The 70,890-nt window shown below is 37.1% G+C and overlaps 1 protein-coding gene and 1 long non-coding RNA gene across 2 annotated transcripts; both read left to right on the forward strand.

The window, feature by feature from the left end:
• The first annotated feature begins 10,498 nt into the window (after nucleotides 1-10,498).
• On the forward strand, nucleotides 10,499-40,455 carry wnt10a (wingless-type MMTV integration site family, member 10a). The gene is made up of 4 exons (XM_015034151.1): nucleotides 10,499-11,158; nucleotides 12,468-12,733; nucleotides 22,009-22,385; nucleotides 39,915-40,455. The coding sequence occupies exons 1-4, from the start codon at nucleotides 11,097-11,099 to the stop codon at nucleotides 40,431-40,433; spliced, it is 1,224 nt and encodes a 407-aa protein (XP_014889637.1). The 5' UTR covers nucleotides 10,499-11,096; the 3' UTR covers nucleotides 40,434-40,455.
• Nucleotides 40,456-44,917: 4,462 nt separating this feature from the next.
• LOC106948468 (uncharacterized) lies at nucleotides 44,918-59,507 on the forward strand. Its single transcript, XR_001425182.1, has 3 exons — nucleotides 44,918-44,927; nucleotides 46,539-46,540; nucleotides 59,419-59,507. It is a non-coding gene; the product is annotated as an uncharacterized LOC106948468 (long non-coding RNA).
• The last annotated feature ends 11,383 nt before the right edge of the window (nucleotides 59,508-70,890 follow it).

The raw sequence follows: 70,890 nt of genomic DNA on the forward strand, positions 1-70,890 counted from the left end.
ACTTTTCAGTGTGTGATTTACCATTTTAAATGAACATTTAATCAGTAATTTTTAACTCATGGTTTCCTTGAAATATAAATGTAATGTGACCAAAATGTCCATTTTCTTTCACCACCTCCCAAGATAGAAAAGACAAAACATCTTGCCACTAGATTTGGCTTTTCAGGTACAACGACACCAGATGATTCTGGTGTGAATCAAAAGATGAATGTATGAAGAAGCCTGAATTCATGTTCATGTTAGTATGTTGGAGGATGATGAGTTGCTGTGGGCCTGTTTTTTTTTCCAAAGGTCTTAGGTCTTGTAAATGCATACGTCATATCTTGGAAAACTGTGCAGTGGGCTCTGGTGTCGAAGAATGTGCGTGCATTAAACAACATATCTAAATAAATGTTATTTGTGCTGCTTGCTTTAAGAAAAGATAAAAACTGAAGTCCAAAAACCGCATTAAACAAGCAAAGCAAAAACAAAACCGAATGTGAAGTTGGTTTGGTAATTTTTCCACAAAGAATACGACCTAAAAAATATTTTCATTCTTCAGGGGAAAGGAACAGTCACGGTAGTTCAGAATCCTACTTTGATGCCTATTTTGTTAAAGAGAACCTCTGCAAACCTTTGTCTCCCCTTGGAGTATTGTCTCAGTCGTTGGGATTATCTAAAATAAAGCCAGTCACACTACCCGAGGATATTTTCATTCCCTCCAAAGACTAGCTAATTGGTTGGAGCCACACTGAGGCCCCCGAATGGGATTGCAACACAGATACAAGACATAACAGTGAGAAACAATGTTTGTTCCTACTTCAAATAACATGCATGTGTTACTGGTGCTGAAGAGGTACGGTGTGTTACATCTACAACAAAGCACGCATTGGTGTTTACTGAAGAGTTTGTTAATAATAAATTGAAATGGAGAGAAACACAGGATGCAGAAGATAATATTCAGTGTCGGATACAGTGAAGAAATTTAGATCCCTGCTGATTTACCTGCTGATCTCTCCCTGTTCTCAGGAAAGACAAAGTCATAGAGTGTTACTTGTTGCTTCAGTTCAGTTGTCGAGGGAGACAAAAACGGGGGAGGAAAACTTGACTCATAGGAAGAAAGAAAAAAAATGAGGGGAAGAGTGTTAGAAAAGGTAACTTCAACTTTCATGTCTGTCTCTCTTTTTTTTTTATCTTAAACCTTTGTTTTAGTGTTGCCCCAATGCTTTTACGGTTATTGAAATTTTATTTCCTCCTTTCTATCTTCATGACACGAGGTGCTATGAAAAAGCTAAAGATTTGTTACTTTAAAATGTTTCAGATCATCAAACAAATTTTTAACACAGCTGACCCCCAGGTATTTATAGGGACTGAAACTGCCCAAGAAAAGTTCAAATCCACAAATATTTTAGACCTCTGTATTTATCCAGATTCTTTGGGGGTACAGCCAGTGAGTGTCAATGAAATTAATTGACCCTCCTTGATTGGCTGTTTGCAAATAACATACAAAAATGTGTTAAGTAGCACTGTGCCTGGGTATTTAACCTTCTCTAGCTGCATTTTCTTTAGACCTTTTCAGATATATTCTTTGAAAATCTGTCTATAGTTGGCTTTTCAGCAAATAGCTAAATCTGCTGTAGAAGCTGCATAATCAATAACCTGAGTAAATACAAAAACTTGTTTTTCAAATGACAACATCATCCAAAACCCAAAGCAACATCTAATGCACACAGATATAAGACATAACAGTGAGAAACAACGTTTGTTACGTTTGTTACGTATCTCAGTTAAAGTCAGAGTTCATAATGCACCAACAAGAAAGAAACAACAACAACAACAAAATACTATCCATGTTCCAAGGTGAAAGCCCCTGGTGACTATAAATACAAAAAAATAAAAGAAAGACTTATCTCACATTTGCTAAAAGAAAACATCTCAATTATATCCAAAGTTTGAACTTAGCTATAAGCATGCTTTAAAACCATTTAGTGTGGATGGCTAAACAGTTTTGCTAAGTTGGGACCAGAATTTCTATAGTGTAAAAAACTGATTACTTGTTGCAGTCACTTGATATATGTGGCACCATGAGGAGTGACAAGCACTTACAATATTAGGGAGCAATTACTTTTTAAAATTGCATCAAGTTGATTTGAATAGTTGTTTCCCTTCATAGTTGAAATCATCATTTGAAACTTTACACTTACTCAAATGATCTTTGTCTGATGCTAACATGTATTTGATGATTTGAAACATATGAGTAAATGAAAAAAAACAAACAAAAAAACAGTTTCTTTGGGGGAAAATACTTTTTTCCCAGCTTAGTACCTTCAAAGCCATTTGCATTGTTTGTGTTCTTCCATCTGACTTCCACATCCTAAAGTCACTCGCAAATCAAGTGTCAAAAACATACAAACTTTAACAATGACAGGCCCATCCTCCTACCCTATTTATGCACCTTTAATATTGTTTATGGTCTGCAATGTTTAGTACAGAAAATGTGTGTGTTGGAAGTTTGTTACCAGAGTGCAGGCTTGTAATTGACAAACCTCTGCCCCGCCACGCTCCTCCGCTTAGCTTGTTTTCTTCGGCTTGGTCCAAAACTCTCCAAGAAACATGACCTGAGCTTGAACCTTCCTCTCAGAGAAACGAGACCAAGGGTGGGACAAACATAACTTATGTTATGAATGTCAAAAACATCCAAGGCGCTCGCTTTTAGAACAATAAAAATGCCTTCATTTTCATAGCATTGCCATCTCGACCAATAAAAACTCCTTTCTGCTCACAGTGTGTGTGAAGTGTGCTGCTTAGTGTTACTGGTCCATTTGCTGAGGTTACTGGAGGCTAGGACATGCAGAGAGAAGTTTAGGGATCTTGCAAAAATCCCACAAGCTATTTTTGAATGCCAGTATGTTGTAATTATTTCTGACTTTATCATAAATTCAATCACAGTAAACCACCTTCTGCCTAATTTGTGGGAGGGTTTGAGTTTGGGATGTTCCTGTGCTGTAATAAGTGGAGACAGTAACCAGGAGTCCGCTGATATTTCAGAAACAATGAAAGTACCATTTAAAATGCAAAATCACAATGCAATCGGATTTTTTTACCCTTTAGAAGGGGGTAATGCGTTGCTTTTGTATTCAAACATTACCTGTAGCTTTACAAGGGAAAGGCACAATCAGTCAAGTTGCCATGAGTTTTAGCCAAGCACAGAGTCAGCTGCTGCTGAACTTCAGAGGGGGAATTGTGTAATGTTGCAGGATCGACTCCTGCTTTCGCTTTAATTATATCAGAGATATTCCAGTAATTTTCTGAAGCACTCACTGATACATTGTTAGAATTTATGGTAAATTTTACAAAAAGTGAGCTTGGTGGTTGCTGCAAACGCACAGCGTGCCCAAACCATGACACCTCCAGCTTTATGCTGCATAGCTGCTAAGAGAGTCCTTCCCTCAAACAATGTTTATGCAAAACGTCTCAGCTGCTCTGGTAGTCAAATGATGGGAAGAAATAATATTCCAAAGGTTCTGGTTGTTGTCTATGTTTTTACTGTACAATTTCAATATGGCCTTCATATTTTTGAATATCAGTGTTTTCTCCCTCGTAGTCCTACAATCAAGGTTAAACTTATCCATACCACAGTCTCAGCCCATCAAAGCATCAATAAGCTTTGCTGTAGTACTCTCCTTTTCTCATCATATTGACTGCTCAAAGTGCTATGCATTTCAACAACACTCACCCAGTTGGGTAATGTGGTTCACAGAGGAGGATAGGGTAAAGTGCTTTGCACAGAAGGACTTTGGCAGAGATTATTCTATTCTATTTTATGTCAGAACAACTTAACCACATCACAAAATCACAGAGGGGTTTGTACAACGCATCCCACTTCTTAACTTCTTGCACAACATGACGTGACATATTTTTACACGGTAAAACTGAATGGAAAAAAAAAATAAAAAAAACTTAGAAGGCTGCTACAAATTAGCGTTATGTACATAGAGTTCCTAATAATAAAAAAAAATATTCACAATATATTTAATTTCAAACCACAAGCGCTTTACTCAGTTGCTTACAGTGAAGATTCAAATAAACTAAACACCCCAGCTGTTTGAAAAACTATCTCTTATGAAAAAGAGGCAGTGTTTTGGTTTTATTATTAAATTAAATGCTCTTCAGTTTCACATTCCAGCTAACAAAGCAAAGGAGAGAGACAGCAGCAGGGAAGACAAATATCATTTCTTTCCCAGGAAAATCATGTTAAGACCAAAACTCTTGTGAATATTACTAAGAACTGTGAAGTGAGGTATTTTCTCAAAAACTGTCTCAAGACAGAGGAGTGAAGTTGAACTGAAGTATTTCCCAAGTTATGCCTGATAAGTAGATCTGAGCATATTGTCTGTTGAACAGACGAACATTGTATAAGTTTTAAAGTGAAAAATTGGAGAGAAGTCTTAAACAAGATAAATACAAATTTAGATGGACATCTAAAAGATATAAAATGGACATCGGATGACTGTAGGTGAGGATTGGCAATATAGCTGGACTAGTTAATTGAAAGCTTTGCTTTACTGTCATTGCTTGTGAACAAGACACTTAGATACTTAGGCCCCGTTTACACAAAGTTGCTCCTCAGTTGAACCATATTATTGTTGCAATCCAACCACTCGTTTACACGTCATGAGCAACCGGTGTGAATCTCTCACACCAGCACTTTTTGAAAGTAGGTCTCACAGTGAAACTTTTCTTTAACCCCCACAGAGTTGTGCAGTACACTGCAGGTGTGAAAGCAAAGGTTTATTCTACGCATGCACAAGCAGATAACAAAAACAATGGCTGGTAGCACTGTGCTGTGTTGTGCTACTTAACCTGTTTAATTCAACACAATTTCTGATAAGTAATATATTTGTTACATTAGCACAATATTCATGGGAGACAGAGATGGGTTAATGTTTACAATGAGGTGGAAGCTAGCTTGTGGGGTGGAAGCAAAGGATCAAAAAAGTCCATGTGCGTTCCATGAGATGCTAAACTCACAGCGCCATATAGTGGCCTGGCTTGACAACTACACACTTGACTCAAATATTAAACATTTTCCCAACTAACTTCTGAAAATACCCACAATTTCTAACCAGTAGTCTCATGTAAACTTAACCTTAAGCTCAACTGCTTGACCCCAACTCATTGAAAAGGGGAAGCCCTTTCAACGCAGTCCAACATGCACTGTGACGAGAAAGCGGACACAACTCTTGGTTTGGGCATACGAGGATTAGGAAACCCCTAAAAGCAACCCAGATACCACATACTCTCACAGCCACCCCTGCAAAACATCTCAGTGGACAAGGCTGTAGGTGTTCCTCAGATCCACAAAGGACATGCAGACAAGAGAAGTGTACTCTCATCAACCCTCAGTAAGTCTAAGAGGGTAAAGATCTGGTCCAGCCTTCCACGGCAAGGACGAAAACCACATTTCTCCCCATGGAGATTACACAAATCTCTCGTGTAATCCCTCAATAATTGGAACACACTCTTTGTTCTCCTTTCTTAACTGGGACCACCGCCCCAGTTTGCCATACCAGCTGTGTTATAATGGTTCTCCTTGTGACACTGCAGAGGCACGTCAACCATGACAGTCTGACAATATCCAGAACCTTTAAAATCATACCACTTGCTTGGTTTGAGTGCAATCTTGCAAACATTTAAAACAGTGACTACTTAGTCTCCTGTGTGTCAGAGGAGGAGCAACTCTCCTAGAAAAACTCCAGTCATTACTGAATAAAATGTTGTGATCAGGCTGAGCTGTTGGAGGGAAGAACTACTCCTGGCTTTAGAGAGAGAAAGAAATAGAAAGCAATACAGTAGATAAAGTTTGAACGATTGAGAGAGAGAAACAAGAGAAAAAAGAAAGATATTTTTTTCCCTTAGGAATGTTCTATCAAATATGTAGACATATTCATGTTACATTGATTACAGCAATCAATTGTGCTACAGAGAGGTTTCTGTCATCAAAAGAAAACAAGGAAAAATGTCTTTCTTAAGAGCTTGTCTTTGCACAACACCTCTCGCCCCCAGACCAAATCCCCTGGGGAAACACTGATATGGAAATCGTTTCTAGTCAACAGTACCTGGGAATACAGCTGGATGGTGAGCTGAACCTGACCATTCTCATGGAAAGGCTGTAAAAAGGCTGACTGAGATCTTTAAACATATGTACACCAAAACTGTGCTCCTTCAACTAAATCGTGGTGACTATGTTTTTGTTGTGGTTTGCTGGGGAGAGGCAGCCCAAACAGCTTACAACAGGATACATAAACAGAGCTGGAAGGCAAGTTCCAAATGCGGGGCACTACCACAGACAGTTCAGCAGGTGGCAGCGTTGAGAATGCTCCTTGCAATTAACTCAATCATCAATCACACCTTCCACCTGCTTTAAGCTTTAGACATTTTACAAAGAAGCACATTCAGACATGGGCTGGTCCTTCTAAGGTGCTGGATAGAAGGCTACGGGAACTGCTAGCAGACATTAGCCTCTTTTGCAAACATTAATACCAGTCTATTGCATTTGCTCATTAATTCAACTTTAAATTTGTAAAGATTATTGACGAATCCATCCTTCTTGAATAGCTAGTGTTTCTTTTTTACTATTTGTTTTACTATTTGTCTTGTTTCTGTTTTATTTTAAATGTCTTCACTGATGCTGTTGAAACACAAAAATTAATAAGGTACCTACCAGTCAAATATAATTGGAGTGGAAATGAAAATTATTATTCTGTTACTGAAACAATTGTCAACTAATTTAAAGTGTAGAGTATACAGACTCTAAAAACAGGCCATTTGCTGAAAGAACAACACCCTCAGAACAGTAATTAAGCCCAAACTGTACAAAGAACATAAACATTTTAAATTTCAGATGAAAAAACTCCTTAGTCTGTTATTTTTGCTTAAGTGGGACAGTTTTACCTTCACCTAAAATAAATAAATATTATATTAACCACTCTTTTCTATCTTATTAACAAACAATTTGTTCATAGGAAAAAAAAATAGTCAACAGAATTAGCCTATTCTAATCTTTGTGTTAAATCAAGAAGTGTTTTTTTTAATTATTACCTTACTTATTTTGTTTTGCTCCACTATATAGTCTGTAACAAATAGCACTAACAAGTGAGTTTTTGTTTTGCTCTGAGAAAAGGTTTTGATTAGCTAAATTGCCATTTAGCTTGGTATTTCAGCAAAGTCTGCTAAACATTATCCAATCAGATTTCTAATTATCTACTTAGTTTCTTTCTGATTTCTCATCAATAATCTACTTTTTATAGGTTCATACTTGACCCAGATGTAACTCACGTACAGAGTACAAAACGGATCTCTGTAATAAGCTCACTTTTGCTATGCATTACTTGTTTTTTTAGTGCTCTTCATAAATTATTGGCTAAACAGACCAGCTCACATATTTATAAATATTTTAAACACTTGACTCATACTTTTCCCTTCTCACATTCATACTTTCTGAAGATGTAGACTTTTTACTCCATAAGTCTTCTGGCTGATGTCAGTTTTGTCCTGTGATTCTTATTTTTCTGTTCCAAAAGTCAAATCTTGATGCTTTTTGTCTTATCTTCTTGATATATGTTCTATTTTTTTATCACAAAACTTTTTAAAATCTTTTCCTGGCAGTTGCGCTGTTATATGAAAAGCCCCACTAAACTCTGACATATTTTCACATCTTGGACAACTCTGACCATGCCTGACTTCATCGCAGTAAATGTTTATTCTGTTTTTCATTACCACAGTTGAGAGCATGGTTGAAAATATCTGCCGTGTTTACAAACATCTGTCACTCATAAGGGGATGTTATTTTCCATTATCATCTGTGACAGAGAAGTGTGGATGTAAGCATATAACATATTGTGCTGTGGAGCTGAAGTCAGAGTAGCAAAACCACAGAGTCGACACAATATCCAGCTTTTCTCAAACATCTTGAAATAGTTAGGCACAGATTTGGCAACTCTCTCCCAATCTTTCAGGTCAGGGAGCATTAATAAATTCCTGTATGAGATTTTCTTTTTTCATGGGGTTTGTTTTTTCTTGATCTTCTAAATTTGTGTATGGCAACTTAATTAATGTCTGAATGCTAAACCCATGTTGTGTTTTACCACTCTGGTGACTCCACACTGGCAGAATGCTCACTTCCCTGCACTGGTGGGGAAAGCCTTTTTATTTGTGGTTTCTAAATCTTTATTCTAAGCTACTCAAAGCACCAGGATGAGTGATATCATGTGGTATTCATCAACATGGTAGCTTTTTTGTTGTACTTTATATTCAATTAAATAGGGAGATTAAAGACAATGACACACAAAGGGGGTTGAGCAGCAAATGGAACCAACAATTTAATTAGTCCTCTTTTCTTCTTGATTGTTTTTACTCACAGAACAGAAAGATTCTCACATTGACAGACTTAAAACTTTAATTATTTATTTTCTTTTTTTTTATTATTGAAACTAAGTGAACAAAGAAAGTAATTTGAGTAACTGAAATAATTTTAAGGCATAACTGGATGCAGCAAATCAGAAATATTCTCCGGAATTTATTTTACTGATACTCTGTCAGAAGAGAGTCGAATTAGAGGAAATGTGAGGAAACAAATTCAGCCAGTTTACTTCATTTGTATAAAGTGTTGTGTGAAAATGTAGAGGTCAAAGAGTTCAAAGTCAGAGTTAAGGGTTTTTGATCAGCAAACATTATTTTACATGATTTGAGAAAATGATAAAACCTGATCACTGATTTTGCAACATAATTTTGTGACTATCTGCCGGACAACTTTTCCAAATGCATTATTGTGTAGGCCATACAATTTGATGGTCAGAACATAAACCTGAAGAGTCTGTATATTATATAAATATGATGTTCCCCCATATATAAACTGAGTTGGCTAAATAAATAAAGTTTTAGTTGATGTTCCAGAAAAAATTCAAGAACAAAATTACATTCTAAAGTGTTAATTTAGTCAGGGTGATGTTACAGGCCCATGGAGTTTTGCACAAACAGACATAAAAAACTATTTTCCTCGACAACCAGAAGTTTCCTTCCCATTTAGTTCATAAAAGCTTATATGGTTTGAGTGAAATATTCTTTTAGGCATACACAATAACATTTATGCTCAGAATAACATTTGTCACACTGTTGTTGTTGTTTTTTTTTAACTGCACTTCTTGTTGGTAATTCTAACGTTGAATTTACTTGTGTTTTATTCAAGTCTAATTCAGTTTTCATATAGTCTTTTATTATAGTTTATCCTTCTGTTCTTGCTTGTGTTCTTTCTATTGCTGTTTTTTCCTCACACACATTCTGGGGCTGTCACACAGAAACAATTTTAGACAGTGGCATCAAAATTTCTCTATCCTGAAACTTGATGTGCACCAACAGATCTGCAGATGCTTCAACAGGCCATGTCATGTTTCAATGATTAATGTGCTACTTAACGAAAAGATGGAAATCATCACTTCTGCAAAATGCTGGAGAAGTGTTGCTGTCAAAGGACAAAATGGACATGTCTACATCTGTTTTAAATTGTCAGAAGAACTGTTTTCAACCAAACATCAAAGGTTTTTAAGCCGTCAGTAAATAGTTATGTTACCATAGGCAACATTAACACCAAACAGTTACTAAAGCTGAACTTGTAAAAGTAAATGGACTGAACTTAAAAGTAATAGTACACCATAAAAAAATTGAATTTTACTTTATGGCTCATAGTTTTTCTGATATGAAGTCATGTGTATCTAAATTAAGTCTGAATGATAAATCTGACAAACGCTAGTACCCTCCAAGTTGAAAACCCAGACATTTCAGTCCACATCAGTGTGGAACTGATCGCAGCCTCTCTTATCTGAAGGACAAAATCAACAATGACAACAAGTTATTAACGATTATAAAACTGCTTACTGAAGAAACAGATCATATCTGGATGGATACATGTTATCATTCCTTTCCTTTGTGCATATCTACACCGATTCCTCCTATCCAAACCAGGCAATCAAGGTCTTCCCGAAACATGATGGTACATGAAAGTGGGACCCCTCTCGAAGCAGGAATAATGAGCTTACCCGGCCCCCATAAATGCTAGAAGCGCAGCTGCTTTTAATCTCTCCTCGCTCTTTTGTAAATTGCGTCGTGGTGCACAGAATTAAACAACGTGATAAGCTCAGATGTGTTTTAATTAACATTAAACATAAACATTTATTTTTCGTCCAGTTTTTACTTCCCTGTGCCACGACAACCAATAAATAGCTTGCAAATTGATCAGTTATTATAAACATAACTTAACATGCTAAAGAGGGCAAAGAACCAGTTTTCACGGATTTATAATTAACTTTATAATTGGCGCCCAAAATAAAAACCTCTAAATACCTAAACTAAGTTTAAATCTGCGCTGCGCCTCTTTGCAGCATCATCGCCCCTCCAGAGAATATATAACTGCTCTGCTTCACAGAGGGCGCAGGCTAAGTGTTTTTGGTGTCCTTATCTCGCAGGATCTCTATCCTGCCTTAACGAGGCACTTGACCTCCCTCGACGCTCCTCTACTCCCCGAGTGACGCAAAAAAAGTGGGCTGGCAGAGCGCTAAGAGCAGGAGTTTAGAGGACTAAACATCACTACTCAAGCAGACTTCATTTAGGGAAGCCTATAGGTAAGAAGCCGTCTGTCTTATCTCGGATGTTCTCAATGAAACTCCTCGTTGGCGGAGACACCGGCATGAGCGCGGATGTATTCGAGAGCGAAAGAACTGACTTTTCTTCAAACTTGTAGCAACCAGCGTTCCCTGCCTGTCAGTGACTTTAGAGCTTGATGAAACTTTTTTTTTTTTTTTTTTTCTTGAATGAGGCTGGCACATCTGGACGCAGGGCTGTCGGAGCTGTCAAGTCCAGCGCAAACTTTTAGACGGACGTGACTTTGGTTTATTCATCCCCAAACTTAGAAGAGTTATACTGGAACCAGTTTGAATTGAAAACTCCTCCTGTAATTTTTGCAACTTTTATTTACTTTTTATTTATTATTATTATTATTATTATTATTATTATTATTATTATTATTATTATTATTATTATTATTATTATTATTGAGCGCAAACATGGAACACTCAGTCCTCAGACTGACATGCGTTTTGGTGGTTATCTCTCTGCTGGATAAAAGGTGAGTTGCTATAAAGTTGTTGTTTTTTTCTTTTTTACATAGATGTTAACTTATTTTATTTTTATTACCTCATTTATTTATTTTTATTAAAAAATATAAGCTAAAAACACCATTCTGCAGAGATAGATTTAATATGTTCAGTAAATAGTTTGCAACTTACCATAAAAGTTATCATTTATTCTTGCAAGTAAATGATGCACAAACCTGCTTATGTTCAACGCATAAGCAAAACATGTTAATGTGATTTTAATCTTTGCAAAGTGAGATTTTTGCAGAAATCCCATCAGGTAGCATCTGCATCTGAAAGCACATGGTTTGGTCAGTTGTCAAAACCTTTGAATCATGTACGTCCTGTTCAGATAACATGTGGCCAGTGAAGTTCTGTAGCAGTTATAAGTTGTAGAAACTTATACAGAAGTGGCGTGCAAAGTGGCTTAGTTGTAAAAGCAACTGTGCACTCTGCCTTACTCCAAAGTATTTGCATGTTAAGGTGTGCTACAGCAGTTGCTGATGTGTGTTTGCCAAGAGCTACACATGCCGGTGACTTCAGGTATATCAGCGTGAGGCACACAGAAGCACACAGTCTGTGATTTACACGTAATGGTGATGAAAGGAAAAGCTGGACACCTTTCAGATCTTTCAGTGCTCAAGTTTTTCATTCTCGCTGCCGTTACTGCTTCTTTGTCGAGTTGGAAAGAACTCTGAAAGTGCCGTCGGCTGAATGCTGTTTCACATGATTGATCTGCAGCACAAATTTCTCTTGGCTGAAAATAACTTTACAGTTAATTAGAAAATGTTTGCTAAGTTATATCTCCAGACATGATTTATGAGGAAACATCACAGGGGGTTTTCCACTGCTGTACTAAAAATGGCACTTAAGAATCATCAGCTTATTATATGACAACGGTCTTGTTTTATTTAATTCCAGACTGTTTACATTAATGTAAAATAAGTTTCATGACGTATTATTGCACTTACAAATGGCAACACTGCTAAAAACTATCATCTGAGTCACAAATAAAACAAACAAAGCAAGAAAGTGCTTAAAAAAGTGGACACATCTGGAGCTGGTTGTGTGACAGTTAATCATGTATATTTTTTACGTTTTACACGACCCAGCCACAATGGAGACTGTGCACTTGAGCCATCTTTGTGTTACTGTGGGAACTGAATATTGGGGTCACATTCAAGGAGACTTGGTGGTCTTAACTAGACTTTAGTGTCTAACAAAACCTGGCCAAGCGGAGGCAAGAAGGTCTGGACCACAGAGCCGTCCTGCTAATAACCCCCAACTTTGTGCTCCTCACAGGGTGGATTCCAATGAGATCTTAGGTCTGAAGCTTCATAACATTGAACCCATCCTGAATGCCAACACAGTTTGCATGACGCTACCCGGTTTGACGAAACGCCAGCTGGAGGTGTGCATGCGCAATCCGGATGTGACGGCTTCGGCAATCCAGGGGATCCAGATCGCCATCCACGAGTGCCAGCACCAGTTCAGAGGGCACCGCTGGAACTGCTCCAGCCTGGAGACAAGAAACAAAATCCCCTACGACAGCATAGTCTTTAAAAGAGGTCAGTTTTACTGCACCCTTCTGAGTCTGTTGCTTTATCTGTCATGTGGCTGTTTGCATCCCAATTAAAAAAAAAAACTCTTAGAATTATGAAAGGCAAAATGTAGAATTTTCTAACGGAAGTAATGTTCAAATTCATAAAAGATAAAGTTCAGCAGTCAACACAGAGTACCAAAAATTTAGATTTCAAATGGCTTGTGGTTTTCTCCTCAAATACACTTCAATGAAGTCCCTTTAAAGCACAGGCTTACAGAGAGATTAGCCAGTACAGCGATACAAAAGATCCCAAACAACGGTTAATATAATATTGTTCTTCAAAGGTTAAAAAAAAAAAAAAAAAAAAAACTGCACAAAGAGATCATTTTGCATTTTCATCAATGCCGCCTTGCAAGATGCCGTCCAGTGGTCGGGTTATCTCCAGTCACCAGCAGACCTTCCCAACCACATTACTGTTGCTCCTCAAAAACCCACACAAAGGAGCAGATAACTTCAAAAGAAACTAGTCAACTTCAGATTACCAAACCTGCTGCAGATCGGTTTTCTCCGATGCTTTGTTGTGCTCGGAGCTTTGCGAGTTAGCCACAAAGGATGAAAGGGGATATTTTGAGCGGAGAAGCCTTCAGATGGTCTCATCCCAGGTCATTGACTGGAAAAGGCATCAATTTCTTAGTAGCCGGAGCACCTGGACAGTTGGAACATGTGGCTGATAGTTTCAGTTTTGGGTTAGGTTGGCTTTCAGTTAATTTATCCCTAATAAAATATTATTTTCAGCATATAAAAAGTGCAAAACAAAATTAAAAAGAAAATATACTTGGCAACTATATATCTGGAGGAGTGTTTATATTATTATTTATCCAGAAGGTCCCTATTACTAAACAGCTCTGAGTTTAGGAAGAAAACTTAAAGAAAAGTAATATTCCTTTTACTTTAGTGAAAGGATCATTTTCTGTTAATTTATTTTGTATGCCAGATTATTTTTGCCTTATTTTCCACAAATATTGATACTTTAGTATCAATATTTGTACTTTCTCTTTCTCACTGTTTATTCAATGTTACATGACTCTGGTTCTGTTTTTAATTATGTAAAGCACTTTGAAATGCCTTGCTGCTGAAATGTGCTATACAAAGAAAATTTGATTGATTGATTAGTGGAAAATGTATTTTGAAAACCACACTTCAATGCATTTCATTTAGATTTTAATATGTTGCCTTAACATTAACATGCACAATTTTTTTAAGTGGCATCAAAAAAAAAAATCTCATTTAAGGTTTGTGACCGTAAATATCTGGTAAAATGAGATCAAACTTTAACATTATGGCCCATATGCAAAAATCGTCTGTGTGAAGGAAAACTTAAACTGCTTTTTACCGTAACACACCTTTTTCCACAACGGAACATGGTAGTGGCAGTATTACGCTGCCACTACCATGTTTCCCTCATGTTTTTCCTAATTCCTAATTCCCAATTCCTAATTGTGCGCAGGAAAGTTGGTCATGGTTGACTGGATTATGAATGACGGTAAATACAAGTCAGTCATGGAAGAAAAAGCCATTAAAGTTTGAAGCTGACTAGCAACTGGGTCAAAGGATTCCCTTCCAGCAATTCAATCACTTTAAATAGACAGTCAGGGCTACAATGGAATGACTCAGATCAAAGCTTGTTCATTTTTTTTAAAATGATCCATTTGAAGTCTTGTCTGAAGTACAGGTGAGATTCTGTAGCGACTCTTGAATGTCCCAATCTTATCTAAAATGTGCTACTTTGCTAATATGAAAGAAGGTGAAAACATTTTGTTTCTAAATGCGAAAAAAAAACAAAACAAAAAAAAAACAGTTGTAGCCTGCAGCGAAATGCAACAAGATGAAACCAAATTAATATCACACTTCTGAGATTCTTATTTTAAAGCCATGAATCACTTTTCTTTCATTTCTTAATTGTATGCGCTGTGTTGAAGTATTACATAAGAAGTTAATGAAAAGCACTGAAGTTTCAGTCTGTAAACTGAAAAAAATGCAAGAAAGTCCAAGAGCTATGAATACTTTAGCAAGACACTGTGTGTATTTCATCTCTAGCATTCATGCAGATCTTTAGAGTTTCAGGCTTAAGTAAGTTTGTGCTACTACTGAAAAGAAACTTTTTTTCATTGCACTGTAAGCTTGCGCACCGCTGGCCTTACTTTCCCTCATAACTGCCTCATTCAAAGGCTGTTTGTCATTATTACTGCAGGCAGTTGCTACAGTAGTTGTCTGGCATCCCTGGTTCGCCTCGGGTGCAGAAACTCCAAACCACTGACATAAACAACCTCTTTAAATCAGATGATTCATCTGTTGCATGTTGATACGATCCCCTCCACAGAAGCTGAAAAATGGATACAAGTTAACATGTTGCAGCCATTATTGCGTGCAGCTACTGCAGCGCGGCGGTGCTTTCAATGAGACATGTTTACAGACCCGAATTAGATGAAATCTGGCATGCTTTTCAGCAAAACTGCCTGTGGAACTAGACATGACCGTCTTACATGCATAGACGGAGTAGGCCAAACCAGAATTGTTTAACTAACTTTATTAATAGTTTTAAAAAGCAAGACATGTCATTGGATAGTACAATATAAACAATTTAGAAGTCTAATTTTGCTGCATCAGAAGCTGTTGGATCCTCAGGCTACGCCACAGATCTCTGCTGATGGTCTCCTGTGAATTTTCTGGGCTCGTGTTCATTCTTACTCAGCTTGCATTAAAAACTAGGCTAAGGAGGAACCCAAGCAAGACGTGGATCAACAGAAGTAGGAGAATCGGACCGTCTCAATCTGTCATTCTTTCTTTCGTTTTGCCTCCCCTTATCTGTCACTGCGCCTGCTCCTAATGCTTTTACTTCCCTTGCCAGAGTGAGTACTTGTGAATTTGCTCTCAGCACTTTCCCAACTCTCGGAGGCAAAAGCATAAACCTGTTTAGTCGGTTTCTGTAACACAAAGTGACAGTTTCCTTTGAAACTTTAATTCATTTTGCCACTTCCTCTGCCATCAGTTCAGCCGGGCGTGCCGCAGCCGGTGAATTATTTGTTAGATTGATTTGTTCCCAAGTCTTCCGGGGACCCGCGTGGAGGAGCCCAGAGCAGAGCCGGACAGGAGCTAAAACAGGCTTTCGATGTATGGGGGTGTGCCTAAGTGCCATCTCTCCTCTCCCACCCTATGCAGGTCAAATTGTTAGGGTAGAGGTGGCAGATGGGGAATTCCTTCGAGTTATGTACATGAAAGTTTAAGTTAGAGTATTATTTCTCATAATAATAATAAAAAAAACAATAACCAAAGATAGCTTTTTAATTACTATAATTCACCTGCAACTTTCAGAAAACAAGATGGCAGTTTATAATTTATAAGCTAAAGAGCTAATTTTAGATTTTTGGTTATAGAAAATCAAACTTTTATTTCGCTTCCAACATGACAAAATGCAAATTTTGATACAATAATTAAAATGTGATTTATGCCATGCTTTACATTGTCTTTAGTGACAATGACTACGAGCTTTCTTGGCCTCCATTAACATAAAACTGCCTAATGCAGAAATACTTTAAGTATTCATTTAGTTCATAATACATAAATATAACACTAAAATGTTCATTTATTGACTTTTTATGAAAGGTCTGACTTCGGACAAAGCTTGCTTACCTCCATGAAGCAGACATCTGAAAGCAGGAATTGCCAGCGTATTCATTGGTTAGACTGGGGTACTACTCTTACCACTCTCAGTTTCACACCTACCCACCAGCATGTCTTTGTAAGTGCCTCTCTTGGCAATTCAGAGGCTTAAAAGCAGCAGGTTGACTTCAAACCCTCATGCCACCTTGCTCCTTACCTAATTCACACCAAGACAGGAAAAGGTTGTCTCAGGCCTGACTTGCAAGTGTTTTGTGAGAGGTACTTAAGGTTCTGGGATGTGGCCCCTGTTTAAACCACCTTTGATCCATCCCACATAAACTAATTAAACGGGCCATGCCTCAACACGATGTGCTTGTACCTTCATAAAATTGGCAGTGGAGTTATAGCAGTGCTATTGATTTGATTGAAGGAATGCGGTCGCCGCCTCTGACTTCATACCTACTCGTCAACTTGGCTCTTTGGCTTCCTAACTTCCTGGCTCCGAGCCATTAAAGAAGGCCATTTTAAAAAAAACTGCTTTCAAGCCAGGCCTAAAAAACCTTTTTCCTTTCTCTCTGTTTTATGTAACAACCAGTGTGGTAGGGGGGTTAAGGTGAACCCATCGCCCTGAGCTGCCAATTAAGCAAGTCGCAGAGCACTAGCTGATTAGATGTTAAGAGTGGGTAAGCCGCACAGCACTCCAATACAACCAACCACATTTCTTCCCAAGGTGTTATGAAATATATGTGCCACCCTTAAAAGTATTCATATCCCTCAAACTTTTTCACGTTGAAACCACAAACCTCTGTGAATGTTTTTTTTTTTTTTTTTTGTAAGCCAAATGAAAGTAATGCTTAATGAAGAAATAAAAATGAAATAAACCTGTTTAGTCGGTTTCTGCAGAATAAAAAATTCTAAATTAAAATTTTAAATCTAGAAAGTGAGACATTCATATGCACTTATTTAGACTCTTTGCTCAAAATTTGAGAAATAATTGCAGTGTCTTCAGAATTCAGTTAGTAAATTAAATCCACTTGTGTGTCATTAATTTCCCATTTTCAGTCCTGTAGAAAAGGATTTTACAGAATTCATTACTTTTATCTTTTTATTTTTATTTTTATTTATTTTTTTTATTTTTGTCACTCTTAAATGTTTCACTGCACTTTTAATCTAGTTTTTGGAAATATCTTAACACACTTGAAATAAGACAAACCTAACTTAAAAGTAACTTTTCAGAAATGTATATAAAGGAGCTTGTTTTAAGTCAATAATTCCTTAATATTGACAAATGACTAGTTCCACTGGCATATTATTTCACTTATAACAAGACATTTTTCCTGTTATATGTGACATAAAACCTGCTCCGGTATGTTTTATGTTTGAAAAGTTACTTTTAAGTTAGTTTTGTCTTATTTCAAGTGTACTAAGATATTTGCACTAGAAACTAAATCTGAAGTGCTTGATAAGATTTTGCATTTTTGCACTGTTCAAAGGGTTTCTTATCAACAAATAGAAAACCCTAGATAAATAGTTATTTTCAAATAATGATGTCATTTAAACATACCCGTCACTTTGATAAAGCAAGTGTTTACAATAAAAGACTTCACAGTTAAAGTTATGCAACAAAATCTGAATTTGATCAAAGACCAGACTTTCACTAGGCCATTTCAAAACGTTTGTTTATGTGGTCTGAGCCATCCAGAGGTCAATGTGCTGGTGTGCTTTGAATTACTGTCCTCCAATTCAATTTGACAGCAAAACTTACAGTTCCACCAACTATCTAAATTTATGCAAGTGCTAAAGCATCACACAATACACACACCACTCTATACAAAATGTGTGTGAAGTCCTGAGAGTTTTGGTATCTATGTGAGACAGCTGAGATGCTTAAAGGTTCTTCTTTGCAGCCAAAATTGTTGAATTGTCGTCATAAAAAGTCTTTGAGGTGGATCCGCAGTGAATCATCACAACCCAGCTTCAAGGTGTTTGCTTGAAATGAATAAAAGTTTGATCTTCCAAGTAATAAATCAACACATACTAATAACGACATTTTTGTGATGACATTTTTTTTAAAACATATAAAACTCTTGGGGTGAAAGTTTTATGTAAATTCCAGAAAGGCATTTCTGGCTTCTGATTTTATTACATTCTTAACTGAAATTCAAATGTTAAAAGGTAGAGAGTTATGTTCAGGAAAACATCAAAGACTATTTTTTTCTTAAATATTTTGTTTCCTGATTCAGCCTTTTGCATATTGCACTTGTAATTGTTGACATAAAGGGTGCCCCTAAAACATGTGCAATTTGTTTCCAATCCGTCCGTATGAGTAAAATGCTTCAGATTTGGTTTAGATATTCTGAGAATACTAAGTTTTAAACCTTCCGTTATTGTGCCATTGCAAATGAATGTTCTTATTTTGTGCAAGACTCTCTTGTTTAGTCCATATACGACTGCCTTTGACGTTTTATGTGTATATCATTAGGCTGTATATGCTGAGCAAAGAATTTCAGTACGGCAGCAACTGCGTCAAACGTTACACCATATTCTTGCAAAAACAAAGCAGTTTTATGTTTTCTGACATGTGTAGAAAGAAGGAAGTAACCTCAAACTGCACTAAAAAGGGAAGTTAATAGTTTTATATGACTCCAACAAGCAGCTTGGATCATTTCCCCCTTTCAAACTGTTGCACTGTAAACCCCTGAGTGGTTTCTTTTCATGTTTGCTTTACAAGTTTCCATTCTAGTCCTCACTGTTTTCTAAACCAGTAAGTGGATCCCAGTGGGGCTGCTTTTAAAGAAACTGATGGCACCTTCAGACAAAAAGCTCAGATCTAACAGCAGAAACCCCAGATGGGACGTGTTAATATGTCTCCCTTCAACCAGTATTATTCAAGAGTTCCATAAATAAATATTGTTGTTTTTTTTCTCACAGTGCAAATGCATGCACACATCTGTTTGTGCAAAGTAAGACTGCACCTAAAAATGACATATTAATTTGCATTTGCTATCAAGGAGAAAAATGTGTGTGTAGCTGACAAGGTTACATCGGTTACACAGTCAGGAGAATCCACACACAGGTATTGAATCACGTCCCGTTCTTGCAGTGATCCTTCGAGCCAATTTGGCTTGATTACAAGGCAAAAGCCGCAATATGGCACAAGCAGCTTGTCTAGAATAAACAAATACATTTTTCATTAAGTTTTCAGCACCACATTTAAAAAGATGAAAGTCAGAGGAAGAATCAAACTAGATCATCCAGAAGCACAAATGAGTAATCAAGCTGACTGATGATTATGATCTGTACAAAAGATCAAAATAACATAAGGAGTAGGTTAGGTCAAAGTCAGAAATATTTTTATCCCTGACTTCTTATTAGTGCTGGTTTATTTAATCTCCAAGCAGACCTTGCAAAAACATTCATAGGTCTTGATGTTTTCCACATTTTGTCATGCTACAACCACCACAATTCAATGTAGTTTATTTGGATCTTATATGATAGACCAACACAATTATAGCACAGTTTTGGGAGTTGGAGGAGAAAAAAAAATAAAAAGTAAAAATTGTGTGTTGATTTGTGTGTTTTGTTGACTTGTAATTTGTCCTCTTTATGATGATCCCCCTAATTAAAACCTATTGCAACAGTTTAGCTTCAGAGGCCATCAAATTAGTGAATCAAGTCCATCTGTGTAATGTTATGTCGATATAAATGAAGCATTTTGTGACATTCGAGGGTCATTAGTGAGCAAAAACAGCAACATGACAACCAAGGATACACACTATCTATACTCTGAAACATGATGACAGCAGCATCATGCTGTGGCATGATTTTTTTTTTTTTTTTTTTTTTTTGCGGTTGGGAAAATTCCATTAAATATTTAACCACAGAAACAAGTGAGTGGCTTATGTCAAAGTATTTTCATTTGTCAGAATATTCTCTACACAGAGATCTGACTTTGTGGCAGAGAAATGAAAGCTGATATTGTCATGCAGAAAAGGGCAACAGTTTCAGTGTTCCGATTTCCAAACCTTGTAGCTACCAACCAAAAAGTCTTTCAGCTGCAAATATTCTGAAAATAGACTGCAAAAGCATTGACGTAAAGTTTAAAAAGATGCCGCACTTTTCAGATATTTTGTCTTCAGTTAAGAATTTCTGTAAAACCAGCTAGATTTTAATTTTTTTTTTTTTTTTTTGAGTTCTGCTTTATTTTGTGTTGGTCTATCACATATGATTTCCCTCTCGGTGTGGTTGTAACTTGACATTGTGATAAATGTCAGTTGGTTTGACAACCTTTGTAAAGTGCTGTATATCTATAGCAGCAGGACAAACAAAAAGACGCAAGCCACATTTGTCACGGTCGGTGATTGCCTTTTGTGTTGTTGAATGGGAGTGGTAACAGTTTGTTCATGTTCTTCTGGTCTACCAGGAGAAACTACTTAACTGTTATTGTCTCTTGTATTTCCTCATGCATTTTGAGTGTTTGCTTGCTTAGTGATATGATACAAGGAAACAATATTTGTAATATCTCTCATAAGGTATGCAAATCTGTTGAGTGGTGATTTGCGCAATCATTGAGCGTCACAAATTCTTTCCTAAGTTTCATTTGGTGTAAAGAAAATGTTGCGTCTTTGAATATTAGAATATTACATCTTTTTGGGCTTCATGGCTCACTGCTACTGGGCATATTGGTAAAAATGAGCCCTTCAACGTTGCTACTGGTACTGCTGCATGTGCTGATTGTACTGAAATCATACTGTTTTCTTCTCAGCGACACTGCTGGCAGAATGTTGTGAGTCAACATCCTGTCTCATTCAGCTTACAGCTCGCATTTGGCCATGTCATTGAGAAATTTAAAAAATCCCAACCCTCGCTGTATGAGCGGGTCATGACTTTCTGAATGGCGTTGTAGTTGCAATAACAGCACAAATATCAAGAACTCAAATGCAGCAAGAAGAACTTACGAAAGTTAGTTTTTTTCTGTGCTTTGTCCCCCATCATTTCTGTCAAATGGGGGCAGTGATCGTCACCCGCATGGCTTTGTTTACATTGTGCTTGGAGAAAAGCACAATGTGAAAGCAAACCCCATTAAACAAACTGACAAAAAAAGTCTGCTTTTAGTTCAGAAAATAAAGTCGACCAAAAGACTGTCACGTTGTGAAAACATCCTAAAATTGCAGATAAGCCTAAATGCACTACACCCATAGTATATCATAGTGGTGGTACAGTCATGAAGTGGGGTTACTTTTCTGTGAAAGGACAGGGAAGCTGGACAAGGAACAGGACAACAAAGCTGGTTTAATTGAGATAAAATGAAGTTATCTTAATACAGACTTGTTTTCAGACTTTTATCTGAAAAAAAAAACAATAAAAAACTATACATTTTTTGTCTTACCCTTCACAATAAGTAACTTCTTTTAGCTGGTCTGACACATACAATCCTTATTTAAAAAGTATGTGTTTTGCTGTGTTTGTTAATTGTCCCCTATGCTTTCATTTATGTCGTTCTGATGCTATTCTTTCTCAAGCTTTAGTCATTTACATTGAAATTATCTTTTTTCTAAACATATGCTTTTTTTTCCTGTTAAAAGCTTACTGTGTCCTTCGGCTTGAGCTTTTTTACTTATAAACTGACTGTACCCACAGGTTTTCGAGAGAGTGCCTTTGCATATGCGATCGCAGCAGCTGGGGTGGTGCACGCAGTGGCCAATGCCTGCTCCATGGGAAAACTGAAAGCATGCGGCTGCGACGAGAAGCGGCGCGGGGACGAGGAGGCATTTCGACTCAAGCTCAGCCGCTTACAGCTGGAGGCCATCCAGAGAGGGAAAGGGATGGTTCACGGTGTGATGGAGCACTACCCCGCCGAGCTCTCCGGACTGCAGCCAGACTCCTGGGAGTGGGGTGGCTGCAGCCCTGATGTGGAATTCGGGGAAAAGTTCTCAAGGGACTTCCTGGATGCCCGCGAAACCTACAGAGACATCCATGCAAGAATGAGGTTGCATAATAATAAAGTTGGGAGGCAGGTGAGTGTCTGCACAACATAATACGAAGGGTTCTTAAAACTGTTTATATAGCAATTTAAAGATTAATTACTACATAAATCACTAATAATGTCAGTCATTGGTTTATGGATTGCTGCGTTGAGGCTTGCAGTTTGCCACTTTGTTGTATCCATCTTGAGTTTTACAAGCCAAAAGAGAAATGTAAAAGAATCTCTGAGTCGGGACACAAAACGCAAGGCATGTCCAACAAAACTGCGTTGAAACGTTTTAATGTGATCTACTAGCACACTGAGATTTATAACATGATGTGTTGGGGTAAAATTGCATATAAACAAGGCTTTTAAGAAGTCTGTCAACAAATAATACAGGACCCTCCCAAAAAAAATAGTATGTTGTTTCTAAACAACTAAGCTTTTCTTGACTAGTAGGTTGTTCTAACATGAAAATGTATGTGGGTGATTAGATTTGATAAATCGTGACTTTTGATATGCAAATACAGTTATACACTGAATAAAAGGACACAATTCCATTTTTCCTCACTGTCTGAAGTTGAATCTGATCAACCTTTTCTTGTTTTATCTTAGTTAGAATTGGTCAGTGTCAGGGATAACTGTCTTTAAAACTCTATGACATGTGGTCAGACCTTTTGGGTTTTCTTCCACAAACTTCTCACAATAGTTTGCTTGAGTTCTGGTCCATTCCTCCTAACGAAACTGGTGTAACAGAGTCCATTTTGTAGCTCACCTCACTCACACATGCCTTTTTACATCTCCCCACATTTTCTCCCCATAGGACTGAGAACACTGACTGTTTTGTCCTTTAGCTTTTCCTTCCTGGCTGATGTCTTTAGAGGTCCCTTCAATGTTTCTTCATAATGTTCTTTCCTCATGATGACATCTATTTTATGAAGTGGACCAGTTCCTCCTGCAGCAAAACAAAACAGTTCCACAACATGATGCTGCCACCCACATACTTGGCAGTTAGCTGGGGCAACTATCCCTGTTCTTGCTCCAGATATAACAGTGGCAATTATGACCAAACAGTTCAACTTTATTTTTATCAGACCACAGGACATGCCTGCAAAAATTAAGATATTTGTCCCTGTGTGCATCTGCAAACTACAATCTGGATTTTCATGTTTCATTTTAAGTAAAGGCTTTTTCCTCTCTGAGGGGCCGTTCAGCCCATGTCAGGTACAGGACAGTTTGACTGCGGATGATGACACCGCCTTTACCACAAGGTAGTTTTTGTTCTGGAGTATATCTGCACATTTGGGAACAAAAGATGTTCATCTCTGGGACACAGAAACCATCTTCATAAGCATTTTGATGGTTGGACATTCCGATCATGTCAATACTTGTATAAAATTGTTTGAACAGATGAACGCGGCACCTTCAAGTGCTGTTAAATTGTTTCAAACGATGAGCCAGACTTGTGCAGTTGCATAATTCTCTTCCTGATATCTTGACTGATTTCTGTTGAATTTCTAATCGTGTCAAACTAGGAAACCGTGTGTTCCAGGTGTGGCCTTGAAATACATCCACAGGTGTGACTCCAATTAACTTAATGTGTCAGTTAGCCTGTTAGAAGTTTGTGGAAGCCCGAAAGGTTTGACACAAAGCAAAAAAATTTATAAACGACAGCTTTTTAAAATGTATCAGGTGCATAGATTTGGTCCCTGATACAAACCAAATGTATGTAAACTTTTGAAATTGATGGAAGTTACAAAACAAATTTCTCTGTGATTTAGCAAAAAGACATAATTTTGGTAAGTCTAACTAAACTAAAACAAGAACAGTTTGGTATGATTTGACTTCAGACTGTGAGAAAGCAATACATTTGTCTTTGTAATCAGTTTATGTCAATATCTGGTTTCAACTGCATAATGCTAATTGCTACTATCTTCATGCAATATTTGCAGTGTTCTGTAAAAACAAAAACAACAATTTTTGGTTCAACACTGCAGTTTGTTTCTGTGCTGACCTTTAGAGTGTAGTATTATGTGGCTTGGTTTCATAACAAAAGATGAAACGGCTCAATTGGTCAACAATGCAGAAAAGTTTCTGTGCAAAATTGCACACTTCCTATTGAAAATAGATCGAAAAACAGAAAATCAACAACAATTCTTACTGCTGTTACTGGAGCTACATTACTTTATTCTTATTTGCAATACATAGACCTGGGTATTTAGTTTAAATAATACATACAGACATAAGAGACTGCTGATTTAATAAGTTTTCTTTTCATTCTCAAATAAATAATTGCATCACATCATTATGCATCAAAGCACACCTACTTTTCATTTGTTCATCTAAGTGGTTCTTTTATTACATTACATTGATGCTCAATTCTGTGACTGTCCAACAAATTAAAACAAACAAAATAAACCAATGACATCTAGATGACAAGACATTTCAGGTCTGATGCTAAATGTTTATAATAAGCTTTGCACAAGCTTCAGTTGTGTGACACTAATAATTTGGTCATAATGTTTCCAGAAGGATAAAGAGAAAGTGGCAAAAATATTTATTAATGTTGCTAAATAGTTAGTATAATAGAACTGGTACTTTTCTTCATAAAACAGTAAGTCTGAATGAAAATGCAGTGAACACTGTTTCTCTGTTGAGGAAGTGGAAATTTGAGACTTAATTATTAGGATAGTTTCTGTCATCTTTAAGGTTCCCTACTTCTTCTAAACTCATAATTCCTCAGTTTTTGTCCAACGCTTAATGTGTCTTTTCTGTGCAAATGTATTGCAATTTTCAAGCTTTTTCTTTCACATGCTACTAAAAACTTTGGTATCTGTTTATGGATAAGACAACAGTCAAGTCTAAATATATAGTGCATATTTTTAAGAATATATTGAGATGCATTCCATTTGCTGTTTCTTCTAAGACTGGATCCGCTGATCTTGTTTTCACAGAAGCTCAAAATTCAAAGGTTTTTTTTTTTGTTTTGTTTTTCTAACAGAAATGATGATATAATGATATAACGTTGTCACACTGGCTGTCTTTTGTCGACACATTTTTTACTCTTGATTAATGTCTTTTATGACAAGATTAATGGAGGTGCAAGAGGTTGTAATTAGTTGAGAATTTTGCCAGTTTATTTTTTTATTTATTTTTTTTCAAAGGCAACGATTAAAACCGCCACCTTTTGAAAAGACACTCAAGCATTGTTTTGATGACTAGTTCTAAAGGATTTGCCCTTGGGGGAACGCAAGCAAAAAATGTAATGACATTGATAAGCTGGGCTGCGACCAGCTCTGTTGTGGCAGAGAGACAAGTAGCAACTGTAAATTGCTCATTGTTCCCCGGTTTCCTCCAGAGTAATTTGGGATCGTATCTTTTCATCAGTTTACTTCTGGTTCCCTTGATTTTGCAGACAAAACACAAATGCATTCGTCAGCCGAATGCAACAACAGCTGGCCTCTCTGCTGTAGGTGGACGTTAGAGTTAGTCATATAGCCATTTATTTGATGTTATTTTTGTATTTAGCCTTTATTTCACCAAGAAAATCCCATTGAGATTAAAAATGTCTTATGAAAGACAATCCTGGCCAAGACTGGCAGCCTGTCAGATTGATGACAAAAGGTTTCTATTAGTGAGGGGGAGTTGATATAACATGAGTAATAATGAATTGCTAAGCTAAACAAAGCCTATATTTTACTCTGTGAGGCCTCTTATTTTGTTTAAACAGACTGACTCGGTTTCGGTTACACAATTGTTGTTTTGTTTTGAATGAGTGCTTCATCGTAATTCAGGTTTTAAAGGAATCAAATTGACTCAGGCTGTCTCACGGCACAACATGCATCTTTGTTTTGTTTTCTTTGCTTATCTTCATAAAATGACATATCCAGTTGGAATGCTCATTAACAAGACACATTTTGTTAATCTGAGATGTTGTATTGTTAAAATCTTCCATTACCATTCAGTGGTGCACAATTTGAAACAACACATGTGCAGAATTCAATATGCTCTTCGTTGCAGCTTTACAATTCAAGTTACAGTGATAAAGATATAATTTGTCAAATTAATTTTCATTATTATGTGATCCCCTTGTATTGTGACATGATAGCTAATGAACATGTAGTGTGTTGGCATGTTATTTTCGAGGTCTTCTTGCCCACTGATTCAAAATATAATTTTGGTCAACATTTTTTACATATTTAACTTGTGCTGGACAGTGGCATAGTTAGTAGCAACGTAGCCTTGCAACTAGAAGATCCTTTGTTCAAATCATTCTGCATGGAGTTTGCAAGTTCTCTCTGTGAAAACTGTCATTTAAGTAACTTTTGCAAAAATATGTTTTCTCCATATTTATTAAAACTGTTACCATGTTGTGACAAGGTAATATGAGACAGTCTGTGAAAAGATCAGGCTCCTCCACCTTCTCCCAATGTCACTAGCGGTCTGCAAAATTGCCCTGTCAAAATCAACCAATCAGAGACAGAAGGAGCATCTTAGTGCTGTCAATCATCCTCATGTACATGGTGCTAAATGTACTAATGACAGAGAAACAACATATAGGACAACCAATTATCCAGCATCACCAGTGTCCATGCTAACCAGCATTCATGGCAGGAAATTTTGTGGTGAACCAGTTGTAGAATAGCAGAAAGCAATTTGGAGGGTTTTAGAACAAGCATGGCTGACAGCGCTAAAGCCCCCCCTCCCCCTGGCTCTGGTTATGTCTCACTGGATGGTGCATGTCTGTACTGGGAGGACTGGGAGAAGGCAGAGGAGCTTTCTTTTCATACATTTTCTGTCTTATGCCATACCACATAATGATAATTTTAACAAATAAAAGATATTTACATGCTGCAACTTTGCTGGGGGAAGTAATATTCTATCATAAATGTTTTGGGTTCCAAAACAAATCTTTTTCAAATGTGAGGGAGACGCGTTCCCTTCAGACATAATTACTGTGGTGGCCTTGTGTCACAGAAAACCTTATTATAATAAAAATCAATAGACTAGATTAACATTGCAGCAGTGTGGATATTTGTAGCTTTCCTATATAAACTATAAAATAAAATAGGGTGCAACGCTGACTCAGCAGGTAGGGGTTGACCTGTAACCAGTAGGTTGCCAGTTCAAATCCCTCCTCTGTCTGTCTCAGTGGTCGTGATGGTTTTAGACTCCAGACCTCTGCTTACTGACAGGACTGATGGCCTCTGATGACCTTTGTAGAGATAAAGTGTTCTTCAAATGTCACTGTTGTTAGACATCTGATGCCTTGATCTCCAAAACATTAGTTAGAATGCAGAGCACAGAATCTTAATTATCTTTTAAAAAGCACTTCATGGACTCTTTTCTTTGTCTAATGAAGGAAGTTAATTGTTAAGTACCACACCAGCTTTATACTGAGTCTGCTCTCCAACAGGTTACAGGTGGCCACAGGCCGGAGAGCATTACTTCAGTGAGCACTAACAGTAGACAGAGCCAATTATAGGTGAAGGTAAATAACTTAGGGGAGAAATAAAGCAATAAAAGAGAAAAAAGCAGAAGGTGGAGGTGAAGATGGAGAAGCAAATGAGTCAGTGAAGAACTGCAACAGCTCACATCTGATGACTTCAGTTGTAAAGTACAATAAAGCCCTATTAAAAACAAGCCACAAACATGTACATGCATACACAAGGTCCCTTGTATAAAACAGAAAACACTGACAGGTGGGGCTGTAAAATAACGCCTACCCATCTCTTGTGTCTTTTCCTTCCAGCAACCTACTGCTATCACCACCTCACCTCCCTCCAGCCCGGTCTTTCCCCTGTCCCACTCCCCCCTTCAGAGGAGTAGTGTTTAAGCAGAGGAATGTCGTGGGTTTTTTTTTCTTCTTTTTTTTCTTTTTTTTTTTCTCCTTTCACGGGGTGTGCATGTTGCCTCATGCCCACCCGAGGGTTCTCACGATGTCCCGTCTTGTTTTTAGCCCTAATTAGTGACTGCTGGCAGTTTGGAAACAGATGTTTAAAACCCTGCAAAAGATTTTAGACTTCAAACAGCGGGGCGGAAAGTAGAAAGAGATTCGCCCTTCCTTCCCTCATTTCTTTCTCCCCTACTCTACCTCCTCCAACCTCTCTCTGGCTGAAAATGACAAAGACAGTTTGTGGCATCATATAAATAACTCTATTACGTAAGCTACAAGTTTTAAACAGGTTTTAAAACAATACTTGTTGCTTTTCACTGCTGAAAAAAAAATCCATTCCACATCCATTTTCCTGCAAAAACAGACAGTCCAGCCTTCCTCTATTGTTAAGCAGCTGTAAGCTGCACACATGGCTGTTCAGTAGTTCACAGTTTGAAGTCAATAAAACATAAGCAAGCAATAAATGTCTTGGCTAAATAGTTTTTTTTTTCCCCCTTGGAGTATCCTTATCATTTAAAGAGTGCACTTCAAAAATAAATGTTTGGCACACTTCTGTGTGTTCATGTTGCAGATTTAAGAGCCATGTCAAGGTTCTGTTGAATCCTGTCTTTTCATTAGGTAGGCAGGTGGTGACATTGCTGGCTACACAACAGTCTGCTGTGTTACTGGCAAGCGTCTTGGTAATTACGATTTACCATCAGGCCCAGACTGCAGGGGAGCAAAGAGAAAGAAAGCTGCAGCTTTGCAGGAAGGCAGCTACCTGTCTCAACTCCTTTTTACCATCTGTAGCTTGTAGCTCAACATCTGAGTGATAGCTTATATCCCAGTTTTTTCTTCTTCTATGTTTTCAAGTCAAATTTGACTTGCCTTTTTAAAGTTGAAATAAGAATATCTATCATTTTCATTTTTACTACACTGTAGGTGGTTGAACAAATGTCAACTGTGATTACAATCTAAGCAAACTACTTACAGTGAAAATGATCATCTACATAAAGAAACAGTGCCTTGGAGAAGCACTCATGCTTCTGCTATCTTACGTCACTAACTCCATTGTATTTTCGTGACAGATGAGCATGACCTAGAACCTAATTATGGGGTGAAAGAAAAATTATTGATGCTTAGTAATAAATGTTTACACAATTTTCATTTACACATAAATGAAAATTGTGGTGTGCAGTTGTATTCACCCTCTGTACTCTCATATACCAAAATAAAATACAGTGCATCATTAGTGAACAAACCCCATCATGAAGAATATGACAGGTCAGGAGTAAAGTTTGAAAACACTGCCCCAAGCTCTGGAGATTTCACCAAGTACCATTCCATCCATCATGTGAAAATGGAAAGAGTAGAGTGCAATAGAAAACCCAGAGATATGGCCATTCATCTAAACAGTCAGGGTTAGGAGACAAGTGCACTAAACAAATATGTCTTTTATCAAACAATGGTGAAAAAAAAAAGATGTTGAAAGACAGCCTTTTGAAGACCAGTTTGCAATTTAACACACACCATGTGCAGTAAATTGTGAAAGAAGGTGCTCTGGTTAGATGAGATAAATACTGAACTTTCTGGCCTGCAAGCAAGAAGCTATGCATTGCATATTAGTAACACTAAACATAAGAGCTTCCTGGGTGTGATGGAGGGGTTGAAGACAACCAAACAGAACATGGAGCAATAATTCAGCCATAAATCCAGTTAAGAATCTGGGGACTTAAAATGAACGTTTCTCCATTAAGTTTGATGGAGCTTCAGTCAATTTGGAATTGACTATGAGTACTATTAAGGGTCGAATACTAATACACGCTCTCTTTCATATTTTTTGGGGAAACAAAACAATAATAATCCATCTATTACACCTTCATAAACCTCTGTGTTAGTATTTTTGCTTAAGTTGAAGTCTGTGGTTGTGATGTGAGAAAAATTTAAAAATAAGAACACCCCGGGGATGTGAACACTTTTGCAGGACAAGTCACATTGTGAATGAAAGCAATGCTTTGTACCAAAATGCCAAACTCCTCAACAACGGAAAGAGATGGTGATTAAAGTTAATCAGCCACTTTAGAGGAGTTTTAATAGAAAAACTTGTTTTTGTAAAGCAGATGTTTTAAAGCAATCGAGGACTAACTTTGTGTATGTGAGGGCTTAACACAGCTTTAACTGGGGCTCTCTAAGATTTATTAGCAAGTCATAATGAATTTGAACGGCACCCCTTTGAGATCTGCCCAAACCAGCAAAACTGGGACTCCCAGATCGTTTAATGGCTAATTTAACCCATGAGCAATGATAAACTGCTCATAAGAGGCAATTCAGGTTAATTCACTTACTCAGAAACCACACAAAAGGAATCGACTGTTTGATCAAGAAACTTTAGTGCTGCATTATTCCGGCAGTTCGCAAAAGGACGTTTTATGTCCTTTGGTGGCGTTCAGGCCCTTTCTGAAGATACAGAACAAGCAGATCTGTACTCGCACACACTGTGCAGATATTAGTAGAGTACATGTGTCTGCTTTACTCATGCACACACACACACACGAGTATGTGCAGAGGCAAATGATGCACAGTAAAAGCTCAACAGGTGGAAGTGCTTATGTCTGTAATAACATTTTATTAGAGTCTTTAAATGAGAGCTGGGGATACTGTGTGTAATTAACAGTGAGTAAATGCTGCATACATAGACACAACTGCACACACAGTCTAAGATTGCCTGGTTGTATACGTTTGCCCTGTAACTGCATGTCATTGTGTCAGCATGTGTATTCATATGCGCGTGCTTAGCTGCTCTTTTGAAGCAAGGCGTTTGATTTGTTTAAAGTGATGTCTGGGTTTAATGTGTTGCTGTGGGATTTGTTTGTGTGCTTTGATTTTGCCTGGGCTTTCTGTTGGGCTTTATGGTTCTTTAGCAGATCTCCTTTGAACTGGCAAACACAAGGCTGCGATTGGAGTCTGAGCTGTTTATCTGTCAAGAGGGGTCGACCATGGGACACGCAGACCTTAGATTAGGATTTTCCCAAAAGAAGTTCTTGTTAATGACACAGGGTTTAGTGCAATGATCAAACTTAAAGCAGTAAGCTAAACTAGGAATAAGAGGTTAATTTTTACTGGCACAGTAGAGCTGGTTGTTATTGGCAAACACATTGCTCAATGTGTGTGATTCCATATGCAGAATACATCATTTACTGCATCCAGCCCGTTTTGCAACTTATAAAATGTGTTCCTAATTGTCAATTTGAAACATCACTTTTAAAGCTCGTCTTAAAACCCATCTATTTTACTTGGCTTTCAACTCCAGCGGGATCTAGTTTTAAATTGTATGTTTGTTTTTAAACTGTAAGAGTTTTTATTTATTTTTTTATTTTTTTTATTATTGTTATGTTGTGTTTTAATGTACAGCACTTTGTATCAGCTGTGGTTGTTTTAAAGTGCTTTATAAATAAAGTTGGTATGGTATGGTATCACTTAGAAAAGCATCCGCATTACCTTGTCAGGTTTTCAGATTAGTCCAAGGTGGGAGGCACAATAATTTACTGCTTAAAGAAATGAGCTGTCAGGAAAGACTAATTATAACCACATTCAATGTTTTTTTTTTTTTGTTTTTTGTTTTTTTTTGAGGTCTTTGTGATGCTGCTGGAGTTTTCCTCATATTCTCACTACTGGTCATCACCTCCTGATTCATAACTGCAGAGTTGCCCATTGACTCATTCACACCTTAATTGAAGTGACAAAACTAGTAGCGTGTACCAACACTTTTCCTTTGGCATACTGCAGTCCTGAGTCTTAATATCTGTTACGAAATAGCTGCAACAGGCAAGTGCATGCAGGAACCAAACTGCCTCATTAAGTTTGTATGTTCTGAAAAATCATCACTGTAATTATTGACTATTGTCAAGAGGCATCCAAAATTTTTCATAGGCACATAACTGCAGGGCTCTGAAATGCAATTCTTTCTTCAGCTATTCCTTCGTTTTACTCTGTGGCTTGTATGTAGTTTCCTTTGGTCTACTGTGTTTTGTCGCCTCCAGTCCTAGTCTGCCACCAATATGTTGTATTTGATCTCTGTCTGGGGTTGTTTTATAGATGCCTCTGTCAACTCTCTTAAGCCCATTAAAAGTTGCCAGATGTCTGTTCTAAATATGGTACACAATTGACTTTCTTTGTAGTACATAGGCAGAGTAAAAGGTGTTTTTATTTTGCCTATATGTGCCTATGATTTTCGTGGATCATATTTTGTACAGATAATTGAACCCCTGATATTGAGAGGCCAGATCACATGAGAGGTAATTTGTAATAAATTATAGTGCCTTCCGGATTTAATGGCTCCTTTGGTGAATCTTTGGATCTCCCATTGCAGCCATTTGGTGAATTAACGCCTGCTTCTGCAATGTGAGGCTTATTTCCCCCAAAGCTCGGACTTGGATCTTCAGTCTTCAGCTGAACTCCGGTTCACAGAGCTCCCAGACACAGATCCACCATGTTAGCAGCAGGGTAAATGGGGAAATACAAACAAAACAAAAGTGCTCGTCTTACACTAGCTGGAGAAATGGCTTGTTGTTTGATGTGGAGTGAAAAGGAAGCAAAGGCCCTCATGCTAGAGAAATCCTACAACCGCCAAAATTTGACGCCACTCCATTTTTGTTTTCATTTTGTGAAGAAGGAATTTGGACTCAATATCTTGTCCAGAGGTTTTCGTGTCATTTCCTTCAGTGGTTCTTGGTGCCACCACAGGCAAGGGAATAAAAAGGTTGTTTGGATTATTTGACACAGTTCAGTAAGAAAGCGAATCAGACCAGTTGAAAATGTACAAATGTTGCAATTTTGGCCCCCAATCGCACTGACTGTACCAGAGTATCAGGTGTGAAAACACCATTAGTAAGGAGCAAGCAGAAAAGCTTTAAATGATCCCACAATTGATTGGAAATCTATTGAAAGGCTGAAGCATAATTCTAACAAAATATATCAAGTTATTGTTTCTGTTATAGTGATAGAAACAACAGCTTCATACGTCAGTACCTAAAAACGTCTTTGACACCAAAGGCCACAGCAGAAAACACAAGACTGAAAAACGAGAAACTCGGGATCTGTTTATGTTACAGGTTGTTTACACTAAATATCAACTGTTTTTCTTTTCTCAACTATCCATTTTTCTCTGTATCCAAGCCTTTGACCTATATTTGTTAATCCTGCTTCACATGTCTAAGACTCTCAAGCATGGGATGAGATCAGGTGTGACTACAGATAGAAATCTAATCTTTATGGCAAGTAACAGCAGACAATATCTGAGCTCACAGGGTATCAGCTAGATGTAGAGGTGATTTGCTGATAATACCAACACACACAAATTAACCTGGCCTGTAATCTCATTTTCCATCTGTCCTAAATATAACATCAATATTTTTAGGGTTAATTTTCAGATTCTCCAACTGATTTTCTGGTTTTGCTCCAAACTTGTGTAACATACTCATTGGTAAAGATAATATGAAACAGGACTTTTTCTGTTTTTTCTAAAAATCACAATCTTTCCTGTGATCTTCAATCAACCTCCTCAAGTCTTTGAATGTTCTCTGTCGGGAAATATAAAGCCACAAAGTTTTTAGCTCAGACAGGAAGTGTTTGATCAGTCATCCAATTTTAGCCCATGTCTTTATTTCCTCTTGTACTAGATACTCATAGCTAATGCTCTTTGTTTGATGGATCAAATCACATGTTTTACAGGCAGACCACTTCAATTAGAGCGAGAGCAGACAGCTTCCTTATTTCCTGTCACCTGTTAATGGCCCAAATTTTACCTTTTTTGTCTTTCATCTACATGCCAAAAGAGTGTTTCCTAAACACCTAGAGCACATTTCACTCACAGTTCTTTTCTTTTGTTGAGGTTTATGGGGTTTGCAGACTCTGTTTTAAACTTTGCCCGCTTAGGGCGTAGGGTGTGCATATGTTAACAATGGGTTTAATGAACAAATATATCCCACAAAAGATCTAACAGATGGTATTCCTTTGATGACACATTGGCAGAAGTGTAAAAATTGAAATCAGATGCAATTTCTGTTATTTTGAAAGAACATTTTTTTTTGTATTTCCATTCAAGTCCAAACCTCAGCTGTGAAGGAAGAGACTATAAACTTAATTGGCTATGACGTGCAGAGTTCGAAGATATAAAATGCAACATTCCCTTTGCCTGTGGTACATGTTCCACTGAAAGTAATCTGTTCTGCTTAGCTGTTTGGCAGAAATCATCTCTGAGTATGATTCTGCCAGCAGTTCATCTTGATTAAAATGTGTTTTTCCTTCTTTCTGTTGTTTTGGAAAACTAGATTAAAGATCAAGTCTTGATCGACCATGAAAGGAATTCCTGGATTGTTCATTTCATAATTTGATGTTTCATAAATAAAACTGAATTAATTTATCAAGATGATTGTGAAACTGTTTGTAATGGGCTTAGACAGTCGATTGAAGTGTCTAATGACTTCAGCTAATGACTTCCTACTGTCTCATGCATGGTTGTGGCAACCAGTAGTCACACATAAGCATATGGAAGTAAGTAACATTGATCTTACTTGTGAACTATTTTCTAACAGAAGTATTTTTTACTGACTCAGTTAATCTTTGGCATTAGCTGCAGCCACACTATTTCTTATTGTTCCACACATGCTGACTAAGTGCAATAATGTTTTATGACACATGATTATTTACTGATACACCAGAAAAAATTATCAACTTTTTTGCAACGCCAACAAGACAAAGTATTTGGCATGTTGAGATTAGGGCATCTCCATCAATGCAGACAGAGAGTTTGTATTGCATGGTTTCAGATCGGGTAACATTATTATCAAATCATCGCTTTGCTATTCATTGTGAAGTTTGTTGCTCTGGTGCCTCTGTCTAATATATAATGTCTCACAGATTTTTGGCAGGCCCAAAAAGTCTGTGGCAGCCTGGAGACCAGATTCTGTATAGTGAAGTATGAGATGCTTGAGACCCCCTGTCTGAAAATGCTTGTTCCTATCAGTCTTTGTAGTTCACACACCAAAAATAGATCAATATGCATTAATACACACAGTGGAAACCATCTCTGCAGAGGTTATTATCTACAGTCTTCCTTGTTTTCTTTGTTGGGGGCTACCGCCAATCAGCATCAAGAAAAATAAATGCAGCTCCTGGATTGGCTGCTTTGCAAATACCAGTCAAAAGCATTTGAAGCAGCATTGCGCCGAGCTATTCGAGCCAGAAATGTGCTACCAAAAAGGACTGTGTATAGGTAAAGTTGCTGCAGTCCAGTGAGGATTTCACTTTTTATTTGAATTGTCCATCATAAAGCAGTTTCCCATCCTTTTCAATTTTTGTATTGTATATGAAAGATTTTATGCATCCAAATACCATTAGAATAACACTGCACAGAAGCTCTTTTTTCTAGTTCTACTCTTCTTTGAACCCCCTGTCCCGCTGTGAATGACCCGTCATCAAACAGTAGCAATGTGGATGCAATTATGACTCCTAGGTCAGTTTGTCTCTTTAAGGTTTAAGTGGGCTGGAGCGTTTCATGATTACAGACCTTGCTGTGTGTTTAAGGCCCGGACGTTTGTGATTCTGGGGTTGCCTCTGACTCTTTCTAAAAACTTGCAAAGCTGCTCTCTAAACTCAGTGCAAGTGCTGTTTGAACTGTTTTACTGTTGTTTATCCTAAAATCTTACAGCCTTTATTATCCACTCTCCACTGATCACAACTCCTTTAAACTTTCCTTTCAAACCTCTAAATTAGCACAACATTGTTTAAACAAAAAGTGCAATTGTGTGTTATTTTTTTTTATCTCAACAAACTGTAACCAAATTATGCAATGATACTAAAATATTTTGCCATCTTTTAAATGATCATTACAGCATTCACTCTACAAGATAATGTCAGTACTTTTAAAATCTATCCATTTGCATGACTTGTACTTGGATGATATAACAATATTTAATTTCCCATAGGAATAATGAAGTATTGTTGACTTAAACCAAATTGATCAAATGGATCTTGAAAGTGTAAAAATAAATCTTAACATGTCAGATTGTTGGGTCTATGTATTCTGTACAATCAAAATAAACATATTAGCTAAGCTGGGTGCAGATCTTAGGATTATTTGCCTACTTAGACAAAATCTTCTGCAAAAGAAAATCCCTCCTCATGAGCATGAATTGGTGGTTTTTGGTTGCTAGTGCAAGTGATGCACCAACTAGTGATTTAACTCTCTCCTGAACAAAGATGACAACAAAGATCAAACAGTGTTCAACATCTTGGGGGGGTAAAAATCATTCTCTGTGATGGCTGCTGTGATCATCTTCTGATTCTTGTCCTCATTTGTCCAGCTAAGAGAGCTTCTCCTTTCCTCCATCCACCTCTTAAACTTTTTGAAGTATAAGCTTTATATTTAGCTAATTCACATGAGAAACGTGACGTCCACTCATTGCTGAATCTCTGATGTAAATCCACCACAGCAGCAAATCACTATGTCTGACATCTTCTACTATAGTGTAAGAGGAGCCATTGAGACTTTTATCTACAACTTTATAACACAGACCTGAAGGTTTGGGGTCAAAACTGGTAGTGTGGTATTTATAGTTGTTTGGTATATCATCCTGTTCTACAAAATATCTGATTTAATTGGAAGAAAATTTATCCCACAGCATTATGTTGCTACTGCCATGCTTTACTGTCATGAAGTGATGTTCTTTTGGTGATGTGCTACATCATTGTTAACAAAGTTCTTGGAGATTTTAACCAGGACTGGATTCTTTCTTTAAAACTTTAGAATTTCTTAGTAAATCCCCTCTCTATTTTGAGAGATTGTTACATGTAGAAACCATCCAGTACAATGAGATACATGAATAAGTTCAGGTAAATCCATGCAGTACGATTAAAAACAAGAATGCCATCAAGAAAAGAAAAACAAACCGTGCTTCAACAACCCATCACTTTAAGGATGTGGACATATATGCAAGCAGATTATTGAAGCTTTTTGTATTTTTTTTCTATTTCTTTTCTAAAAATTATTTTTTTTATTTTTCAGTTTAATTATATATTAGCAAAACAAATCATATAAACAAAGAATTTTGAGAAATTTTTACTTGCCAATTTGCCATCGTAAGGCTAGTATGTACACTTCTGAGAGTCACTCTATATACTTCAACTGATGGTGAAATAAAGATATCCAAACAGGAGCTACAATGTACCTGTAAATGTCATTTAAGTAACAAATATATCTTTTAACTGACACTTTGTTAAGATCTGGTAGTTGTGCCCCGACCCAGAAACCTCAGCAGATTTGAATGAATAAAACAGATAGAACCAAAGAAACCAGTGGCATAATTATACCAAGAATGTTAAAAAAAAATTGTCATAGTAAGATTTTAAGTAGGTCAGGTATTAAACATGTGACCTTCTCCCACTTTCTCTGAACTCACTTCATGAGGAACTGCACGGTTATTCATAAATTATCATTGTGAAAGGGTGTATTTTGTACTTCATGCCTGCTCGTGATATTGCTGCAAGCCATTTGTTATCAAGAAGAACATCTAGCACATTTGTTGGGAACATGCAGAACTTTTCAAAATTTTGTTTTTGGCACAATGAGAAGGAAAATAAAAATGTATCAGTAGTTCATTGACAGGCAAGGGCAGTACTTCTCTACAAGCCTCTGAGCTTTGTTGCTTAGAATATATTTAGTGCCCGACATTTGTGTGTGTGTGTGTATTTGTGTGAGTGTGTGTCTGTTGATAGGGGCGGCAGCAGTAGCATCTGTCAGTACTCTGGGTGGCCTGGTGTTCCTGTTGGTAATTGGATCTTAAAGTTTTGGACTGGTGCTGACTGATAAACACCCACCAACACACATATGTGTACACATTACAAAAATGGACATGGCTCTTGTAGGACTTGTTTCTGTTTGTTTACATCTGTGCACCAAATGAAATGAATGAGGTTATATTTATGCACCAAGATCCTGAGTTGAGTCACCTAAAATTATTTTCAAGCATTGTGATAGTTTGTTTGTGTGTCAAAGTGTAGTTTAACCAGCTTTATCAGAGCCTTCTGCACACATATGATGAACACCGACTGTGTCTGGCATCCTCTTAAACCGTTAAAGTGAAAATATGTAAATACCACAAAGCCCTTATGTGTGCAATGCTGTTACATGAGGGTCATCCCTGGAGTCATTACTTCATGCCAAACGATGAATAATGACAGTGCTGTCTGTTTGGGTAACACCTGCATCCACTGTGTTATTTGATATCAGTAGGTTTAACCACATACTCGGAGTCAGACCACCTGGATTTCCTACTGGGGAGCTGTCTATTTCTGTAATGGTTTCTAAGGCATTAAGCATATATAGGACCTTGGAGAAAAAAGAAAAAAAAAAAATCATACAGTGCATGCGCTGCCTTATAAAAAAAAGTATGTGTACCTGTTGAACTTTTTCACATTTTCTGATTTTACTATTATAACCTTCAATTTATTTATTTATGTAGTTACATTCTATGTGCTAGATAACTATAAGGAAGTAAAGTGAAAAATATATGCATGTTTTTTTTCATGTTTTGAATTAAAATCAGAAACAATTAAGCATAAGCATTTTCCTATGAGGATTTCCATTCATGATGATATTCACAGTGTGATAATGATGATGTTCAGTTATGATTCATCTGCCAATAGCACATTCTTTACTGCATCTTGTTGTCCCTTACATGGGTTGTGGAAAACAATATTTTTTTCAGGATTACAATTTATGTATCTCCATTCATCAATCCAATATCCCTACTTCCAGGGCAACATACTCTATACTCATATATACTAAGATAATATAAGTGATATATTTAGTTTCCTTCCATGCAAAGTGTTTTGTATGTTCTCCAGAAAGTTAAATATTGGTCATATCTGACCAGAACACCTGCTTCCACATATTTGCTTTGTGACCTACATGGCTTGTGGCTTATTTTTTATCAAGTCATCTTCATAAATCCAGATTTTTGGAGTGCATGAGTAATCGTCAACAGATTCTTCCAGCTGACCTATAAATCTCTGCAACCTCTCCAGAGTTACCATAGGCAGCTGGAATACTTCTCTGATTCATGCTTTCCTAACTGAACTAGTAAGTCTGGGTGGGCAATCATGGCCTGGTAGATTTACAGTTGTGCCATACTCTTTCTATTGCTGGATTGAAAAGTGCTCTGTCAAATGTTCAAGCCTGGCCGTATTGGTTTCTGACCTAACAGCTTTAATCTTCTCCTAAACTTCATCCCGAGATATATTATTTGCTATGTGTGAGGTATTCAAATATCACGTACAGCCTGTTTATACAGAAAATTTGTTACACACATTTGGACTTATTTATTAAGTAGGTGACAATTTAGTCAACCTTAATTTTATTTAGGAGTATCAGGATGAAAATAATTGCTACATGTCAAAAATTTGTATTTGCAAAGTGAACATTCTGTATAGCTGTTCCATCACCTGATATTCATGCGCAGCTTTGCATTGCTCTGTCACATAAACCTCCAATAAAAAAACATTTGCATTTATTTACTAGTGCCTAAAACTTTAAAAGCCAAAATCATTGAAGAAAATCATTAATCAACCTTATTCTTGTTCTTCCTATCTCCTCTTTTTCTCCCTCCTCCCCATTTCCTCTTCCTGTCGACCTCTGTTGTCTTCCAGGTGGTGCTCGACAACATGCGAAGGAAATGCAAGTGCCACGGGACGTCAGGGAGCTGCCAGCTCAAGACTTGCTGGCAGGTCACTCCAGAGTTTCGGTTGGTGGGTTCAATCCTAAAAGAACGTTTCCACATTGCCACCCTTATCAAGGCTCAAAACAGGAATAACGGCCAGCTGGACCATTCGAACCATAACAACCACAACAACCACAACCACCATCACAGTCATCGAGAGAACCACCACTCACATCGCCGGCGGCTTAACATCAGGGAGCTAGTGTATTTTGAGAAGTCGCCTGATTTCTGTGACCGGGACCTTAGCTCAGACTCGGCGGGCACACAGGGCCGGATCTGCAACAAGACCAGCCCGGGGATGGACAACTGTGAGAGCCTGTGCTGCGGGAGGGGGCACAACATTCTGCAGCAGACGCGTAGCGAACGCTGCAACTGCAAGTTCCACTGGTGCTGCTATGTGGTCTGTGAAGAGTGCAGGATAACAGAGTGGGTCAGCGTTTGCAAATGAAGAAAAACACACTAAAAGTCACCAAACATAAGAATTAAAAGACAGACAAATGCCCCAATGTTTTTTGTCATGGACTGCAGTTTTTTTTGTTGCAGAGAAGTCCTGGAAGGACAGTGTGACGCATTTGATGCGGCAAACGGAAACCTGTGTTGGTCGGTGTAGAGCGTGCACATGCAGGAGGTGCCTGAAGCTGCCACACACCACCCTTCTTTGGAGACTATGGAACACAGTCGTAGTCTCAACCTTACTAAGCAAAGAGGATTGCTTCAGAAAGAAAGTAAAATTTCTTCTTAGCTTTATTGGTATAAGATCTATTTGAAATTCTGATTTGCTTTGTATATTTTAAACAATTCATACACTAAGCAGCGCAATCAGCAACTGATGACATTGCTTGAATCCAGCCATTTTCATGTCGCTTGACCACTAACTATACACACAAGTGTAGAAATTTAACAGATTTACTTCAAAACAACAAATAATATTTCAGCACTTGTGGATTTTGTGCCTTCTTGAAGGGCAGTTAAGGAGTTTCGATATTTATTTATAGCAGCTGTCATGTTGCACATAAGACAGAGCAGGTTTAACTGATACTTTGTAAATCCTCCCATCAATGTTGTTATGTTGTGTGTAATAAAGTATAACCCTGAAAACAACTATGTCATCCCTCAAAGAACACGTGTCCTAATCATAGTAATGAAAGAGAAGATCTAGGTCTAAAATCAACTTCCAGAATGGACTGAGCTTTTTACATGTCTGCAGCCATGACAACTGACAGGCTGAAGGTAAAGTCAACCAAAAGACAGCATGTTGCTTTATGGGATTCCTCATGGCACACCTTCACCTTCTTCAAAGGGAAGAAATAAAATTAACTTCCAAGTACCACTTCTAAACACTAAGTGTGTGGACCCACTTAAACAATAACCACAGACACAAATTTGTGCCACTGTTTTCAGACCACCAAATAACACAGCACAGATATGCAGTTCTGCAGTGTGTCGTGTGTGGTCTGTGTGATGTGATACGTGATGTACGAAGATGGTCAGAATGCACATTAAACCCAGCAAGTCCACATTTTATCTTTGACGTGATCTAAACAGCACTGTAAATAAAAAAAAAAGAGTAATGCTGCAGAAATGCCATCAATGATGTTCAAGTGTGTCAAGAAATTGAGCGCACACGAACGAGCTCCAGTTGCACACACACTATGAACATCCCTAAGTGAGATCAGGCAAAGTCTTCCTGTCTTGTGATGCAGTGTCTTGTGTGCAACACTGTAAGCTTCTTGTTGTATGTACACTCACTCGCTTCACAAATTATCAGTGTGTACTATAAGGATATCCTGATGTCAGCTGCAAAGTATATATAAGGAACAGTTTAAGTAAGCTACTTATCAGATGGTGTAATTTATTTAAAGCAATTTATTTTCTGTGTTTAAAACAGAAAAACGGAAACCTGGGATTGTGGAACCAGTATAACTGATAAGTAGTTTGCACATACTAAACAGTGTCCAGCAGAACTTTGAAAGATGTCAGCATTATGTATTCTAAGTGTTAAATGTAATGTATGTTTGTATTTTTTCTGTTTTAATATGGTTATTATCTAAGTTATTTTATTTTTGTGGATAACTTAATATTTGTAAGACAATAAAAACAGACTGTTCATGAAAGAGGCTTCATTGTGATCAGTGACGACATGAATTTGTCATACTATATTACAAAAGGTGCAGCTATTTACAGCACGCTATGATTTATGTTTTTTTACTAATATTTTCAGTTTTTCAAGACAACCATACTCAAGCATTTTTTATTTTCTAATTTAGGTTTAAGATATGTTTGATATATGCAGCATTTCAATAAAAACTCACGGTAACATAATAACTTGGTTGTGATTTAAGATGGCTGAATGTTTAGAAATACACACCATCCTTTAAAATGTATACATTTTTATTTATTTGTCATTATTTTGAAGAAAACTGATTTAACTTTGACATTAAATTTTGTAAAGGCTATGAAAGGGTAAAACATCCAAGGGGGTCAATGCTTTCTAATGGGAATACATCTCACTGAATTAAGACCACTCTTAAAGAAACACCGTTGTCTGAATAATTGGGTTGCAAAAACGTAAAGATGACACAGGTATTCAAAGGTAAAGGCAGCCCTAATTTGAATCTATTTAATCTGAACATTACAGACATAAAAATGCTGAAAAATGTTCCCACTTTATATAATTTAGAACCACTATTACAAATTCTTGTCACAAATGACTCATGCATTTAGCTGTGAGTTTTGGATATTTCTAGGTGTCACATGGCTCACCTTGGCGTTTCTTATTATCATCAAAGTTTTTCTTCTACTTGGTAAGAAACCTAGAAAATCCATCAAGTGTTATTTTTGCTGCTGATTGACGCTATAAATTTGGTAGAGAAAGGTTAAGCTTTAACTTCAAAATAAAGGTCTTTATTTACAAGGTTCATATATTTATTTTTTTAACTTTACGGTGGCCCAGAAAAGTGAACCAAATGCAAATATCACAACACAACAGCAAAAGCCACAAAGTATATTTAAACTGAATAATAAACTTGCTATGATAAGTTTCCATTTTAGCATAACTTTTTGTTGTTGTGTTGTGACTTTTGCATTTTGTTTATCATTCAGTGGCAACATACTAACAAGTTCTATCACGTACTGAGCTCTAAATGCAAGACTTCATTCATGTTTTCTTACTATTGCTGCTAGAGTTATTGACAAAATACTCTAACCTCCTGGATGAATGCAGTGTGTATATTACTGGAAATATTCCACAGTACATTGTGGCTAAGGGTAAGCTCCGCCAAGTTATGTTACTCTCACTGAGAGACCAAAATGACAACAAAAAAGACAATATTTCATTCAGTTTGCCTCTCTGTTGTAATTATAGTTATTGCAGCAATTACTCCTGACTTTGCTTGACCTGAATGTTTTGTTAGGAGTCTTTGGATATACCCAGACCAGATAAGACCACACGTTTGTGGTCAAGTGCAGACCCTCCCTTACCAGTTGCTGCTTGCGTGCAGAGAGAAATCCTGTTGAGTGTTCTGACTTACTTGTGTATTCTGTGCCTCAAGGGATGTGATGAAGTCACCAAGTGATGTGTAAAAATGCAAGAGATACACTTTTAAAGTAAACAGATGTGAAGTAAAATGTGCTATTCTGGACTCATGCGAATCTATTCTTATCCAAATATCCAGCTGCTCTCTGATGCACCATATGGACGCTGGATTCAACATGCACACTTCATCCTTAAGTGCGCTGATCCAAGTGAAAATGCTCTTAACAGCCCTCTCTTTGCATATAAATAGTTTATGTGTGAATGTGTGCTCGGAGTTATGCTGTGTGTGTGAATTGCACGTGCGTGTTTGTTTATGCAGCCATGTCTGTTTCTTTTGGCGGACACATGCGTTTAAGTGACAGAGTGGGCGTATGCACGGTAGTATTATGTTTTCACAATGGCCTGAAACCAAGGTTGAGCAACCTGCTGAGATTGCTGTATGTGTTATTTAACCAGTAGGCTTCACTGGCTGCCAACTGCAAGTTCAAATGGTACTGGACAAAACCTGAAGCTCTTCACCTCGTGCTTTCTGCCCTGATGTTTTGATTTTAAATAGAAAAAAACAAAAACAAAGAGAAAACCCTCATATGTCTTAAAGACTTGCTAAATTTCTAATCCCTAAAAGTAATTATCACATATTAAATTACTTGAAAGAAAAAAAAAAAAAAAGAAACATTAATCTTCATGAGAATGGTTCTTGCCTGTGAATGTGAGCAACACCAGGTCTGAACTTGTGTGCTAAGTTTATTTGAACAGTGACTGCTATTTTGATAGAAAACAGGTCACGAGTGACAGAAGATTTGGACTGAAACAACATCATGCTGGTAAGTTTGGTTTATTTTGTTGTGACATGAACAAGCATGTCTGAATCACTTGTTAAATATGCTTTAATGTTTTCAATGTAAAGGTCAGAGCGTGGCTCAATGATGCCCAAGTGGACTTACATATAATCGCAGATGATACTTATTGTTAATCACACTGTTTCATAAGCCTTTGGTTTATAAGAGAGAAATAAAAGAAGTAAGGAAGGTAAAGCAAAGATGTACACACCATTTCTATAATTTAACATACAGGTCATGTAAGCTGACCAAGACACTACCTTAGCAGAATGCGTTAATGTGATCTGGATCCTAGTGACACCTTTTCATTGAATTAGACCTGGGATTCCCACATCCATCTTTCAGTTTTGCTGACAAAGAAAATCTTAGAACAAAAGCTGTTCAAACTGATCTGTGACAGGGATGGAACAGCTGGTTTGTCTGGCCTAGGTTGTCAGCTGTTTTGCACTTTGAATGACTAGAAATGCAATTAAAACAAATAAAAAAATACTTCTAAATAAGTTTGCCAAAATACTCTGAGCAGAAAACTGGGTAACACTTTATTTGAAGGGGGTTGAATAACATTACTGTTTAAACTTTACCTTTAATAACATAAAGATACTTATTTTTTAAATTGCAATCAGTAATAATTTTATAACAAATTTATATCAGCAATGATTTCTTGGTTAATGTCAAGTTGTCATAATTTACCGAATGACACTTTATGACAGCAGTCATAAATATTCATGAAGGCTTATTCATGTTCATGACAGGTGTTTATGACAGTGTCATGTCAGTCTTATTCAACCCCCTTCAAATAAAGTGTTACCGAAAACTGTATGGGAAAATAAAATTAGCTGGAAATTCATACAAAATTAAGACAACAAAGTCATAATTTTGGGTGTAAACAGTCTGTTATCGATGTAAAAACGGGTGTGCAGGAGGACACTGAGCCATTCCCAGAAACCCACATTATCAAAATGTTCTAAAATGAGCAACATTTTGGTCACAGTCCCTTTATAAGTGTTATTATTATTTTTTTACATGTTAAAAATAAGAAAATAGTGACAGATGAGAGATGTAAAGGTGCATGATTATAGAAAACAAATTTCAAGCTAAAAATCCAAGTTTAAGGTTTGTCACATATCATTAATGCTCACTTCAGAGTTCAGCACAACAATTTCTATTTGTTTATCAAATTAATCAGCATTCAAATTTGCCCGTCGATTTATTATGTCGTCAATTACAATTGGATGTTCGTGATGACATCATCATATTTGTAACACCATTAGCAGGAGCCTAATGGGCTCTTAATTTTGCAACTTTGTTAAATATGTTTAAGTGCTAGTTGATCTCTTCTAAAATATTTCAATTTTTTTTTTTTTCATTAAAACTTGGGCTTTCATTTCCATTCATAAGAAGACATGCCCAGCTAGAGCAAATTCTGCAGGAGGATTCGTACACTTCAACAGAAGGCATCACAAGGTAAAAATGCTATGTAGAAATATTAAAGCAACATTTAAAGACATCAGGCAGGAAATTAAAGCTTGGGTACATATTGGTCTTCCAAATGGACAATGGCTCTAAGCATGCAGCCAGAGCTGCTACAAAGTGGCTTAAAGACAAGACAGTTGGCATGACCATCTTACCCTGATCTCAATCCAAAGAAGTTGTGATTAGTTCTAAAAAGGTGTGTGTGGCAATCCAAACCTGACTGACTTATACTAGTTCTGACAGGAGGAATGGACCAGAACTCAAAGTGAAACAATTTAAAAGATGATTATCCCCGTTACAGACCAAATGTATGTAAACTTCTGAATTCAAATAAAGTTACAAAAATTCTCTAAAAAATGTGCTCACTAAGTTTTCTGGCATTTAGCGGAGATTTAATTTGGATAATTGACTAACTTAAAACAAAAAAGTTTGCTCTGATTTAACTTAAGTCAGTGAGAAAAAAAAAGTTTGTCTTTTTATTTGGTGTATATAAATATCTGGTTTCAACCATATATAGACCAACAAAACCAGAATTACACTTCACAATGGAGTGTGAACAATAACAATCTACCACAAAGTGTGAATCATCTCTCCATTGACTTGGTGCATTCATATGGAGTGCCAGTACATCTAATTGCCTTATGCATTATCAGAGAGCACCCCTGAAAAGTTGAGCATGCACAAAACTTTCAGGGTGCGATTAGAGTGGTTTCGAACAGCAGCTGGAGTACATCTGAATTTAGGTCAGGGTCAATCACCTACTTGCTGCTTAAAATGCATCTTATGGTAAAGTTTAGCGCATGTTAGTCCCTGATCGTCAATAGGCCATATCAGATTATGGCTGACCAAGCTATGGTTGGATTAGAGAAGAACAATCAACTTCAGTACCAACCTTTTAAAGTTCAATCTTCAAAGTTATCTACTATTAAGTGAGCTCAGTTGACTAATGACGGCTAAGTATGTTTTCTGGATGATCAATCTCTATACTATGCTATATTATTTTCTGAAAAGTAAAAGGTAAGCTCTGTCTCCAATAGTTTCTTTATATTGTTTTCAAAAATTTGGTCTCAAGACGGCCTTGGTTTAAAATAACTAATTCGTTTTTTGTTTTTTTGTTTTTTTTTACCTTGTGGGATTTTGCTGCGATCTAAATGTGATGTGACAGGAACAGAGAACATGCAAGGTACATCTACATGATCTCATAGGGCCCCTCTTGTATACAGTCCTTTCAGGTTCTTTACAAATACTTGATCTGCGCTAACACTGCAGTTTGATCTGTGTTATTTATTCATGATCTTTTCCACCAGGGAGGGATCGAAGAGGAAACATGGATCATTTTTAGTGAGCTTTTTCCTCCATCAATTTTTGACGAGGGTAGCCATGGAGTACATGCTTTTAACACCATTTGCAACATATTCCGCTCGACCTAAACTGACTCTTGCTCCGCTGGATTTGAGTTCCACTTTCTCGAAGCCTGACAGGGAGCGAGATGGTGTTGAGAAACGTTATGGTCCCGCTGACGAATTCACTTTAACTCAAGCCTCACACACATACACACTCTACATGCTTGTCATTGTCAGCTTGGAAGATAGGGAGTGACACGAGGAGGAATTATTGTAAAATATTGATCAGCAGGGGTCAACCATTTCCTCACAAGAGGTGCTATTTGAGGAAAAAAGACAAACCTCTATGGTCCAACGGTTTTCCCTAGAAAGAACCTCGAGATGCTCTAAAACCAGCTGAAATGTAACACTTTTCGATTGAGAAAATTTGAAGATATCACTTTGCTTGGTTGATTCCAAATCAGAAACTAAATACTAACTGACGATGTTGTAGACATTTCAATAAACAAATAAGGGGACATTAAGACAACTTTGAGAAGTGACTTTCCAAAAATTCACTTTCAAGTAATCTTTTACACAGTCAAAATCAAAGTTTTTTTTTTTTGTTTGTTTTTTAAGTATTTGTCATCTAAAAATGTTCTGATCTTTATTTGCCCAGTTCTTTTTTCTTGTCCTAAAAAACATCACAATATTGAACAGTGAAGTGCAGGCAGGTTACCTGAGTTAACTATCCTGGTAATATCAGCTGGTATTACTCACTGAGTTTATTCATAAGGAGCATAACTGCATTCAGTTTAAATACATCTGACTATAGTAAGTAAAATAAAATAGAGAAACTAAGATAAACTCAGTAGTTCCTAAAATGGTGTCAGTCTGTCCACTGCAGAAACAATTAACTGATAACAGCCTCTTTTCACTCAGACAACAAATACCTCAATTTCTAAAACTATTCCAATAACCTGAGAGATTGAGCACCGAAGTCAAAAAACATCTGAGAATGTTTGATATCTTGATTGTTGCCCTCTGACAAAGGACTCAACTTAATGTGCCATTGGTTAGTCTTTTATCTCTACATTCTTTCCTACTCTGTCATACATTCTCCAATTTTCCTGAAAATGCTTCTAAACCCACCATTTTGACCTCAACACAAAGAGTTCACCCTTTCTGAAGAACATTAAAAAACAGATATTTTTTTATGAAGAAATATGCATTAAAATTCCTATATTCAGTCAATAGAGTTCCACTATTTTGAAGCGTTCTCCATTAAGTTTTTTTTTTTTTTGCCAAAAAAACTTCAAGAATAAGTCAAATCACAAGACGCAAAAAACAAAACAAACAAAAAAACATATTTAAGGGGAAATATGAAGTAATTTTGAATTAAATGGTTTGGCTCTGTTTTAGGGCATGTTGAGCCTATTCTACCGTACAAAAACACTTTAATAAAAATTTATATTCTAATTATCTAGATTAACTTGCACAGTCAACTTCTAAGTTGGTGTTGATTTTAGGCATGTCAGTACTTCCATTAGGAAACAAGGGAGGAAGTAGCAAACCGCTGTCAGGACACAGTCCTTTAACACCTAATATTTGAGCAAGCAGCATTTTAGTGATCTCATTTTAAACTTCACTATAGTCATTTATTTTTTTTGTAATCTCAGAGCAAATATATATAATTTACTTTATGTATAATTGCAGAGTAGGCAGAAAATATCATCCACATTTCACAGATTTATGAGTAGGTTTTCTACGAGCTCAACCAAAATGTCTGCCATCTTAAATATATCTTAACTCTTTACTCTCAGCATGTCGTATCTGCCCTCTCCTTTATAAGCTTGTTGGCTTTTAGGTTTTAATCAGTTATCTGCCCCAAACAAGTAAAAACTGCTGCCTCGTCCGCCAAACTGTCAAACTTCTAAGACAGTGAAATTAGTAATTCCAGCATTAATAACATATTGTGGGACAAGTAACGGTACCCTTTAATCTAAAACTGTTCAGCGGGCTGATTTATGTCCTCTCCACTTCCTACCTTCTTTTTTTATCTAACTGACCCATGACAGACTGCAACCCACAGTCTTCTTCAACCCGACCAGGCTTTAATCATCAAGGGGTGTGTATGGGTCTGAGAGATCTGAAAACCAGTGATGACCCAAATATTTTTGTAAATTTTTTGTTGATATTTCTGTAATTATATGATGACAGATTGAGCACAGAAAATTATGATTTTGTTACTGGAGAGTTGGTGGTTCATCCTGATTCTACAAAAACAACAGAGAGAGAGAGAGAGAGAGAGAGAGAGAGAGAAAGGTTCGGATGTTTACTGGCAGACCAGGACTGCTTAGTGTCATTTGGGATTTATGAGTATGGAGTCACATTTATGCAATATCAAATTTAGTCTGGAAATACTAAAATATTATTTTCTTTTTTTGTCCTAAAGCGTACTAAGAGCCCAACACTTGACTAGATTAAATGAAACTTGCATATGTAAGAAAAAACATTAGATGTGCATACGCTTTTGGCTTCATTGAGATGATCAGGATAAATTAATATGGTAAATTGACTGAACTTATTAATTGTTTTCTACAAATTTTGGTCAAATGGTGCCTACCATATGTCTGAAATTACCTATCAGTCACTTGAATTTATGACTGAAATATTTTCACTCTTAGATTATTTATTTTAATAACTTATCAGGAAGCAAATTAGAAGAAAAACATCAAATCATCCACAAAAGAAAACTAAGCTCAAATAAACTCATGAGATCAGTGATAAACAGTTCAAAAAATGAAAGGATAAAAACAACACCACTGAATTCAGGTGTAACAGTCCAACTGGCAAAGGGCCTAAAAATACAAAATGAAAAAATGCCTGTTAGCAAGCTTTTTACTGGTAAAATTACAGTAGCTCTACAAAGGCCACATTTTTGCAAGTTGCCCTGACAGCTATGAATCAGTGTTTTTATGTGATCTTTAGTGAAAGTGTCCTTGGGTAAGACAAGGAGCCCTCACATTGCCAGTGATATGCACACCAGTGTTTGAAGAATACACAACAGTGCAGATGAGAGACAATACTGGTGTTTCGTTTAAGGGAAATTACTCTGAAATCATTTTCACAACATGGGTTGGTATGAAAGACATTTACCATATATGTATGCTATTAGTTTTTTCACAGAACTTGTTAGAAAGTAAACTATGAGACAAAAAAAATAATACATTTATTATTATTTTCATTTCAGAGCTTACTTTTTTCAGATGCCAACATTTTAAAGTCCTTCCTTTGTGCTGGAGGTATTAAATGTCTTATTTGTAGGAGGTTAAGTGAGAGAGAGAGTTGGGACAGTGTCAAAGAATGGGTGTGAGAGATGATGATGAGATTAAGGTTAATCAGTAGCAAGTTATTTGTGCAAAAGAAGAGAAAAAAAAACATATCCCTAGGCCATCTCTGCTAAATTACCTCGAGTTCACTGCACATGCTGTCTTTGTACAGACCTGCCAGGTTGATCTCACCCCTCATTCCTCACATTTTTCCTTCCTCTGTTCTCTCCTGTCCAGCGCTCCTTTCTTTTCCCCAATGATCCCAGAGGGCAATGCCGTAGACTGACAACACTGGCAGCTACGCAAAGAAAATTTACATCTCCTGGCCTGTGTACTGAGCTCATGCATACATGTTCACATGTGCAGGGTCCTTGTGGATGACCTAATTATTGACAGAAGCTGACTTAATGTCATGTCTTTCTGCAGTCTTTTAATGGAAAATAGAATTCCAGGAATATTTTGCATAAAAACACATAAAACGCCATAACATTTTCATGTTAAAAGATAAAATTGTTACCTAATGAAAACATAAATTTGTCTTTATTCCATGTGTTTAACTTAGTGGAGACTGTAAGGTATGCTAACTAAAACTTTCACCTTCTGTTCTGTGCAGGTGTGACTGGGGCCACAGCTCCTATTTTGTCTGAAAGCTCACACACCTCCATCACCTGAACCCTCAGGTGCTGTTTTCCGCTTTTACCATAACTCAGAACTGATTTACTGGCCCAGTTCTTTAAAATTGACACATTTTCACAAAAAACGCTCAGAATGCAACGATTCGCCTTCCCCCGTGCATTGTACCAATTTTAATGTGACAGACAGAGGTGATCCAGTTCAGATGAGACTTAGAATTAGTGATGTGGACAGATTTGGACATGCAAAGAGAGGAGTGCCAAGTCGCTAATGCTACAGTGTTCTAACCTGCCCCATGCTGAAGGCAGGAGTGTGAGTGGGAAGATGCATATGTATGTGTATGTACATGCATTGACATTTTTTTTAAGTATGTACAGAATTTCCACAGAGGTGACCAAGTTAAAGAAGCCTGTGCCACAAGAGGGCAGTCTTACAACTGCAAGAGTGATTATTATGTTGGGGGTGGGGGACTAGTTCTTCATTAAACATATTTAACCAGCTTTCTTCGTAGTCTCCAAATTAAGGCATACATATTATTTAATTTAATGTGAATCTAAACATGAAGGAATAAATAACTTTTGTAAAACAAAGTCCTGCTTGTCTGTGAACCACAAGTGTCACCAACGCAGTGCCAGTGTTTTGCATAGTGTGAGTGAATTGGGATCAAGGGTGTAAAATGCACTGCATAATACTAAATAAGGTTGTGGATGTGTTTGCAGTTTTCTTTTTTGATGATATTCAATTAATCAATCAATTCAGTTTATCTGTATGGCACGTCAGCAACAAGTCAGTTCACAGTGATTTACATCATAAAAACAGTACACTTGTTAAACACAGTGTTGCCATTGTGAGAATCTACACAAGCATATTATGAGGAGTGCAACATAATCTATGTTTTACATTCTTCTCTGTAACCGGCAGGCCCAGAACACAACATATTTGACAAGGCTTCATCCTGGCCTGTGAAAAATGTCTTCTGAATAACATTCTTCTTTGTATGATGCAGCTTATGTGTCACCACCTCTCTGCATCAGATATGGTCTCCCCTTGTGGGTATGTGACTCTCAGTTGTGTGGTGTAACTGAGAATTATCCTTGTTGTAAGTGAACATTCATTCATTTTGAGTTTAAAGCCAAATGCATGACACACACTCCAAACATCTATGCTTTTATTGGGGTTGTGACATTAGTATACTTTTACAGGGATCAACAAACAGCAAGAGTGTGTGCATGTTTGCACAAGTGTGTGTACTTGCAGAGTCTTGCATTCACTTACACGTGTTAATGTATTTCCATTCAGTGACGCACGCTCCAGAGTAACGAGAACAAAGAGATCACACAGATCAGACGCTGGGCAGGAGTGTTTAAGAGTGCACCTACCTCCCAGTGTCACAGCAATAGCCTTCATCTTACCTACAGAAACCACAACAGAGGAGAAGTGGGATGCCTCTCGGGAACATGACTGATGGCTCCCGCCCAAAGGGGAATTCCATACTAAGACCAATGTCATGCTCAGGTGAAATAAATAACCCACCGCAATAACATTTAGTCTATTTTCTGCTTTACACCTATATTAAAGGTAGCACATGACACACAGGTCCCTGCAAAACTATTCACTCCCCTTGAAATTTTCTACATTTTGTCATGTTCCAAACAGAAATTCAAGTGTATTTTTATGTGATTTTATGCAACAGATCAAGAAAAACTAGTGTACAATTAAGAAGAGGAAGAAAAATACTATATAACTATCACTGCTGTTTTCATAAATAAAAGTATGAAATGTGTGATACACAAGTGAATTTAGCTTCCTTTTACACTAATTCACCTGAATAAGTGAAATATGTCACACAGAACTGTTCAGTTATTCTCTTGAAATAAAAAGAGTATGTGCCCAATGTGTATGTATGTGTATGTGTCTCTCTGGAAGGGCGACTAAGCAGATAAGCAAGCAAAAAGCCCCCTCTAGCTCTGGAGCATCTGGAACACACAGCCCCCTCATAGTAATAGCAGAAGAAGGACGGCTGGCCTGCGAGTCTAAAGCTAGGGAGATACAGGAAGACAGTGTGACTTCAGCTTGTGACAAAGGAATGCCTCAGCACGTCCCTGCTATGTCTATTACAAGGAAATAAACATGACAGTTGTGATGCTGACTGGTTTCTGGGCCCCACTCAAAATGGACACATCCAGTTTTTGGCATTGGGCTTCACAACAGCAGCTCTGGGCTGACGTTCCACCATATTGCGAGTTCCTATCTGCATGGCACTGGTGACATTAGATGCAGGCTTTTGGTGGCTTCATGAGTATGAGAAATTTCATAAGCATGGGTGAGTGTTGCAGGTTACTGCACCCCTTACAAAAATAATGTAGGATCAGAATTCATCTATCAGGAGATGGTAGTCCCATTTGGAGGAGTGTTAGAAGAGCATTTGTTAGAAGAGGGTTATTATGTTCACATTTTTTCCACAGTCCCGTCTTTAGCAGTTTCCCTGCACTCAGTACCCTCAGGAAAAGTGTTAAATATCATAAACGGGTTATAATAATTACGTTCAAGCCTATAGTTTATAGTGGTGGTGGTGGGTGAGAGCCATTTTGGGGTTGCTTAGCTACAAGTTAACACACACAGTCACTCATTATTAGCATATTTTATCTTTTTACTCAATCACTCATCCTACAACAAGAGAAAGTCCCTTTGTAGTTGTCAACGTTAACCTTTCCTGCTTCCATCTCCTGACCGTAGACAGGAAACCCGGGAGAGAAACATCTTCCAAGGCCAAAGTTAATGTCCTCCTCTGGGTTAACTTAAGGTCACACAGACTTTTACTAACAAAAACAACTATTAACGGGGTAGTGTTTTGTGTAGTTGCAGAGAAGGTGCCCCTTCCTAACCATAGCAAAGGCTCTCATGTCTCCCCCCTTCTTCCTTTACTGGTATCCTGATTGGTAGCTTTAAATAATGACTACAAGTGCCACAGATTATTTTTAAAATTCCTAAGACAATACTTAAAAGTTTTTGATTAAAATGCAACATTTGTGAATAATTTCAAGGTGTATTACCCTGTATAAATGTTAAGTTTTGGATTTCAAAGCCTCCAGAACCAATTAAGGAAGACAATTCTTTCTGCAAGAAATGTAAATTTAAAATGTCCCCCTGGGTGTTTTTAATTGTACATACTGTAAAACAAAAATACATTGCATGCATTGACATAGTTAAAAGCAAAACAAATAATAAAATAAGGGCCTTTTTGCAGTATTTCCAAACAGTTTTGGCAGGTGTAACAATTGTATTTAAGAGGCCCAGGTCAAGACTCCTACTACTATTCATCCATCCGTTTACTCCTTCATTCATCCCATCCATCCTGCTAACCGCTCAGTAAGGGCATCCAGTGCAGAGCAAGCCTCTAATCTGCCGGCCCGAGCAGCTGCTGCTTTGTGGTCGACAGACAGCAGGGCTCTTATTATTATACACATATGCATGGGCTAACACACACATATGGGAATACTCACACATGCAAATACACACATACATACAGCATAACTCTCTAATGTGGTAGGCCAGCTGCCAGTGGCGTGCCTTCCCTTCACCAGTGTGACCCAAGCAGTGCGGCTTCAGCTTCTGGTGCTACTGGTGCACTCTGGGGGAATTTCCAGCTCAGAGCTGAAACACAGTGGTTGAATGTGAGAAAAACATTTTGAGACAAAAATTAAGAAAATAACCAAAAAGATGGAGTGAAAGTGATATTTAATCATTGTCTACCCAGTTACAAATACTAACATGTTGTGACTTTTCTGTTCTGTTTGGGGCTTTTATAGAATCTACAAATAAATTTTCAACCAACTTCATCCTGAAACACCAAAATAAAATATAATGTAAAGAGGCAATTAATATGTTTATGAGACTCCATTTACTCCACATGTGATTCTGGCTTTTCTCTGCATCTTAACCAAGAATGTCAACAAGATTGCAAACTGCTTAGGGATAAACATGTAGATTTATGCCACCAAATTGATCAACACATTGATGGGAATATCCATGCAGTTTTAATGCTCCCACTCTTCTTTGCATTCCCATCCAATCTTGCACACTGCACATCTGTTGGTGAGGTCAACAGTTTTTTTCCCACTGCAGAAACATGACGATGATGGATGTGCTGGCCACAGAGGGTTTCGCTGTGGTTTTTTCTCTAGCTTAGCCCCAGTCCTGGTCTTCCTATCACTCCATTCCTCTTTGATTAATCAGTTGCTTGCCTAATCACTATAGCCATTCTCAATCTTGGGAATGTTTAATTTCTTTACTCTTTTTAAGTCTTCTGATACGTTACAAGTTATTTGCCTTACAACTGGTCTTTGATTTATTTTGGTGTTATCCCATAGAATAATTTATAAGCTAACAAAACTATTTTAACGTCTATTCTCTGAGATACAGGGTGTTAGCATAAGGACTTTCAAACAGGGATGATGTACTGTATATTCTTAGTTTTGGTGAGAATGGAAGTAGCAGCATTGTGGAGCAACTGTCTGACTTTTGCAGAAGGGATAATAGAATCCTGATAGAAAGGAAGTGTTTACTATTTGAATCAGATCAGATACGATGACACGCAGAATTTTCTTAAGGAAAGTTGTGGTAGGCTATCAAGAGAAGGAGGAGCCTTGATTTAAAATTCATGGCCGAGTTGGTAAAATTCAGCAATAGTGCTTTGGAGCTGACGTCACAGCGTATGACGTTTACGTCACTCGGCGCCATCTTTGGTGTCCACAGACCAAAACAAACTAGTCAGAACACCGGTGTTTTCTTTGCGTTACCGACCGCAGTGAAGTTGTTTTTAAGTTGGATATTGGATATTCGCTCTCCGCGGAGTAAGGGGCGTTTAGCTAAAGGTTGATCCGATTTATGAACGCTAATTTCGTCCAGCTGTTCTCCACCGCTCCCTCCTCAAGGGCACCACAGTGAAGTTAGTTTCAAGTTGGATATTCGAGCTCCGCAGAGTAAGCGGCATTTAGCTCAAGGTTGAACCGATTTATGAACGCTAATGTCGGCCAGCGGTTCTCCACCGCTCCCAGCAAAAGCGCTCATAGGTTCACTTAGGGACTGTCAACAAATTACCGAACCAAACACTCCTGTCAAACAAATATTAAGAAATGCCTTGAATTGTGACCAGTTGACTAAATTGTAAGTGCTAATTTGGGCTTTTACCTGAGACACAATATTCTCTATTAGATTTTAAAGTCATATATTTTGAATAATTTTAATAAATAATGTTTTCCTCAATAGCTTCCAAGTCATCTGACTTATTTTCTCACTTTGTAATCTTTCTACTAGTCTATATAGGTGAGGCACAGTCATTTGTTTTCCATTTAAGTCATTTTCTTTTTTTTTAACAATTTTTTTTTGTCAAAATGTAGGGTTTTTCTTCAATAGCTTCCAGGTCATGTGACCCGTTGACTCAAAATCCGTGTGAAATTATTCTACTAAACTATATAGATAAGGCATATTTTTATTCCATTTTGACCCCTTTTTTATTTGTTAACCAAAATTATATTTAAAAATTTTTTTCACAAAATGTATTACCTCAGGCGATCATCACATTTGTTACCTGTAATGTTCAATTACATAAAATTCTGGAACAGGATCTATTTCATTACATGTTCACTTGTCACCTTTATTGTTTAATTACACATTAAATGTTTAAAGATGGGCTCTTTCGTCTGGTTTGTGTCATGATGTGGTGTAGCGGTGGACCCAAACACAGCAGGCAGTAGACATACTTTATGTGGATGTTATTTTAATGAACAAAATAAAGCAAAACAAATCCAAAAACCCAGTGTCCTGACAGTTTGCTTGTTACATCAAGTGTAACAAGCAGATGTCTGATTATATAATTGTTTACTTTAATCACATAAAATATTAATTTAAAAATATAATCTTCCATTATGTGTATGTTTATTACCTGAAATATTTTAAATATAAATTTTTTACTTAAAATGTGATTCATTTCTTCACCTGTTTACATGAAACTTGAAGTGCTTGAATCTAATGTTTCATGAATGTTTAATACATTAAATTATTAAATGAGAGAAAACAGCCACTTCCAACTGTATTTCAACACAAATGGTTCCTGTTCTTCTTCAGAGTCTGCAGCCTTGCTCAGCTCCTCTCCTGGGGTTTCTTCCTCCTCCGCCTCTCCAACTTGCTCCTCTTCTATTGCCTCTGCTACTGTGTTTTCATTATTTACCCCAGAAGAGGTAAATAATGAAAACAGTCTCAGTAACTTGTTGATGATCTTGCTGTATCGCCTCTTTAATTGACGCGCATGTCGGAACGATGTAGTGTTTACCTCAGTGACCCATTTTCAGCGATGGAACCCAGTCTGGATTGAGCTAATCCATTTCACACATCGGTTTGCCTTCAAGAGGACATATCAGAACACACATCAGTATTAATGTTGTAAATTTGATAACACTAGCAAACTTAAATGATAGGTTATTCATAATAATGGAATAACCTCAATGTCCACTAAGAAAACTTGGACTACGCTTCCTAAACAATATTAGCCCGGCCTAAACAAGGTTGACCCACTTCAATGAACTCAACATAAACGGAGCATGAGTACAACCGGACAAAATCATAGCAAAAAATTATGACACAACACTAACAAAGCGAATTTAGACACTCACCAGAATAGAAATGTCTGGAGCAAACTTGTAGGTATCTGGGGATGTTGGAGAAGGTAACATCAGGACGTCTCACCGCTGATAGCAGGACATTCGTCTTCTTTTCGTTAGCTCCGTTAGCTTAGCCTCCACGCGTTGTTTCCAAGCAGGAAAATAGTGAAACGAAAGTCCATTTTCCATCTTTTTACCTTTTCGGTCATGTGATCGGACATTACACCCGATAATGCAGAAAATTCGTACCATAGCTAAATTATTTTAAGTAACTTGGATTAAAAAAAAAAAGTTTTTGTCGGTTATGTTTATGGACACCAAAGATGGCACTGATATCCCTCCATCTACGGCAGTGACGTCACGTTCCAAAGCTCTGTTTTATCTACATTTATTGTGTTTGGCCTTAGCACTGACACTGGGAATGATGATGTGGAGATTTTTTTTTTATTTTTTTATTTTCTCTGTAAAGAAGTAGGCAAATTCACTGCAGGTCTTGCTAGGATGGAGTTGAGATGCTGCAGCCACAGAAGGGTTTGTCAATCTGTCAACTGTGGCAAACGGAGCACGAGTATTGTTTACGTTTTTGTTAATGATTTCCGCAAAGAATGTTTCCTTTCCATGTTTTAGTGCTGAATGACAGGTTTCCAGTTGATCTTTGTAGATTTCATAATTAACTTAGAGCTAAGTTTGACGGAATCTATTCCACTTATTACTAGAGTAGTACTTCTCCATCAGTAATAAGTCCATTCATACCATACAACAGACAAATACACATACACACAGTGTCCAGCTGTATCTGCTCATGGGAAGTGATGGTGAGATCAAAGCAGTCGTCTTGTCATTCTTCCTACACTAAGCCCATAAAACACTCAACCACACTCCTACACACCATTCAGGATACTGTTAATCAGCACCAGCCTGAGTTACCAAGAGTTCAGAAGGAATCGGCAGCATTTGATTTCTTAGTGCTACTGAGTAGTAGGGATATTTCTGTTTTTGTCCTTTTAATTTATTATGTTTGTTTTTCCTTGCCATTATGAACATCAACTGATTCTCAGTTCAAAACAATGAGTACATGTCAGTTTTGAATTATTTGAAAAATAAATTCAAACAAGTAGTTGAAAGAATTCACAAGTCATTCTGAACCCTTAAGAGGATTATTGTGCCTTTTTTCAAATAATTACTTACTTTGTTACAAGATAAAAGCTATCCATACCAATAAGAGAAATAAAGTTATTTTCCCCCTCAACCTAATGATTTGTTGAGCAACTCTTGGTGGCAACAATTGCCACCAAGTGACAATGAGTATTTTAATTGGTGTGTATAAATGTTCTTTGGAGAAATGTTTTAATTCAGCAACAATAGAAGATTTTCAAGCATCAACGGTCTGTTTAAGGTCTTAACAAAAGGATCTCATTGTGACTGAACGCTGAATTTTACTAGACCACTCCAAAACATTTTTGTTTCTTTGTTTTGAGCTGTTTGGAAGTGGAATTTTGGATCATAGTCCTGCTTGAGCATCGGGTCAATAGAACGTTTCCCTTCAGGTGTTTCTGGTGGAGAGCAGAAATAATTGCAGTTCTGTTCTGTTTTACTGTTGCTGATGCTTAGCTAATTCAAAATGCTTAGAACCAGCTAAGTGTAACTCTTCTTATTATGTTGTTGGTCACCTAGCACAACAAAAGATGAAAAACTCCTCACAATGTGATTGACTGCAGCCAAGTGGTCCGACAGGCTGAAAAATAAAAGACACAGTTAGCGCCGTGACTGAGTGGTCAGCCACGAACACCAACCGGCGCAGCTCCCACTCATAGGGTCACATTTTTCCAGCCCAACCACAAGAAAACTTTACAAATTATATTTATAAATGTTAAATATTCTTACAGTACCTTGTTAATAGTTGAACTAGAAAAATATGACCCTAAGTAAAAAAAGAAGTGAAGAGCTGCCTCTCTCGCACCTACCTCCACCAGCGCTCCTCAGAATTCTGGTGGAGGAAGCCGCGAGAGTGCCTGACGGACCCGTTGCATGCAGTCACTCATCACACCACTAGGTGGCTCCAAACAAAATCAAAAATACATACAACCATCACTATAATCATTTCGATCAAAACTCACACAGACACACGAGCTCTTCTCTCTGTTACATAAGCATTTAGATGTTTTCTTGTCAGTGCAAAGAATATCTTACAGATGTTATATATATAGTGTCATATGCCTTGATGTCTAGAGGATCATCAAGATATGTTTGAGCAAATGTGAGACTGTCATTGTCAGCATTGGGTTCAACCTTGGAAGGAGGCAATTTTTCCCTGTCCATGTCACATTGTTGAAGCATGAGCATTGAACTTAGATGAACCAATTAGGCCTGTAGTGCTAGATCAGTCTTTCTCAATCTGTGGTATTCAGACCACTGGTGATCCGCGGGCGCCCCCTAATGGTCCGTAAAGTATTGCATGTAAACAACCGTTTATTTGCCGTTAAGTGATCTCAAAGTGTGACTAATACAATTAGTTTACCAAATAATTCTGCTTAAAATTAACAATGGCTAAATGGCTTAAAACAGTGTCACTAAAGAAAGACTGAATATACCATTGGAATGAAAACAACGACAGGACTACTTATAACAGAGGAAGCCAAGTCATACCTGCTGAGAGTGATGCAGAAGAGAATGTTTATGGAAAGCAACTGAAGTCTATTTTTCTTTTATTGTGTTTCAAAATTACAAATAGCCCTAAATGTCATTAATGCACACAACACTTGGTAGTAATTAAACACTTATTTTTTTATTCCCATGTGTTTGACCTCATTGGGAAGATTTGAATCTACTTTCAGAATATGTAGATAACTCAAAATGCCTTGAGTAGACGTGTTCATGGTTTTGCCGTGGCCAGTCACATTTGCAAAACAGCATAAATGAACAAAAAGAACAACAATAAGCTCGTTAAGAGACTAAAATTATTAATATATATTGACATGTTGTGTTATTGTGGGGCAATGTCAAGTTAGGTGGTCCGTGAGTGTTTGTTAAATGGATTAAGTGGTAGTCAGCCTGAAAAAAGTTTGAGAAATACTGTGCTAGATGTTCTACGTTTCTTTGTAGACTCCTGAATGAGTAATAGAAGCACTCTTTGGGCAATTTTACTAAGGAAGGTCTACAATTGTTCTCTTCTTTTGTGGAGAATAGCTCTCTAACTGTAAATAAAGTATCAAACCCTTAGAAAAGGCTGCAATACTTTCATGATGTTCATTACTTTTCTCCTCTGCTGGTCAAAAATTTATTTTGAGACATAAGATGTTGCATTTCAAGATATCTTAGGTTCTTTTTGAGAGGTTTCTTGATCCCACAAGTCTGAAAGTAAAGAGGCCTGGTTGTGACTAGTAAAACTGAACCCAATACAAAGTGTTTCATCACAGTGGATTTGTAAATCTCCTGTCAGTTTTTTGTTTTAATCTGGTGACAGGAATGTAAGACCCAAGTTAAGGGAAGTTATTTTGCCTGTCTGTTCTGAGTCAATATTCTTTAGCCAGTCACAAAGTGAGGTCAGAGGTTAAATCAGATTGCGTCATTAGCAATGGAATCAACCATACTTCTGCAATCACAACCTTCTTGTGAGGTTACAGGGACTTGATACAAAGGAACCAGAGAGGAATTGACCAAGGAGAAAAAGCTTCAAAATGTAGGCTTATCATTGGGGTATTTAGCATACCCTTAATCTGAGACAGGAGTCAACTGTATTAACTCAATTGTATCCAGATGATTACAATCTGGAAGGGAATCACTTTAAAGTCTTTCCCCACATAACCTTACGTACTTACTACCTGTGTCACGCAAGTGTTCTAAGACTTAACATTTGTTTTAGAACTTGTGAGAAGTATTTTAATGTGTTCTAATATGTTTTTATTGATTTGAGAATATTGTTAAATATAGTTTGTTAAATGTTTTTATTCTTGGCAATATAAAACACGGTTACCCAAGATTAACAGAATTAGGCATCATTTGGAAAATGAAAATGCTTGTTTTGGTAAAAAATTAAAAAAAATACATTCATCTATTTCACAAGAGTGACATTTTGATTTTCAGTTTTACAAAACAAATACACAATTCATATCCAGTTGTATAGATCAACCCCATTAGGGTAATTGGAGTGATTTTGTTTGGGGTAAACAAAATCACCCCAATTTAAATTTAGTACAAATAAAATAACATGTTTAGACTCAAGTAATGACTAAGTATTTTTCTCATACATTTATTTTGCATTAAACGTATATTGCATATCACTTACGTATAGAGCTGACAATCTCTTATATACACTGGTTTCAGGAAGAAAAGTCAAGGATGTCAGTTAGATTTCATTACAGTATAAATACAATATTATCCCAAGCAACATAGTAAAATAGACATGATGTGGGCATACTTTTTTAAGCTGAAAGATTTATAGAGGAAATTAGAAGTCCAATCTCTGGGATTAGGCGTGGAAAACGTGCTCAATATTTCCATTGAATCAGCAGTTACTCCACATTTCACAAACCTGACATTTTACTCTCATTGCTGTGGCCTGGCTTTATTCCCAGAGACCTACCAGCTGCTGTTGAACCCAGAAGTTTACATAAATCAAATAAAAAGACCCATAAACCTTATTTTTTCACTGTCCGCAGTTAAATCAAAACAAAATTCTCTTGTTTTAGGTCAGTTAGAATTTTGAACCTTTTTGCCTTTTTAACTGGGTGACTTGTGCCAAATGGCTTGGGTTTCCCTCCACAAGCTTCTCACAGTAGCTAGTAAGAGTTCTGGCCCATTCATCCTGAAAGAACTGGTATAACTGAGTCAGGTTTGTTATGTTACAACAATTGAAAAAGTATTCATTTTTTGATCAATATTATTTCACCTCTCTCAGAAAAGAAAAATATTTACTGTTGCAAATATGTTGCTTTTTGCATTTAAACTTTGATATTTAAGACGTTGTCAACACCTGTCAGCGTAATATTTTATTACATTCATACTTCAGAGCTAATCTTCACCCACTCACTCTTAATATAGCAGGTTCAATCCTCTGTTTCTATAATTATCTAGTCATAAGAAGTTAATATCATGTGTAATTACCCATACGGGGTGTTTTAAAAAGTAAAAATGTTAAGTGTTCTATGCGAGAACAACATCACTCTAAAGAAAGTACCTAATTGCTGTAGACTGCCATTGAATGGTCTAATTTACTACTTAAATTGCAGACAGAAAGAATACCAAAAAGAGTGTATGACCCCTCTAAGGGGTATAACCTCTGCAGTAATTCAACATGGTTGAAGAGGTCACCATTAGTCCAAAGAAAACATTGGAGGCTCAGAGTGTGAGATTTTTGTGAGCATTTAAAAAGAGTGCTATTAGAACAGAAATGTAAATCTATAAATAAAACATACTCATCTAACAAATAATGGAAGTTTATATTGTATAGATTTTTAAATATATGAAATGAGCCATGACTTAATTTCGTCCCAAAAATATTAAGGATCACAAACAAAGCTCCAAAGTAAAACATGGTGAGCGCAAAAAATGACCAGCACCAAAGTCAGATTAGTCATATAACTTCTCTAATTCATCCCAAAAACAGAACTGAAATTAACCGTAGAATATATCTAAAATTAAAAAAAAATACTAATTTACAGTTCAGCAGTTGAATGTTATTTTCTTTCTAAATTACTTTCCCATGGAATGTTTTTTTTTTTAGATTTCCCAAATATTTTGTAACCAACCCAAACCACTTTCACATCAACCCAACTCAACCAGTAACATTTTTCAGCTTAAAGAAACATAATTGGTGTAAACCCTTGCATGGTTCCATATGTGTATGGTCAGGTTGACTCGGCATGGAGTTTGCATGTATATACCCACAGGAAACACTCATTAAAGTAATGTCTGTGTGTGTTGTACCTGCTGTGTTGTTTCAATTACATTTATAAGAAAGACTCACCAAGGTGAGTAAGAGTGGTGTAGGGCTGCTCGTGTTTTTCTGACTGTGTTGATGCTGTGGGTGAGCAGGGAGGGGCAGAAGACCCTGATGTGGTTGCCTCTGCAATACTCCAACACATGGCAGTGAGGGCATGAGGCTACATCACCAAAAATGTCTGGGAACCTTGAGTTTGTGTGAGCGTACAGTGACTTTTAATGGACTGACGTGGCCAAACTGATCATTATGTGTCTCTGTGTCATTGCAATACCCTGGGAATATTTGTTCCAGATAGACAGAACAGCTGCCCTGCTAACCTCCAATGGTACACCACAATCACTATCAGTCTTACTGGAAATAAGCATGTTTCTCTTTCAATGTATGCACATTGATTCAAACTGTTATTTTACTTTTACATTAGTTATGTCACGGCTTGGTAAAAACACTACGTTATGTACTTTGTAGAGAGGGTCTGGGCTCTCGGCTATTGAAAATTACTTCCTGGATGCATGGACTCTGTTGAGGTTCTAAATTTTACCCAGTTGCTAACATTTGTCCATGACGTGTGTAAGTTCGATGCTTCTCGGAAATTGTCTGCGTTGTAAACAACCATCCTCCCCTGCAGAGAGAGAAGTGCAGACCCAAACGAGGCAGCTGTTAATGTTAATTCAGTATAAGTGTAGCCAATATGGAATTACTGGCTTCGTTCATTTCCTCCGCTACTGTTGCTAAATCTACAGACATACTACAGTTCTAAAACAATGCAGAAAGACGATGTCATCATTCATAACTTCCCGTTCTGTTCGTTAATTGACTGGGTCAATCAACAAAATCCAAGTCAAGAGAAGAAAATACGGACTGTGCTGGAAGTGAGAATTATTTCAAGCGGAATTGCACCAGAAGGCAATGCCCAGGCTAGTTCTGTCAAGTAATGGTTTTGTTTACTTTGGCAGGATGGTAAGACTCCTACAAAGTCATATTATCATCCTCTGATTTTAACAAAGTTTGTACTGTGGAACTCGTATTTGTGGGGCTTAGGGACTACAACCAACCGCCACTAGCTAAACTCTGCAAACACCTGAGAACTCCGCTAAAAACACTTATAAATGCCTATTTTATTAGTTCAAGCACCAAATATATACCAGCCAATAGCATGTCAAAGACCATTGTCTCTAGGTAGTTTAACTGTATGGGACATTCAAGGAGCTAATGTTAACTTGCTTTATCTAATCCAAAACCAACCTCAGTCTGTGTTTTGGCTTTATTGTTCATCGGATAATCTTAATTATATACATATTCTAACATGTACGTGTCGATTTGAGGAGAAGTTAAATCATTTAAAGGTAGTCATCCTTATACCTGGAGCACCAGAATCACATGCACTAAAACAGGTGCCCAGCTTGTGTTACCTGCCGACCTTGGATGGACTGAGGGTAATGGGGAAATTTCATTCTCTCTTCGTGTGACACTGTGATATAGAAAAGATGAGACACACAAGTTGAGCTTCCTTTAGCATCCAATAGAAAGGATTATTCTTCTGTGTAATGAACATACTCCATATACAATACTTCTTATGCAATACTTAAGGTATCAAATAATTCAAGTATCACTGAGTAACTGTAATAGATTGAGTATATCACTAATGGCTATAATATACCTTTAAACCAAACAATAATTCTGTTAACATGCTCCATTTAACATTATGAATTTTATCAAATGACACAATCAATTCAAAGATGGCTTTCAATTCTCTAAGCAATATTAATTTTATTAGGTAGTGCTTTAACTCAAATACCTTGTCCCTTTTCTCAGACCTTTTGTATTTCTAACGATCAAAATAAAATGAATCCGCTTGTAACTATTTAGCATTTACAACCTTTATCCTGCACAAATAAAATATACTTTAATATTTAAGCATTTTAGCTTTCAACTGTAGCCATTGTTTTAACAGAATAACAGCATTTCATCTCTTACACAAAAAAATCTACAAAACTGAAAAAGGTGCAATTGTCCTTTAATGCTTTGTCTCTTTATTAAGCTTCACATAAGCAGCCACTGAATGCCATAACAATATTGTTCATCTGGTTTTTGCAATAACCCACAAATACATTTTAAAAATAAAGAGACCAAAATAATGTATTTTGTGTGACAACTGTTCAGAAAAGTTCAAACTACAATAAGTTCAAAGTGAATTCAGTAGTCCTTCAGCCATTTCTCAGCTAGCTCAACACACAGTCCGCTAGCATTAGCATTAAGTAGCCTCCAAAAATATGTCCCGTTTCTACACAACACTAATCACAAACTGCATAACGTGACTCACTAGTTGACTCTTGATATATTAACCTCTTCAACTGTTAAAGGTAACCAGTATATATGGATCAAAATACATTTTTACTGACCTGTGATATAGAAAAGATGAGACACACACGTCGAGCTGCCTTTAGCATCTAACAACGTTTATTCTTCTTCTGTGCCCAACCTTCTAATGCGACAGGCGCATCCTAGCGGTTGTATGTGGAATCGCAGCGAATAACTGAAATAACACTAGAGAACGTATTACAACGACAAATTAAGAATAGAAAAATAAAAATGTTGGGATGCCTATTTTTATACTCAGGGTTTTCATTACTTACAACAGCCTGTTCTCACCCCTCCACACTGGTCTACTAAATTAGTGCTATTCAGTACAGAAGCCTCATCTTGACTACTACAAAAACACTTATTTCCATTGTGCTCAAATAGCCTAATATTTGTTTCATGTGACCATACACCTTTTCTGCAGAATTTTTATTTCAAATTTGACTGTATGAAAAAGTTTTTAAAAAATAAAAACTAAACTAAAAAACTAAAAAATAAACTTTACCTGAAGGCATTTGGCTAATTAATGTGGCTACCTGCCATTTCAATCAAGCTTGACTCTACCAAAGGCATTTGTCTATGGTGCTTTGAGAAAGAACATTTATTCCAGTCTTACTAGAGCTCTAGGTACATAAGTTATGTAGTAGAAAAAACCAGTAGCAGCTGCAAACAGAATAGAACTGTTTTTGAAATAATTTTACAAACTATTTTTTTGTAAAATCAATTGCTCACCGAATTTAACATAATATTTTCATCTATGATGATTGGATAGGAGCTTCTCTAGCAAACTGGAGATGTACTTAAGAGAGATTATGTTGATGTGCACACATTTACCAAATACTTAAATGGCAGATTTCTGTAATGACATTCATAAAATCTAATAGTGACATTTACTCTGAAATGTGATGAGTTGATTTACATGGAGCAGCATTATTCATCCACTAAACAAGTAAACTGAACAATATAGTTTTTGCACATGCTTGTCTCTTCTTTCTTTCTGCTCAGTCAGTTACAATTTGTTGTGCATGCTAATCTATAACATAGTATACAACAGACTTGCAATGAACAGTTTGATAAGGGTATGCCTTCAGTTCATGTTTACATCAGAAAATGTACAAAAAATGATTAAAAGTATCAGATTTACATGGGAATGCTAAAAGGGAGCTTTAACAACAACACCATAGTTTTGCAACCAAGCTCTTAGTTGGTAAAACTCATTTACCATCACAAAAATAACTTTGTTAAGAGCCATAGCATCACATATCTGATTCACAACACATAGCTCTGTAAATTGTGGCTATGACACATGTTGAGGTTCTCCACACTGTCCTCTGGCGGTTCCCCGAGTGGTTCCCCGAGTGGTTCATTGAGCGGTTCTGTGGTGTTCGCTCCTGGAGCAGCTGCACACAGTCGTGGCTGGCCCAATGCTGGCTTTGACTGTTCTGCTTCCAGAAGTCAACAACCAGCCCAGGCAAATGGAGTTCAGCTTTTCCAGAGATCTTGGACTCACGGGGATAAAACATCACTGCTAACAGGCGGCCCCAGCAGGCAGGCAGTGGTCACCCCAGCTGGAGAGGGGAACACCCTCTCTGTGGTTTCCCTCTCATGACAAATATTAAAGACCTGGCCTTACATTTTGGGAGCCTCTGCTTCCTTTTATTTGCATGCCATTCTGTGCTGTAAATACATAAAAAGGAATACAAAATATTAATGAATACCGGATTTATTTTAACTTATTTTTGTTTTCCACTGACCAAACATTTTGAACTCCAAAGATCAATAAATCAAAAATCAGACTTCCCATTGTTTTTCAAAGCAGATAAGTAATTTTGAAATGCCCTTTTTTGATACATTGTTCACCTGTATAGCGCTTTATCAAGTCCGAGGACTCCAAAGCACTTTAGCACACGCTAATGGTGGTAAGAAACATAGTAGCCACAGCTGCACTGGAGACTGACAGAAGAGAAGCTGCCCCAATGGCCAAATTACAGAGACAGACAGAGAGCCAAATTTAAAGCAAGACAGTGAGATAAAGAAGGCTATGTATCTTTTTAAACAGTATGTGTACTGTTAAGATCTGGTTCCATACATGCTTCAAGCAGGGAGTTTTAGTCTAAGTGGTAGTCGACCATCCAGGTTTCAAATTCTGTTCTTGAAACCTTTGCTGCATGTCTCTTATCTCTGCTTCTGGCTTTGCTTTTCATGTCTTAGGATGTTTTCGTACCTAATAGACCGGTAAACTCTGTTAGATTGTGGTCCAGAATTGCAACTTTTGTTACCTTTTCAGCTGGTGCGGTTTGCTTTCACATTGCACAGTGTCAAACAATAAAAAGCATTTGAAAAAACTCCCACCCAAAACATACTGAGGGACATAACATAAAATTCTTCCTTCACAAGATATAAACAAAAATGAAGTAGCATCAAATTTGAGCAATTGTTATATTATTCTCAAATTATGAAAATGATCCTGAACCGAGACCTAAGATTTTAGGCAGGTCCTCATCAGTTTGACTGAATTCACACCTCTCCAAACAAATTGGACTTTCTAGACACATTAAATAGACTTTGATTAAAGTGGGTTAAAAGGTGCTGGAGTGAATGCACCCATAGTGTTAATAAATGCCTCTGGCAGTACAATTTTTTTAAGAGCATACTCTTCTGTTTCATCCTTCTGCTTCTTGCAAAATCAAATTTACTATACACCTAGGTCTGAATGACAGGATGGAAAATGTACATTTTTTGTTAAAGCTCAACAGTTTTTTTTTCACTGACAGTAATGGCTTGAATTTAGCTGAGCATCCCATAACATCCTACCAACTGCTGTCAAGATTCATTGCTACCTTTTGCCAGCTTGTCAGAAAGCAGCATTCAGAACTTAAAAATTTAAAGTATTTTCCTGCATGAACAGATATGGATTCGAGGCATTTATGTGAGACAGTCCTCCATTTCTTTTCTTTCCTTATAAAAGCATATTAAGTATACAACTAGGTCAAAGTGCACAGAGGTGCCAAAGTGAATAAATAGTTGTTAAATTTCCAGGGTGATGGAAACATAAAGAAATGGATGTCAAGAGGGTCTCACTCTGTCACTTTCAGTTTCTTCACTTTGCTAACAGCCTCCTGGATGTAATAACAAGTCGTTTAAACAAGCTCAGTTTGAAAAAGGACAGAGAAACAGAAAGCAAGAGGTGAGAACAGAAGGTGAGGAGAGTTCAGCAGAGGGTTGCGTTTGTGTGAGAACATTTTTTAGCCTGAGTTTGGAGCTGGTGGAAGGAAAGCATCATAGAGCCTGAAAGTCAGGCTCATTTCTCCTTATTGGGTAGAGGGGGACATCTGGAAAGCAGGTGTTAAGGCCAGCTGTGGTGGAGCCTTCTACAGCATGTGGATTTACTCCCTCTACAGGTCATGAAGACAAACTACACTTTTATACAAAAGGAACAAGAAAGAACAGAAGGGCAGGCACTGATCAAAAGTGATTAAAAGTGAATAATTTTACCTTTTGTAATAAATTACAGAGGTGTTATTTAATGTGGTTTGTTTCCTTCAGAGAAAAGGAAAAAGATTTTCAAACTTGTGCTTTCAGTTCTCGCTCAGCCCAGAACTTTTGGAGAAAAATATCACTGGAGAAATGTAAGTTGTGCATGAAATATAAACATGTTTGCTGCATCCATCTTGGGTACCACTGACTTATCAGCTTCACCATGTTTTAGTCAAATGGTATTGATTTGACAAATAGTTCTGTTATTCTGTTATTTGTCTTATCATAACTAATTAGTTTTTTTTAGAAATGTAGGTTGCAGTCTTCCTCTTACCTCCTATCATTTTTTCTTTATCCAGTCTTTTTGTCTCTATTTTAATTTCATTTGTTTCTAAAATACTTGAATTTGTGACAGTATTATCCTTTGCACAAAGTGAAAAATTATTAATATGCCCTGTCAGTTTGGCCATGAGGAAATACAAAGATGAATTCTCAAAGACATGAGTGTAATTGGCTGATACTGGGGATTCTGAATGCAAATTATTGGCAACTATTTTGTACATCTTGAAAACAAATGTCCTAAAACTCTTTCTCCCAAGAACAGCTTGTTTTTAAATAGAAAGTTAATTAAATTTTAAACAATGACATTTTCATTTGATGTTCATCAGACAGAAAACAGTTTTGGAAAGGTTCAAGACCTCTTAAGGTATTGCTGAACAAATTCAAGGTATTGCTGAACAAATTCAGTGCATTAGACTTTATTATAATTCAGTTCAACTTATTAAGTGCAATTGTACAGCAAAATAAAATTTTAACACACTTATAATTAAATATGGCACAAATGTTTCCATTTCATTACCAATGCAGTTTATATCCATGTCATTTATTTAATTTCATATAGTCAGTTTTGCCACCAGTGACATACAGTCCAATGTGATTGTAATTATGATATGATGCACTCAAAATTAGTTGATCATATATCAAATTATAAAAATGATCTGTTTAAAGAGCCCCAGCCGGTTGCATCATGTTGCTGACTTGCAATGCTTCCTGTTGAGCAAGCATCAGGCATCTGTGGATTAAACACTGGATTAAATGAGTTATTCTAATACAATGATCTACAGTAAGTTAAGTCTTGACGAAATTGTTCAGTTTTGTTAAAGATCTCCTCTTGGGGCGTTTTCAGGAGTCATCTTGGCTTGTTGACCTTAAATAATTATAAGGTATGTCAAATATCAAAACAGCTAAGAAATTTGGAAGACTCCTTTGTAGTTATATTACCTGTTCAAATAGCTCACAATATACAACCCCTGGCAAAAAGTATGGAATCACCAGT

Source organism: Poecilia latipinna, unplaced genomic scaffold (assembly GCF_001443285.1).
Source record: "Poecilia latipinna isolate Pla-1442-1.1 unplaced genomic scaffold, P_latipinna-1.0 Scaffold17, whole genome shotgun sequence".
In the NCBI taxonomy this organism is placed as follows: domain Eukaryota; kingdom Metazoa; phylum Chordata; class Actinopteri; order Cyprinodontiformes; family Poeciliidae; genus Poecilia; species Poecilia latipinna.

Bases quoted from the DNA above. Each gene is read 5' to 3' on its own strand.
- wnt10a (XM_015034151.1), top strand. From the start codon at position 11,097: ATGGAACACTCAGTCCTCAGACTGACATGCGTTTTGGTGGTTATCTCT. The intron at 12,734-22,008 runs GTCAGTTTTACT...CTGTACCCACAG, and splicing joins CAGCATAGTCTTTAAAAGAG to GTTTTCGAGAGAGTGCCTTT. The intron at 22,386-39,914 runs GTGAGTGTCTGC...GTTGTCTTCCAG, and splicing joins ATAATAAAGTTGGGAGGCAG to GTGGTGCTCGACAACATGCG.